Source organism: Urocampus carinirostris, chromosome 3 (assembly GCF_059441175.1).
Source record: "Urocampus carinirostris isolate Australia breed hairy pipefish chromosome 3, RoL_Ucar_1.0, whole genome shotgun sequence".
Taxonomy (NCBI): domain Eukaryota; kingdom Metazoa; phylum Chordata; class Actinopteri; order Syngnathiformes; family Syngnathidae; genus Urocampus; species Urocampus carinirostris.
This window is the reverse complement of record NC_142351.1, coordinates 20456245-20517192: the sequence shown is the minus strand read 5'-3', so window position 1 is coordinate 20517192 and position 60948 is coordinate 20456245. Positions and strand designations below refer to the sequence as shown.

Below are 60948 nucleotides of genomic sequence, written 5' to 3'. Positions count from 1 at the left end.
GGGACTGAAAACTGTTCTGACTACATGGAACGTAACTGCGTTACTCAATAAATGTGGTTATTGAGTTGGGCTGTTCTCTGACTCTCTCACTCTCTTTTTATGTCTCCATTTTTCTCGCTCTTATTTTTCACTCACTTGCTCCCTTTGTTTCCTGTCTCCTTCTCTCTTTTCTCTCTTCTTTATCTCCCCCTCTCTGCCTTTGTTTTAATCTCTCTTTTCTTTTATTTCTCTAGGCTACTAGTGTGGCTCCTAGTAAGATTTTTTTTCTAGCATGTGGCCCCCTGCTAAAATGAGTTTGACACCCCTGGCTACCAGCTCAGTAGCCTAGATGGTAGGGCGCCCGCGGCGCCCTCTGTTGGCTGCGGCTGCATCGGCTCGCTACAACGGGTCAGGTGTATCGACATTTCGTTCTGTGTACATTGTTACAAAGAATGACAATACAAAGGAAATTATTATTATTATTATTATTAGATCATTTACGGTTTGGCCCCTGGAATCAGACTATAACATTCAACAAATTAGAGAGACTCACAATCCATAAGCGCTGCCATTCATACCTATAAAATAATAGAATTTTGACTCACCTATCAACAGGCATGCATGTTCTTGGATTACGGGAGTGAACCAAAGAAAACCGACAGAAGGCCCAGGGAGAGCATGCAAACTCCACACAGGGAGGTCGGTGGCTGGAATTGAATCTGAAATCTCTGAACTGTAAGACAGACGCTCTAATCAGCAATTTAATGGATTTATTATTGATCCTTTCATCTGAATAATTTAGATATGGACGGCATGGTGCAATAGTGGTTTAACAAATTACCCTACAGTTCTGAGGTCCTGGGTTCAAATCCAGCTACTGGTCTCTTTTTGCGGAGTTTGCATGTTCTCCCTGAGCCTGCACACCTCCTGAACTACAGTGATCACAGATAAAAAAACAATTTTATTCAGTCAATTAACTCAACAAAATAATTTAAGATAAAAAAAAAAACAGACACATAAATAAATTAAACTGGTGTCAGGAATTAATTTTCTAACATTTTCAACACTCTTCCCAGAGAATTTATAACGGGAAAAAAAGTGTGCTTGGATTCAAAAAAGGTTGGGAGACACTGCATTAGAATTATGAGTAATGGATACTTAAGACTTTGATTATGAGCCACCAACTTGGATTCATTTTCAGTTTATCCACAGTTTTACATAGTAAGACAAGTGTCATAAACAACTTATTATTGTCAGAAAAATCAATCCACTGGTTTTCCCAATTGGAAGCTACACCTCTTATAACAATTCCATTGATCGAATCCACAGTGTTGGAGGGAGAGAAGGAAAACCGGATGGACTCCAGGATTAAGGTTCCCCTACAACCTGCTCCACCCTTTCAAAGTTCACATATAAGAGGCAAGATTTCCAAGGTGACAATATACGGGAGGATCTTGCACAAGGGAAAATGCAAAGTTTTCTAGCAAAATAGCGTACGTTTTTGGAATGTAGGAGGGAATTGAAACGTAAAATCCAAACTAGCTCATTTAAGTTCCTGTGCTCCGATCCGCAGGGCACACCTGATAGCTATTCATCTTCCGCTCCTTAGAAAAAAAAAAGAGAACAAATACTTAGATCGACAGCTCTCTTCTTTAAGAATTTTGCCATGGAAATAGTTACAAGAATGAGCTTCCACTTCAAATAGAGGACGTCGGGTCAGTCATAGACAGCAGTCCCGGGGTGGACGCGGCGAGAGAAGAAGCTGGATCCTCGGAACAGGAGACCCTAACAACGAGGAACTTGGGATTCAAGCCGCTCACCGACGACATATTGAGAAAAACGTGTGGAACACGAAGAACACGATACCTTGCGGTTGAAGTGGCTCCAACAGTGCAGCCACGACGTGAAGATTGGCGAGTGTGGAGGAAGTCCTGCAGTCAGTCTGACAATAGAATGCAGATAAATATAACTCACATCTCATTCGTAGATCACAATTGTCCAAGAGGTTATCATTTTAATCCGAATGAACATGAAATTACACTTTGTGACAAATTTATTTACTGGAGATGCCACAGTACCCAATCTGCACAGTGCTGTTCAAAATAATAGCAGTGCAATGTGACTAACCAGAACAATTCAGGTTTTAGTTTATTTTATGCATTGTAACATGCCAAACATGTTACAAGTAGGTACAGTAGATTCTTAGAAAACAAACAAGACCCAGCATTCATAATAGGCACGCTCAGAAGGCTATGTAATTGGGCAAATAGTTCAAAGGTATTTTAAAAAAATAGCAGTGTCTGCTGTTGACTGTAAAAACTCAAAACTATTTTGTAGTTCCAAAAATAAAGGTAGGATTTAGCAATCCTAATATATAGTAACATGGTCAAGTCAAGTCATATTCATGTGTATAGTGTCACGAGGAGGGTGAGGTGACAGGACCAGAACGGAGGCAGGAAGGGAGAACTCAATTGCGTGATGATCCAAAACTTTTATTTACCAAAATAAAAGTTGTCCATAACTCAGGGACAAGACAGAACAAACAGGCTTTAACAAAAACGTGCAAACACAGGCTTCTTCCAACTCAACTAAACAGGACAAGGCATAACAAAACGGACAATGTGTATAATGAGAATGCGATGAGCCAGCAACCGCAAAACCCACAACCCACCCTTAAGTAGCACACACGCAATTAGTTGAACTGCTTCAGCTGGTGCCCAGGGGGCAGGGCAGACCGGTCGCCAAGGCGACCATGACAGTATAGCCCTTAATCACAAAGAGTCTCAAAGGGCTTCACAGACCACAGATTATTGCAAACCAAAACTGAAAAGTTATATTCTTATCTATCGTTAAGTGTTAAAGAGACACTGTAATATCTGACCACTAGATGTCGCTGGATTTTGCAGTGCAATCGAAAACAGAGTTCTAAAAAGCAGAATGCAGAATAAAAACTAGAGACCCAGAGTGACCATAAAGTACCGTATTTTCCGCACTATAAGGCGCACATTAAATCTGATTTTTTTTTTTTTAAAGCTGACTATGCGCCTTATAATCCGGTGCGCCTTATATATGGATCAATATTGAATTACAAGGTCTCGCAACTTACGGTAAGCAGCCACGGAGTCAATTTTATCGCGTAGAAGAAGAAGTGCGCTGTGCATACTGGGAAATATTAAACAACGATTCTCTTTTATTTGTGCGTTTGTATAAAGGCCCCCTAAATGGCTCCTACTAAGAGACACGCTTACAACGCAGAGTTTAAACTCAAGGCGATCAGTCACGCAGTAGAACACGGGAATAGAGCAGCAGCGAGAGAGTTCAACATTAATAAATCGATGGCCAAGTAAGGAAGACTAAACAAAGTTTCCGTGGCAATAAAGCGAGATGTCCACAGTTAGAGGACACACTTGAACAGTGGGTTGTTGAACAAAGAACAGCAAGTAGAAGTGTCAGTACAATAACTATTCGAATGAAGGCAACAGCGCTGGCACGGGAACTTAACATTAAAGAATTCAGAGGTGGTCCTACTTGGTGTGTGTTTACGTTTTACATTTTACAGTTATTATGTTATTGCTTTATTGTTAGTTTTGCACTTGTTACGAGTGTCACTATATTGCGATTGCACTAACGTTTAATTTACCATAACAGTATCAGACGTTTTTTTTGCGTGTTGACTAAATGGAGGAAAAGTAAAATGTTATGCCTTGCTCTTGTTCAAAGATGTTAAAGATGTGTCACAAAAATGCTTTACCTCAGAGAAAATAATAAAACGTCTGTTTATTCATTTTGGGATTGAATGGAGTTGTGGAAAGCTTGTTTGTTATCTATTAATAAAGTTTGACGGACCTATCTGACTGTTTTGTTGACATTCCCTTTAGCGCGGCACCATCTAATGGTTGCATAACGTAACTACATCCTCTACTGTAGCCAAGTCAAGTTAAGTCACATTTATTTATGACGCCCTTAATCACAAAAATGTCTCGAAGGACTGCACAGGATTACAATTACAAAATTGCACAATTACCTGATCTTAAACCAGCATGCACTTATAGCGCCTTATAATGGGGTGCGCCTTATGTATGGAAAAAGTCTAAAAATATATCATTCATTGAAGGTGCGCCTTATAACACTGTGTGCCTTATAGTGCGGAAAATACGGTACATGTTTTCCTTCTCATTTTTTGCCGAGCCCTATGCAAGGTTGTTGTTTTTTTAGTACCATTGCAGCAAGATGGCAAACACTTATATCAGCTACCTCTAGGTGAGGCTTATGTTATGTAAAATAAATGAAAGTATTTAGAAATGCATATTTATATGAACTTATCTGCTTATTATTTAAATCAATATTGTATTTTTTTAATGATTTCTTTACTGGTCACTAAAAAATACACATCGTTAGAACTAATCTACTAATTTCTCAGTAATCATTACGTTTTTTTCAGCCTAAAATTGCCATCGTCTTAAAAAAAAACATATTGGCCAGGCCTTATTTTGAATGGTACAATGTTGTCATTAACTGGAGTACATTATTAACATTTTACCTACAACTCACCCGCAGTTGTTGACGGCCATGACGTCAGCCACCAGTATGAACGGATACGTTAGGATGCTCACCGCAACCTGGAAGAAAAGAGCATAACGACCATCATCTCGGAGAGTCACTTGGCGTATCGCAGTGTGACAACACTTAACTGACTTACCCCCATGACAAACTTTGTGTAACTTCTCACCGCCGAGGCCTGGTTTAGCTGCACACACAAATGTAGAAGCTAATAAGAATAGCTGCAGCTCAGAGCTTCAATGGTGTTAGCACCAAAATTCCCCACATACGAACATTTTTTTCGGGATGTTGAAAAATATCCGGTAATGGCTGTAGGTTAGATTTTGTGTTGTGTGCACCTTTTTCCGAGTACAGGACATTACTGTAGTGCTTCTTTCCGCCGCTACCGGCGTGTGGTGGCGCTGTGAGAGGTCACCCAGAATCCACCCCGAAGAAGAAATCCGCTTCCTCTTCCTAGTTTGTGTGTAAACATTCTCTGCTGTATATCCAGCATGCTATTTAATATCTCGTGCAGCCATTCAATGTTTGGTGTCAAGAAGAGGTGAGCTGTTTCTTTTGATATGAAATTGGAATAAGAAAGCTTGATGCGGTAAAGAAAATGGTTGGATTGCTTTTTTTGGGCCACTTTTTACCACGAAGGAGGACCTCTTGTGGAGCATCTTCCAAAAGTAAGTCACACTCAACTTATTTAACTTTATAGAGCATATTATTTTATGAAACGTTTATTTTTCGGTACAAAACAATACAGGTTACGTACACAAACCTTAAACTTTCTTATATAAAATTCAAAGCGGCGCTGCCACGAGCGGCTGCCTTTTCCAGCAGCTGCCCTATTGTTTTATTGTTTGCTCTTCGGTGTTTTTTCTTCCCGTTTTGACAACTACACCATGGATTACTTCTATCCTATGGACATGGGTTTTAGCGCACAAAAATGCGTGTATTCAAGGAATCAACTCCTTGCCCTGAAGAATTCTCGTGCCGGCGTGATGAAGGGGCCTATCGTGGAAGAAAAGCCGGAGCTAGCTAAGCGGCTAGCGACGTTCTAAGTCTTCGGTACCATCCGTAATTATGGTAAATGCGAACTCACGACCAAATAAGATCATCGAGTGCTGGTGGAAAACATCGAAGCGCACAGGGAGCGCAGTTGCTGTGTTTTGCGGAAACGTGGCTCACGTTTAGCATTCAGGACGCTAACGTGTAGCCATCCGGAGCTACCCGGAGCTATCCGGCTTCAACGCCGCTATACAGAGAAACGAAAGCCGGGGGGAGTCGGAGAGGAGGCGGACTTGCTAACACGATATTTGATATCCTTCAACGTCTGATTCATCATAAGATACACCAAAGAGCTGTTTTCCTTATCATGCTTTTTTACGTTTATTTCTATATTTCAGGATGAATCTGTTTTTCCATTCTTTTTGTACCATGAATAAAAATAGTGTGATAATGAGGCAAAATCTAATGCTCGTTACACACCAGTAAATAAATATATGACCCTTTTCCGCACGAACACTACTGATTTTAATTCAAATGCCAACTCAAACACCCGATTCACTCTGGGAATTCTCACTATAGCCCCCTCGGCACCTCAAAACAGGTTCCATACAAGTCGCCCTTTTTTACTTCAAAAGAGCAAATTTCTCCTAAAGGTAATAGATTTTCATGCCTATATCACAGTTGCCATATTGACTTTGTTATATTGGTATTTTTGTTACATTGATGCTTTATTTTTGTTTGACTCTCTTGGCTTTTTTTCTGAAATCAATGTCATAGAATTATTGCTGCACATAAAAATAACCACAGATTTTTTCAGATAGATCTACCCTCATGACTTTATGGTCTTCTTTAATAAGATGATTCAACGCAAGAAGAGATATATAATGACCGTATAAATATAAACACTGGGGAAAAACAACCTTGCATAATGGCTGTCTGGTCATTTTTTTACCCGTGATTTGTCACTTGAAAATCTTACACAGCTGGTGAGAACAGCTTGCCTGTTTGACCCACTTACGGGCTTGCTCGTTAAAAATCTTTTTTGGATCCCTGGACCTTCATTTTGAAATATTATCAACATATCACTCTCCGTATGTGTTGTTCCAGCGACTTTTGAGTCCGCTGTCATTAAACCTACGCTTAAACGACCCACCCTTGACCCAGAAGGCTTGTTATTATAGACCTGTGTCAAACCTACCTTTTTCTCTAAAATACTTGACAAATTTGTGGCACAGAAGCTGAGTGACGTTATGTCTGAGAATAATCTCTTTGAATTTATGCACTCAGGATTCAGGACAAATCACTCTACTGAGACAGTCCTGGTTATAGTAACCAACGATCTTCTCCTTGCAATGGACTATAAATGCACAAAAGAAGGGGACATAGTACGGAGCCCTGCGGAATGCCACAGGTAATAATAAAAGGCTCAGAGGTCATATCACCTCATCAAACACAATGTATCCTATCTGAGTTGTTGAATCTAAACCATGAAAGGACACATCCTGAGGGACCAATACATTTTCCCTTCTGTTCTAGTAATGTTTTATGGTTCATATTGTCAAAGGTAGCACCAAATCCAGCAACAGCAACAGTGATGACATGCCGGAGTCCATTTCCAGGAGAAGATTGTTGGTTACTGTTGATGTCTGTGGATTGTCTGTTGATGTCTTTGCAACATCCATTGTAGCCTGGAAGGGGGATTACCTAATGTGCAGCCCCTTTTCAAGGTTTCTTCATATTCTTATGCTGAAGTTTTTGAGTTTTTCCTTGCACTCATGTGGGTTTTAGATCCGGAACTGGTGTAATAGAAGCCTATAATAAGTACAGCCCTTTGAGACTTCTTGTGATTAGGGGCTTTACAAATAAACATTGACTTTTCATTGTAGTCATTACCCAAAAAAACTTTTATTGCACAAAATCTTTGTGCTGTTTTCATTGTTACTATTAACTAATTTAAGGGGCGAAAAGTACCGTATTTTCCGCACTATAAGGCGCACATAAAATCTGATTTAAAAAAAAAAAAAAGATGACTATGCGCCTTATAATCCGGTGCGCTTTATATATGGATCAATATTGAATTGCAAGGTCTCGCAATTAAGAGAAGCAGCCACCGACTCCATTTTTCGCGTAGAAGAAGAAGTGCGCTGTGCATTCTGGGAAATATTAAACAACAATTTTCTTTTATTTGTGCGTTTGTATAAAGACCCTGAAATGGCTCCTTCTATGAGACATGCTTATAACGCAGAGTTTAAACTCAAGGCGATCAGTCACGCAGTAGAACACGGAAATAGAGCAGCAGCAAGAGAGTTTAACATTAATGAATCGATGTTGCGGAAGTGGAAGAAGCATGAGGATGAGCTGTTTACGTTTTACATTTTACAGTTATTATGTTATTGCTTTATTGTTATTGTTTTTGCACATTACGAGTGTCACTATATTGCGATTGCATTAACGTTTAATTTACCATAACAGTATCAGACGTTTTTTTGCGTGTTGACTAAATGGAGGAAAAGTAAAATGTTATGCCTTGCTCTTGTTCAAAGATGTTAAAGATGGGTCATGAAAATGCTTTACCTCAGAGAAAATAATAAAACAGCTGTTTATTCATTTTGGGAGTGAATGGAGTTGTGGAAAGCTTGTTTGTTATCTATTAATAAAGTTTGATTGACCTATCTGACTGTTTTGTTGACATTCCCTTTAGCGCGGCACCATCTAATGGGTGCATAACGTAACTACATCCTCTACTGTAGCCAAGTCAAGTCAAGTCACATTTATTTATATGGCCCTTAATCACAAAAATGTCTCGAAGGACTGCACAGGATTACAATTACAAAATTGCACAATTACCTGATCTTAAACCAGCATGCACTTATAGCGCTTTATAATGCGGTGCGCCTTATGTATGGAAAAAGTTTAAAAATATATGATTCACAGTGCGCCTTATAGTGCGGAAAATACGGTATTATCTAATGATCATGACATTTCAGAGCAAAAAGTATCGGAATCGTGTGATACTACCCTGTATTTACTTGGATCTGATCTATACCAAAATCCCCGGTGTCACCCACTCCTACTAGATGTGCACTTTCTTATATTTTAAAAGCTATTAAAGAGGAATTTGCTATGGTCATATATTGTGTACTCCATAAAACAATACTGATAAATTTATAGCCAATTATGTTGCATGTGTCACATGGGTGCCATAAAACCCCAGCACCGCCTACTAAAGCATGCCGTCCTCCGTTCCTACTGTTATAAAACAGCCGCAAACGGTCCCATGTGCCCTCCCACTCAAAACTCTTAACACGAAAACACTCGGACCCTCGTTCTGCGCAAGCCAGACCTGAGAAGGGAACTCACGCTGTCGTCTACGGCGTAGGTGTTGATAAAGTGAGTCAGAAGATTGCAGCACCACAAGAAGAGAACTTCGCCCAATACGTGAGGCATCAAGCCACTGCGGACACAACAAAAAAGTCAATGCCCGTACAAAACACAGGCGCTTAATGTTATATGGGGACTGAGAAGGTCTCACGCGTAGAAGCCGGCCACTCCTTCTTCTTTAAAAATCCGGCCCATGCTACTGAGAAGTCCACTGAGAACACGACAGAACGTTCGCATTAATCCACAAAATGGCTGCTGATAACTACTAATGTGTTGATATCCATTAAGCAAATTCATTTTGAAAAATCCTCTCATTTTGTTTTGCATTAAGGCCGTCCTCTTGTGTGTGATTTTGAACATTAGTCTGTATTAAATGAACGAATATCCGATGTATTCATATGATTTTGCTCTTCGGGTGCGCTCACACAAGGTGGGCCTGTAAATTCAGTTTGGCTTGGGGAGGTGGATCCGGAACTTTACGGTGCCTAGCGAAAAAAATGGCCCCACCCCAAGAATTTTGGGTCATATTGCCACATTTCAGGCTATAAACCTAAGGCGAAAAAATGGAAAATGGTTTCTAGGAATCAACAACATGCGAGACATAATCATATAAAGCAAAAAAAACATTTCAACATTTTATATTTACAAGGAAAAAACTGAAGTGTTGCAAAAATAATGGCCCCCTGTTCAGCCAATTGACTCCAGAAGTTCTCTGATGTCCTATTAATAATCCAATGTGGATCTAAATGACTAAAAATGACAAACAGTGCGCATTAAGTCTTAGTTTAAAATGCACCTGCTGGACTCGAAGTCTGTGAAAGTAGATACTGGAGAACAGGCAGCATTATGAAGACCAATTGTAAATGGTCTGCATTTGTATAGCGCTTTTCAAGTCAATGAGTACCTCCCAAAGTGCTTTACAATGTGCTTCATTCTTTTTCTCCTATAGCAGCATCAGCCATTCAAGGCAACTACCTCCTATCGGGGGCATTAGGGATTCAGTGTCTTGCCCAAGGACACTTCGACATATAAAAAGGAGGAGCCGGGAATCGAACCTGCGACTTTTTGATCCCAAGACGAGCGCTCTACCTCCAGAGCTAATGCCGCCCAAAGAACACAATTCACATATTGATAAATTTGCGGAAATGATCCAAGCAGGAAGATTTCACAACATTTACACAGCACTGAGCGAGCAATAATATGAAAATGGAGAGAGCATAAAACCACTGCAAACATAACAACTAAACGTCTCTGTCCGAAGTTGCTATGTGCATGGTGGGTAGACATAAGATATGCATCTGCTTTGAATGGCCCGACTGAAATCACATCGCCGTTTTGATAAATCGGTTATTGTGGTCACACCATGTCGCCATGAAGGTAAATCATGGAATTATTAAATAAAACACTTGCATGTTACTGAATTTTTTCAGTTCAAACAAATATCTTATGAATGTGTTCACATTTTTAAGACTTTCGAAAATTAGATTAAAGACATTTTACTGCCAATAAAACCTTATTTTTAGAATCATGAATTCAAGCCTGATGTCACTGTTTTGTGTGGTGGAATCAAGAAGAAATGCTATAAAGCACAGGAAACAATACAAACTACAGAGACTCTTAGTGACCAAACCACACCATTTTTCTTGAACGAAATTGCCCAAGCTTTTATAGGTTTTATGTTTTTTTCTTTTTATAATATTACTATTTGCTCATGAGGTAGTATGGTATATTTTATATATATATGTATTTGTTTGAAGAACCTGTTTAAAATTGCACAATGTATAATCAAATATATTAAATGAAGTAAAAATCTAGCACATCATTTTGTTAAATCTAATTACTATTTTCACAAAAATAGAACGTATTAAAAATGAGTTTTTCTACAGGCAATGATCTGCATGCAATAATATAACTTGAAAAAAATAGGTTAAAAATCGAGTCTAAATTTACAGCAGAAATGAACCAAAATTAATTTCCTGTGTTACTTACTACCTACTACACTGTGCCAAGAATGATATGAAAGACTTTAAGGGATGTCCTACCTGTACTTGACCTCTTTGCCGACAAATTGGGCCATGCAACGCACCGACATGACTGGCACAAGAATAAAAAATGTAAGTTACAATAATATAATAATAAAATATATCACATACAGTACATGTAGATCAGGGGTCTCAAACTCAATTGAGTTGGGGGGCCACTGAAGCTAAGATCTTGTGGTTGGGCCAAATGGGGTTTCCCACAAAAGCTACGCTGATAAAAACATTCTGCTTCTCTTAATGGGACAGTGAATTATATTTGTCCACTAGATGTCACTGATTCGTAGTGGAATCAAAAATGAGTCCAAGGAAAACTACAAACTATGGAGACTGAAAGTGAGCAGAAAGCACCCTTATTTTTCCAATTTTAGCCAGCCTTTCACAAAGAAAGACAAAAGGGGGGAAATTATTTTTTTAATTAAAGGAATAACAAATTTAGAGAAAGAAATAAGACAAAGAGGCAAAAAAGGAAATGGGTAATGAAAAGTAGGGGAAAAGAAAGCAGAAAAGGACAATGGAGAAAAAGAAAAAAAAAGAGGAATTAAAGAGAAAAGAACCACAAATAAATGAATTTTCTCTCTTTTTTTCTTTTCCATTTTTTTGTTTCCTTTTTTCCTGAGTTTCAATTTCGTCTTGTTTCTTTTTAATTGTTTTGTATTTTTTCTATTATTTTTTTCTTGTTTTTAAAATGTTTCTTTTTTCTCTTTTTTCATAGCGAGTTTCTTATTTTTTGTTCCTAATTTTCAATTTTATTTTTTGTCCCTTCTCTATTCATGTTTTTTTTTTCCCTTGAGTTTCACTTTTTGTGCCATTTCTTTTTTTCATTTCTTTATTGTCCTATTTTCATTTTCTTTTTCTCTCGAGTTTTACAGTTTGTTTTATTACTTATTTTCATTATCATTTTTTTTTATTTTCTTATTCCTCTTCTTTTCAAAAGTAATAAGATGCATTTTGGTCACTTTGAGTCTCCGTATTTTGTCTTCGCCCATGTGCTTTTAGCACTCGTTTTGGGTGGCTCGACATCTAGAGGGAAAATAATACACACTGTCCCTTTAACTTTCATATTAAGGCAGGGGCTTCCAACTGCCATCCTGGGGGGGGTCGCAATTCTGCCCCCGGGCTTCGAATTAGAGACCCAGGATGTAGATAATCGTATTTTCTACAAATGGGACACTTTCCCTTGCAGTATTTTCACTTTCAATTCAGAGTTTTACATAATTAGTTGTGGAAATGCAAAGACAGCATTCCTAATTATGTTGTTTCTATGCTTCCTTATTATTAGTATTATCATACTATTATTTCACTTTTTGTTTATAGGTCATTTAAAATGACATCTGATTTACTCCGTTCCAACTTTTAGGAAACATTCATGGTATATTGGCAATTTTCTTTTTGGTCAAAAAAAATCTTACAGTTGATGTACAATTCAAATATGAATATAAAATTTCTCCTATTGCTTTTCAACGGATCGGACTCCCTAAATATTAGAAGTCCACCTTAACCACAACCTGTACTTTACATACCACTAGTCATGGTTAACAGATGTTTGATACTGACTGTTAAGCACAGTGTTAAATTCATTGACCATTGTCAAGTTTAGTAATAAATTAGTCTGGGGTATTCCTCTCGTGAAGGGGTGGGCAAACTACGGCACGCGGGCCACATAGGGCTCGCCAGGGTTTTTAATCTCCCCCGCTGGATGAAAATTTTAATAATGATCATATACATGTTTAATGGTAACCAAAACAAGTACTACTAATCAAAATGTTGTTTTGATACTACTCTTGTTACCATTGTCCCTTCCTTTGCACTGTGCTCAAGGCCATCATGAAAATAGCTGGCTACGTTTTTCTGTATTGGCAATTTATTTTTTAGCATATATTGATCTTATTTAACAAGATCTTTATAAAATATCATGCAAACAAAATCACTTCTGAGCTCAAACTTGTCAAAGTATTATCGAAATGAGTGCTAAAAAACGGACGTATTATATGGACGTGCTTTGATCCAAATAAATTTAATGAAATTGTCTATTTATAAAACATTTAAGATTTAATATAACGTGTTCATGTAAATGTCTGCATGTCGGTTTATTCATAAATGCATATTCAAAAAATTGAATAGACCACCATTATCATTTGCACTCGTTTTTTGCTGACCTATTCAATACAAAATATATCAAATCAGTTTTTACTGTTTCTTCGCCAATTTTTTGTAACCATATGCGGCTTGCGACTCAAAAAGTTTGCCCACTCCGATTGTAGTGACATTTAATTCGTTTCGATCCAAAAGACGATAGATAGATAGATAGATAGATAGATAGATAGATAGAGATAGATACTTCATTCATCCCCATAGGGAAATTCACACTTCCAGCAGTATCCTTGTGTTGAAAAATAAAATAATAAAATAAAAGATATAGAATACAAAAAATACCCAATATAGCGTGTTGACATAGAGTATTTAAATAGTGCTACAGAAAATACAAACTGTAACAAAAATAGGGTAATATGCAATTATATATATATATATATATATATATATATATATAAATTATCATTATAGATACCTTTTGGATTTGAAATTCTAAACAAATCCTCAGAATATCAAATTCACAACAGAAAATATTCGCCAATTATTATTGTCCTTAGCAATTTATGGTTGACAGAAACCTAATTCGTCACGATATGTTTTTTTTTACAAATGTAGAATATTGGAAAACTCAAATCTGTGAATGTTGTTTGGTGTTGTTTTCTTCTTGCTTTTTTTTAATTTCATGTCTAAAGAGTTAAAATGCGATTCAGAGAACAGGAGGGAAGAACTCAAGGCTCACACTTGAAATGATTGTAAGGCATTCAATGAGACGGGACTGCTACAATGGAAAAGGCATAATGGTCTTTCCTGGAATAATAACATCAACATGGCTTGCTTTGAGAGCCCTTCGAAAAAACTCAGGAAATATTCCCACCTGTCTGTGAAGTCAGTTGACTGAATTGCATTGTCTGTAAATAGCACAAGCACTTATCATAGTCGTACCATGAAAAGGATGAGTGGCTATTCTAGACAGGCACTGGATCAGCATCTCGTGAGAGGTCTACAAACAACAAATGAGACAAAGAGAGCAAGAACAAGTTCAAACAATCAAAGATACAATTGTTGGTGAGCAGTCGCAATGCACTATTGTTTACACGTGAACTGAAGTTCTGAGATACGGGGATAAAACAAACACTTCACCTCTTTCATGAGTTTTTTGAGAGGAGTTTGCTCATCCTCTTTCTTGGATCGACACTCCGTCTGTTCCACAAGAACAATGAGAAGGCGGCGTTGCAATTTTAAGCGTGTCCATATTCTGGAATTTGCTGGGGAAAAAAACGATTGGTTGGCGTTTTTCCTTTACTTGTTTAACTTTGGTCCTGATGACAGTGGAGATGACGATGGAAGCTATACGGGGGGTGAGGCCGCGAAGAAGTCCGCTCTTTCCGTCCACTTTAACGATGTGCTGCGCTGCAAATATGTTTTGCTGCCGTGAGCTTGCGATGGTGTGATGCTGGACCAACTGGTGGAGGAATCCACTCACCGTAGGTGAAGAAGCCAGGCAGGTATAAAACTCTCCTTCCAAACATAGTTGTGCCTACGGTTGGTGGAAGAGGTTCATGTCCAATCTGGAAAGAAAAAAAAAACAGAAAAATTTAAAATGTTGTAGTCAACAGCGATAATCAAAATAAAATATTGCTTACATCATTGCCCTTCTACTAGTCTTATATTTAGTTTGCTGATAACTCGACACATATTATTTATAATATAATTCAGAAGGTATGAAAATGTATTGATTCAATCATTTTCCAGACCGCTTATCCTCACTAAGGTCACGGGGGTGCTGGAGCCCATCCCAGCTGATATCAGGCAATGAGCAGAGGAACATCCAAAAATAATAGCCAACCAATCTCAAGGCACATAAAATTATTCACTCATGCATTTGTCACCCATCATATCTTATTCTTTATGCTTATTTTTGCACAGCTATACAACAATTGTATGATGCACTCACAACCAAGTCCAAAAAATTTGTGAATATTGCATACTGTCGTCCGTGGTCTTTCTTTTCCTCGGAGTGTTTATTTGATTCTGTGTAGCAAGAAGGTATTTTTTACACATTAAAAGCTGAGTGATGAGGAATTCCTTATTACAGAATATTCTGGGCACAACAGAACAATGGCTGAATTCACTTGTGCAAAGGCAGTGGTGGTTTAACATCCCCCCTTTACAAAAAGGGCGGTCCATAAAGGGATGGTAAATCAATTACATTTACATTTATATATTACAGAATATTCTGGGCACAACAGAACAAGGGCTGTAGGAATTCACTTGTGCAAAGGCAGTAGTGGTTTAACATCCTCCCTTTACAAAAAGGGCGGTCCATAAAGGGATGGTAAATCAATTACATTTACATTTATATATTACATAATATTCATCAACTTTAAACATTGAAGAGTTCTAACAGTTGATTAGAGCACTATCCTCCTGACGATAATTTTGTCACCCTTGAGGAAATTTGCTCAAGCCGCTCATTCTTTGCCTGAAGAAATCAATTACAACATGTTAAAAGGAGACTGTATGTTGTTAAGAGCATCCTGATGGTGGAAAAAAAAACTTAATTCACAAAAGAAAAGCCAAAGCCAAAATACATGAACTTTGAGATAAATGTAAACATGCAGTTTAAAAAAATTGCATTTAATTTTACATAACATGAGCATTACCTCGAGGGAGCTGACATAATTGCTGCTATGGTTACCTAAAAAAGGAAAAAATTCTTAGCAAAAGGCTGGGCAAAAATAATTAAAAGAAAAAGGTGTTGTTTGGTCAATTTGAGTCTCTGTAGTTTCTATTCTTCATTCTGCTTTTTATAACTCATTTGTGTTTGCACCACACAATACAGCAACATCTAGCGGTCAAATACTACACACTGTCCCTTTAACAGGAATAAGAGCTGGATTTGTTTTGATGTGGTCACATCTCATGGCCTGAAATTGATGTTTTCTGTCTCATATTGTGTATTCCACTCGAAGAAGGTGACAGACCTTAAGAATGGCGCTTAAGGACACTTCTAATTAGATATAAAACACAAGTTATATATTAACAACTAAACAAAGTAAAAAGTAATAAACTGAGAAGTAATACAATCATGACTAAATACGGGCCTAGACATATTTCAATATTACAAGATTATGTAACCTAATATTTTTTTGATTTTCTTATTTTTGTTCTTTAAAATATTGAATTACATGCTTGTCCTGAATAGCCACATCTAATCTCAATGTGAACAAAATACACTGTGTTGTGTTCAATGACAATTAAAAACTGTTGTAATTCACATAATGTTGGTGTATACCTGGTCAATTTAATTTATGCATTTTTTTCTAACGGCCACCGGGGGCGCCCGAGCAGTAAAGGTGAGAGTAAGACACGTGGAATATATGTAACAAGGATCAAATCCAGCTTCAAGCGTTCCTGTGCGGAATTTGCATGTTCTCCCCGTGCTTGCGTGGATTTCCTCCCACATTCCAAAAACACGCATGTCAGGTTAATTATCACATCCACTCTACAGCATTATCTCCAGACAGAAGAGCAGCTTCAGCGACAGACTGCTGTCACAGTCTTGTACCACAGACCGACTGAGATATTTTCTTCCTCATGCCATGAGGCTCTTTAAATCCACCCGGCGGAGTAAACGCCCACATTAAGCCACACTCCCCACATTGCATATTACCGTATTTTTTTTGCAGTGTGTATTCTGTGTAGCACTATCTAGATACTCTATATAACACGCTACATTGGGTATTAACACGCCACATTGGGTATTTGTGTATTGTATTCTTTTTGCTTTATTATTGTTTTGTTGTTCAGCGTAGGGATGCTGCTGGAAGTGTGAATTTCCCTGCGGGGATGAATTAAGTATCTATCTGTCTATCTATTAATTGGCCAGTCCAAATTGTCCCTATGAGTGAGTGAGTGAGTGAGTTGTTTGTCTCTGTGTGCCCTGCAACTGGCTGGCAACCAGTTCGGGGTGTCCCCTGCCCACTGCCAGAAGATAGCTGGGATGGGCTCCAGCACCCCGGCGACCCTACTGGGGATAAGCGGTGCAGCTGATGAGATGAGAATAATATAAACTTGTTAACGAAAATAAGCGTTGTTGTTTTTTTATTCTAAATATTCTTTCTTTCTGTGAGTAGATAGGTGTTGCGCTGTGTAAATAAGATTTATTATCGCTTAATAATTGGAATTGCAATCATAAATGAGATGAGCGATGGGCTGAGGAAGACCAGCGCAATATTTTTCCTTAAAACTGTAAACAAAAACAATACTAAACGCTCCCGACATTATATACACAATACACATGGCACGGAATAAAAGTTGTGGCGCTTTGAGTATTTTTTGTTTTCATAAATAAAAATAAAATAAAAACTCAGCTTTCGCGGATCACGTGACTACTCGGCTAGCATAGCTCCATGGGCTAATGGCAAGCTACCTGAACGAGCAGTTTGACATAAAGAAGCGGATGCGTTGCGGCCGTCATTCCAGCTCCGAACAGGAGAACCGCGGCGCCCATATCCGAACCACTCGCATCCTCTTCTGCGTCGTCTCTCTCTGAAGTAACGCTGTTCCCTTGCGAAAGCATAGTTAGCTTTCTGGCCTGACTGACAGTGGAATGGACGGAAGGGGGCTGGGGGGCGGTCTTCTTAAATGACTTTGACGTTGTTGTTTTTTTAATTATTATTTTTATTTTAAGAGCGATTTCTTTTGAATATTGCAAATACAAACAAAATTGGCACGATAAAGTAAAAAATAATAATACAGAGTTAACATTTTCAAGATAACATAAGATGCTGCAGAAATACAGAGGGATAAATGTCCATCCATCAATTATCTGCACCGCTTATCCTCAATAGTTTCGCGGAGGAATACATGTAAATTATGAAAATACAAAATCATGACATGTTTAAACTGAGGAAGAAAAGTTACACAATGTTTTTATCATTATTGTTGTCCATTGTAGGGCAGCGCGGCAGCGCAGTGGTTAGCGATATAACCTTCCTGTGTGGAGTTTGCATGTTCTCCCCGTACTTGCGTGGGCTTCCCCCGGGCTCTCTGGTTTCCTCCCACATTTCAAAAACATGCATGTCAGGTTAATTGGCTGGTCCAAATTGTCCCTAGGTGTGAATGAGCGAGTAGTTGTCTGTCTCTGTGTGCAACTGGTTCAGGGTGTCCCCTGCCCACTGCCCGAAGATACTTTTTATGTGCTCCAGTTCCCCCGAGACCCTACTGAGGACAACAGGTGCAGGTTATGGAAGGATGAATGGGTTGTTCATTGTGTTGCTACAACGAAATTAGGGTTGCAGTCAAGTTAGCAAATTATGTTGGGTGGGTGGTTGACAGTATCCCTTAATCACAAGGAGCGTACCCATCCATTATCTGTACCCATCCCAGCTGTCTTCGGGCAACGGGCACAGGTCACCCGGAACTGGTTCTCAGCCAGTCAGAGGGTACACAGATACATACGACTCATTCACTTACACCTAGGGACAATTTGGGACTTGCCAACTAGCCTGACATGCATGTTTTTGGACTGTGGGAGGAAACTGAAGTGCCTGGAAGAAACCCACACAAGCACGGGGAGAGCATGCAAACTCCACACAGTAAAGTTTGATCCCATGAGCTCAAAACTGTTCCGCACACGCACTGCGCTGCCGTGCTGCCCGTAGGGGCAACATTTCTTGTGATTTGTCTTGGGCAAATACAGCCTGGTGGCGCCCATTCCTCTCTCCAGGCCAACAAATGTTTCCACCGCAGAACTCAGGGAGCGGCGAATGGCAGCCCGTACTGTACTGTATTTTTGACTTTGTATCCTGAAACGCCTTTGTAAGTAGAGGCAATACTTTTTCAATCTTTGTAACATGAAAACTTTTGTATATCGAGACATTTGTAAGTAAAGGTACTACTGTTGTTTAGACAGTTCATGGTCTGAACAAGTCATGTCCCCCAAAAGGTGATCAGATTATTTTGAAGCAAGGAAAATACTACTCAACTGTAAGAGTATATGTAATGCTAAATATTTGCCCTTTGTGACTCCTTGTGATTAAGGGCGTCACAGATAAACTGTCACGAAACGGAGCGGGAAACAGGAAAAAAGGACCCATTCGCGTAGACGTACTCACAATTTATTGGGGGGAGGATGAGGAGGGTGCGCACACTCGATCCAGGGATCTATGGTCGCGGAGTGGATTATAAATCCAAACAAAAGACAAGTTGTCAAAAACAAACAAACGGATTGGCCCAAAAACAAAACAGGATCAAATACGGGCAGATTCACAGAACTCGGCATTTAACAGAAGTCTCACGGAGTTTAACCAGGTTAAACAAACGTTCCAGCCACGCACAGTACAAAGGAGCGCGCTTGACTACTCCAAGAGCAATCAGTCCAATGCGTCTCAGCCGGCGTCAAGGGGCGGGGCCAGCTGGGCACCAAGACAACCGTGCAGGACATGACATAAACATGACTTGACTTCAACCTCACATTAAGGCGGGGGCCTCAAACCATCATCCCCCGTGCCGCCATCGGCCCACGGGCCTAGACTTTGAGAACCCTGCAAATGGAAATAAGCGTTAACAAGACAAGCACCTCGGTGCTACCAAAAGGATAAATATTTGTCACATGTATGACATGTTTTGTTGTAATCAATGACGTGTTCCTGTGACCATCCCAAGGACGACATCAAGGAAGCAACTGCTAAGATCACTTTGTCATTCAAATCTAATTTGTCCGCATTGTTCGGAATGAAATAGATTCAATTTGCTTCGATATGTTTCTGGAATTATAATTGTCTCAATCAAGCCCTTGGATGTTTTCATTTCATCATCTGAGATGCAATCATCTGGCCGTGGCCTTCATTCTTCTACCGCAATTACGCTTTCCTTTAAAACGTCCCTCTCATGTCCAAAAGACGAAGATCTGTTTGGGCTGATGTCCAATCAACGATGGCGCATGCTTAAGGACGTCATCTCCTCAAGGTGACCTTAAAAAAAATCTACCAGAACACGGTGTGTAACCAGTGTCGTTATCAGTTACTCCCTTCACAATGTAACTCAGTTACCCTGCAGATTAATGGCACCGAAAAAAAGTGAGTTGCTACAAAAGTAGCATTCTAGTCAAAAATTAACATATATACTCCCATAGAAACACTCACTCAAACTGCTTTAAAATAGCCACTGATTTAAAAGAAAATTAACGTTTTGTCCAAACACTCCATATCCATATTGTCTCTGTGTCACGATTGCCAAAATGAAGACACCTGTGGCAATCGTTTGGTGCGCAGGAGCGCGCTCTCTGATTGGCTGGCACTCTCCTCTTAAGCTGTCAGCGGCCAGAGGAGGGTGTCAGACCGTACTTGTGTCTCTCTGTGTGTTTTGCCAGATTCCAGTACCAAAGACCTCTCCTGTTTGATTCCTGCCTGCCTTCGGTTTCGACCTGTTTCTGTCCCACGTTTACGACCTGCTCTCCTGCCCTGGTCATCGACCCGCCCGCAATACCGTGTCGATTCTGCCTACCTGTCACGGAACTGCCGTTCCGCCCAACGCTGCTTGCGACCGACAACCATCGGCTTCCAAATATATATATATATATATATATATATATATATATATATATATATATATATATATATTTATATAACCGATAGCAACAAAATGGCGGCCTATTAGGTCAGCTTACTTTAGAAGAGCCTCATGTTATGTCAAATAAATGAAATAATGCATAGAAAATAATGATAAAAAAACGCATGTTAATATGATAGTTCATGCATTTCTGCCTATTATTCAAATCAATATATTTTTCTTTAAACCACCAGGAGGGGCTTAATAATACACAATGTCCCTCTAAATCACAGGGGTCAAACAGGCGGCCCGTGGGCCAGATCAGGCATGCTAAGGGATTGAAGCCGGCCCGTGAGACAACACTCAAAGAAGCGCAAGAGAAAAATGAGCTGCAGGTTGAAATATGTCAGCTTGATGTTGCCAAAGCCAGGTGCCTCGAACAAAGACACTGTACTTGTATTTGTTTCTCTCTCTCTCTCTCTCTCTCTTCTCCACCCCTTTTCTCCCACTCTCTGTCCCTTTCACTCTCTGTGTCTCTCTTTTTCTCTTCCTTTGTTGCTCTTTGTGTCTTTCTCTCTCTGTGCCTTTTTAACTTCTTTTGTTCTAACTTCCTTTTCTTTCTTTTCTCTTTCTTCCTACCCTTCGCGCTTTCTTTTCTCTTTTCTCTCCTTCTGTCTTTCTATTTCTCTTTAGGTTTTTTTACTCTTCTCCCCTTTTTTTCCCCATCCCTCACAACTTTTTATCTCTTTTGTTTCTCACGCTCTCTCCCTCTTTTTCTTTCTTTGTCCAGCCCTCTCTTCTTTTCCCTCCCTCTTTCTCTTATTTCTTTATCTCTCTTTTTCTTTCTCTTTAATCTACGAGTCCGGCCCCCGACAGAATGTTTGTTCTATCGTGTGGCCCCCGAGTTAAAATGAGTTTGACACCACTGCTCTAAATTGTACTATTTCTATTGCAAGGTTGTACAGACTTGATCCAGGTAAACTCCTTGAGACTCAGAAGGGTAGACAGAAAGGTTTGACTTGAGCTGAGACGGCTCAATGCCAATAAAAAAGGTTCTCAACATCTCCACTTGGTTGCTCCGCGGGATCAGACATAATCTCGAGCATCCATTTCAATCTAATCCCGTGACAGACCGCAAATTCTTTCAGTTCCTGCGATCCATCCTTCAGCCGGAAATAAAAGCAGGAAAGCTGCAGAGATTAGCCAAGCCCTATATCAAAAAGACTCATCCTCTCATTTTGTTTGTTATGAGAGATAAAAGCTAATTTGAGTAGAAAGACAAATTCATCGTTCCATTCAGGCATTAAAGGCATCGAGGGTCTTTACTTTTGAAGGGTCTATTATTAGCACGCCACACATACTGCATTACGGTGTAACATGCTGGGTGCACGGCAGCAGACAGGAAAACACTTAAGAGGGTCATCAACACAGCCCAGAGAATCATTGGTTGCTCTCTACCCAGTCTGGAGGACATTGCCTGCTCTCTCTACCTCAGCAGAGCAGAAAACATCATCAAGGACTTTTCTGACCCCCGCCACTACCTGTTTGACCTGCTGCCTTCCAGCAAGCGCTACAGGTCACACAAAACAAAAACAAACAGACTCAGAGACGGTTTCTTCCCCAGAGCCATTACCACCCTTAACACACACCGCACAAAAAACTGAAACTCTTGCAAACACACTACCTCATACAGATGTAAAATTGTATTCATGCCTATGCTTACTTTGCACAATGTTGACTATTTTTGCACTAACGCGTATTGCTCTAATACGATCCCAAAACTGTATGTAACATCCTACATGCCCACACTTCTTGTGTAAATATTGTGTAAATTATAACCTTTATTTTCTTTGTTCCTTTATATTGTGAAAATTATAACCTTATCTTTTTTGTTCATTTATTGTCACGAAACGGAACGGGACTGTCTTGAAACGGGTCGGGAAGCAGGAAGTAGGAACTCATTTGCGTAGACGATCTGTCACTTTAATTGAGAAAGAAAAGTTGTCCAACACACAAACGGACCAAAAACAAAACAAAGCAGGCTCAAAGACAAGCAAAATTAAAATCAAGGCATTACTCAGATCAAACAGGCATGAACAGGTTTTCAACAAGGGTAAACAATGATCTGGCAAAAGGCAGTTCCAAAAGGTGCGTTTAAGTACCCATAGGAGTAATCAGGAAAAGGCAGGTCAGCCGGTGTCAAGGGGCGGGGCCAGCTGGGCGCCATGACAACCGTGCAGGACAGTACATTTATCTTTTTTGTTTTCTTTTATCCACACTGTTAAATATGAAACTGGAGTGCCACATCCAATTTCGTTGTCACAATATGTTCAACCCATTTTGTAACAATGACAATAAAGGTATATTCTATTCTATTTATAAATGAAGGAAAACCGTTTAAATTAGGACCATCATCCTAAAACTGATTCCTTTTTCAAATTTGATGAGTATGTTACAGTTTGACTCCAAGGTTGAGTGGGTGCCTAACAACTCTGCGATGGATGATTTGTTCCCGACTATTGTGAAGTTTCCATAGTATCAAGGAAGCTCTGAGAAGTGCTTCGAGGACCTTGTGCTATACTGTATAAGGGAAGTACATTTTACCAAGCATTTTGTTTACACCGGTGTAAGGTTCGGCCTGGACCTTCACCCCGGGTCTTTTACCTTAAATGCTAGCTATACTAGACTGCATATTCTCGTTTAACTGTTTACTGGAATGCAGAAAGATTGAATGCACAGCTGTGGAGGCTTTTTCCTGCATGATAATAACAAGAATGAAAGAAAACTTTATTTCGAATATTTAAATAAAAACAGGACAAAAACAATGAGTCAACAACAAAATAATGTCACATAACATGTTCGAAAAGGGGTAGTCAGAAGCAGATGATTATTTTCTCTACCCTTTTATCTTCCCTATTAAATACATTTTACAAATCCTCTTCTCCTCTTGTGTCTAATATAACAAAATCTCATGGATATACTTATTACGTAGGTCAGATATCAATAATTATAATAATTACAATAATCACATATTTTATACACTAATCTTCGTAATACCCATCCCTCAACGTCATAGTGCCACTCGTTACCAAATATCACTGCGGCACCAACGATAATAACAACAATAAAAATAAACATAATATTTATAATAACAGTTATGATATAATAATAGCAACAAAAACAACAAAGTTAACCATAACGGAGTATTTCCAATCTCACTCATATTCCATTTTCTTCATCCCTGTATTTTGCAAGTAATGTTTTTTGTATTTAAATTTGAACACATGAATAGTTGGACATTGTTTCTTGAAAATTGTTCCAAAGTTTGACTCCACACACAGACACACACATACTTTTCCTGGTTGTTCTCACCTTTGGGATTTTGAATTGACTACAGCCCCTCAAGTTATAATTTCCCTCTTTCCAAATGAATAATTTTTGGATGTTTTCTGGCACCATGTTTTTGTTGACCTTAAATAACAGTTGTGAAGTGAAAAATTGTATGAAAAAATCCAATTTGAATAATTTGGACTGTATAAATAAGATATTAGTATGATCCAGATATCCTACCCTGTGTATGGTTCTTATTGCACGTTTTTGAAGGATAAAAAGGGGCTGTAGTGAACTTTTGTGATTATTGCCCCAGACCTCTGCACAATATGTTAAGTTTTAAGAAGAATAAGAATAATACATTCTATTTCAAGGCGCAGTAATCACAGGTGAGATAAAAGGGGCAGTATGTGAGGCAGATAATCAAGCAAAGGCAAGTCTGAAGAGGTGGGTTTTGAGTCTGGATTTGAAGGTGGCCAGGGTGGCGGAATTCCGGAGGTCATGCGGCAATGAGTTCCAGAGCTGGGGGGCAGAGCAGCTGAAAGCTCTGCACCCCACCAGGCTGAGACGGGCAGCGGGTATAGTGAGATGGAGGATGATCCGACGGTGCGGGATGGCGTAGCAATGTGAAGGAGGTCGGAGAGGTAGAGAGGGGAACGGGTTTCAAAGGCCATGTGATGCACAAGAAGTCTGATTGTGTCATGATTACCTAAGTGGAGGCACCTGGGGTAATCATCTGGCGCGCTGGAATGCGCTTCCTGATTGGTTTATGTTCCCTTTTTAAGCACGCTACGCCGAGACCTCTTCGTCTGAGGATTACTTCTGTACCCCGTATGACTCTCCCGATTAGCTGTGCCTTCTTGATCTGTTTACCTGATTCTGCCTGCCTCCAATCCGACCTACTTCCGTCCCACGCTACGATCTTCTCTCCAGTCCCGGTAAACTCGACCAGCTTCCGTCCCACGCTACGATTGGCTACGTCTTCCGAAGTTGTCTTCACGGCGTTGCTGCTGACGTTCGACGGTCATCGCGTCTCCCGCTAACCCTTTACGCTTCCCCAAATAAAGAATTGTACGAACGCTCTGGGGTCTCCTGCTCTGTTCTGGTCCCCCTGACAGATTGATCCAAAACAGTACCTAGACTTGTACTATTTTATCTGCCCGGCTACACGGGGGAGAGGGGTGCACTCGATCTCACCCTTGCGCCAATGTAAGACCCAATGGTCTTAACTGATTCAAACCTAGCAGGTTACTGAAGTCTGATATATTTTTATTTAATTTTTTTAATTGCCATCCAGAGGTGGACTTGCAGGTGTGTTTCAGATTGCATGATCCAAGAGCAATTGAGTTTGAGGGCACAAACTGATGGCTGGACGTTCTCCTTCAGGTTCTCATAGTAAAGACCAGAAATGATTATTCCATCAACCACAGCAAGTTTTAATTGTCCTGAGGCAGCAAAGCAGTCCCAGATCATCACACTGCCACAAAAATGCTTTACTCTTGCCATCATGTTCTTTTGGTCAAATGCTATGACATTTTTACGCCAAATGTAACAGGCTGCACACCTTCTAAAAAGTTCCATTTTTGACTTATCAGTTCACGGAATGTTTCTCCAAAGTCTTGAGGATAATCAAGATGCTTTTTGGCAAATGTGAGATGACTCTTTGTCTTCTATTGCGACAACAGTTGGTTTTACCTGGGAACTCTTCCATGGATGCTAGTTTTGGTCAGTGTCTTTGTTTTCGTGGAGTCATGAGCACCTACTATAGCTGGGACCACTTGCTTTTGTTTGCCAGAAAATCCTGAAGGAGCACGTCCGGCCATCAAATCTGGAGTGGCCAAGTCAAAGTCTGGATTTAAATCCAATTTAGATGCTGCGGTGTGACCTTAAACGCTCAGTTCATGCTAGAAAACCCCTCCAATATGGCAGATTTGAAACAATTTTGCAAAGAAGAGTGGGCCAAAATTCCTCCACAGAGTTGTGCAAGATTCATTACAAATTATCTGAAACCTTATATTTCTGTAATCACTGACAAAGGTACACCAACTCACTATTAAGTTACTTTTTCACATAGGGCCAGATACATTTTGATATTTTTGTACCTTAATAAATGGACACAAAATTTCAAAACTGCATTTTGTATTTCCTTGGGTCAAGTCAAGTCATTTTTATTTGTATAGCCCTTAATCACAATTACACAGACTATTTTTCAGACTATTATTACACCATCCCCTGATCTGGAACCAACATGAGGGCAAGGAAAAACTCAAAAACCTCAACATGAGGAAAATGAAGAAACCTTGAGAAGGGACCGCACATGTGGTATCCCCCTTCCAGGATGACCAGACAGCAAAGGATGTTGCAATCACAAATAATACAGAGATATTGTCCACGAAAAGTATAGGTTATTCATATGCTATAGCGTAGAAGTGAGTCTTAAGCTTGGATTTAAACATTTCCACTGAGGTTGCAGATCGGATCTCAGGAGGAAGAGCATTCCACAGCACCAGCCCGGATGGAGAACGCTCTTGAACTAGCGGAACACTTCTTGGCTCTTGGGATCACCAGAAGACCGGCGCTCTCAGAACGAAGGCTTCGGACCGTAACATAGGGGGAAATCAGATCTCAAAGATTTGAGGGAGCAAGTCCATGAATGATTTTGTATAATACTAAGAGAACCTTGAAATCACATCTTAGGCTAACAGGGAGCCAATGCAGGTTAGCCAAAATCGGCGTGATGTGGTCGGACTTTTTTGTCCTAGTTAAAAGCCTCGCTGCGGCATTTTGTACCAGCTGAAGACTCTTGATTCTGGACTTCGGGAGACCGGAGAGTAGTGCATTACAGTAATCGAGACGGGAGGTAACAAACGCGTGAATTATAATCTCCGCATCCGACTGAGACAGTATAGGACGAATTTTAGCAATGTTACGAAGATGGGAAAAAGCGGTTTTAGTAATTTTCTTCACATGTGTTTGAAAGGACAGATCGGGGTCAAATATGACACCTACATTTTTAACTGAGTCACTCTGTGTGATGTGACATTTGTCGATGTTCACAGCAGTTTTTGAGAATAAGTCGCGGCATTTAGATGGACCAATAACTAACATTTCGGTCTTATCAGAGTTAAAACGCAAGAAATTGAGTGGCATCCACTCTTTTATCTGAGTGAGGCAGGCCTCCAAATTTCCACAATTTAGTGTGGCAGATTCCTCCAACGGAAGATATAGTTGAGTCGTCTCTGTGTGACATCAAAATTGGTTTGATAGTCTGAACCCTTTGTGAGTGATCAATATGCAAAAAAAAAAACCCACAGGAATCAGGAAAGGGACAATACAGTACTTCATCTTGACGCACTGTACAATTATCATTTTTGTTAACAATAAATAAAGGTGATGATCACGTTAATGACCGACAGGAGGCAGCACTGCTTCATCCTGAACACTAAGCTTTCATGAAACCCTGCAAACAGCTGTCAAACTGGAACATCATGTTCCTAGAATTGAGCACGTGCAAAATCGGACAAACTTTAGAGCGATTACGTCAGGGTAACACATTTTTTGCATTATATGCTGAAAAAATAAATAGACCAACTGTTTATTTTTGTGCATGGAAAAGCGTGAGACGACAAAAGGCAGTACCCACTTTCTTGACCCCACCTCTGGGCATGTGCTTTATTATGTTTCAAAAGCAAAACTATCTATCTATCTATCTACACACACACACACACACACACACACACACACACACACACACACACACACACATATATACATATATATATATACATGTTAACTACTCGAAAAGGTGTTGAGTGTTTTGAGCTAAGTTTTGGGAGTTTTTGTAGAGAACGTCTAGGCCAGGGGTCAGGAACCTTTTTGACCCAAAGAGCCATAAAAGCAAAACATGTTTTAAAAAGAGATTGATAGAGCCACATCATATATTTTCAGACATAATTGAAAAAACTGCCAAACACGCTCTCTACATAAAAGCTAATTCTTCAGCACATATTATTTCACTGTGTGTCATTTGATGATTTAATCAAATGTATGAAATGATAATGCCAAATCCTGTGTCCCAAATTAATGTAAATATGCCATTTACAATTTGTCTTTCAACCTTAAATTGAGGCAATTTTTTTCCATGAAATGTGTCCTTAATAACGGTTTCAAAACAATGTGCATGCAAAGTTCTTTTTGTAAAAATGTCACAAATTACTGCAAACAATAAGCATATCGTCATATTCACTTTCGGTGTAGACTGCACTGAGCGAGAGAGAGAAGGAAGTGCCTTGCGCTGTGTGCAGGGATCTGCCCACCTGTACTTCTCACCCAATCAAAGTCGTTTGCCAGCGTTTTTATTCATCAGTTTAAATGGTTTCTTATCAAACTTCTGCATTAAGATGCTTCGGCTTTATATGGACCAAAATCGGGATGAAATTACTTGACTTTGGAACGCCACAGAGAGATATGCAATAGTTACATTTCATTTCGGAGCCATATGTACTCATGAAAAGAGCCATATATGGCTCCCGAGCCATAGGTTCCCTACCCCTGGTCTAGGCGTTGTGTCGCAGGTAGTTGCAGCAATGGTACAACAAATGGCGGGCAATCAAAATGGGGCGAACTGGCAAAAATAACACAAAGTGAGCTACCGTGGGTTAAACCAGCCGGGACAGCTAGCCAACTGCTAGCGAGGACGAATTGGGACCAATAGGCAGTTAAAAACGGAAGACTGGCTGACCGAAAACATGCAGTAAGTAGCCAAAATAATCACAAGCCATGGCTGCAACAAACACGAACCCAGCCGGGCAAAAAAACAAAACAATGAGCACTGCAGGCTGGCTGGCCAGGCGGCCAACTGCTAACGGGGCTAACCTAGACCAAACCAAACTGGAAGCCGTCGGGAGCCCGCTAGCTAACGGGGAGCTATCTGGACAATATTATATAAATTCCAAGACAAGTGGCAAAAAGCACGTGAGGAAAAATCCCAATCACACACCTAAAATGAGGTCAAAAAAGAAGCATACGCTTTACAGGTACACTTACCCTTTGATAATCAACTCGGACAAAATAGTCAGAAGCCCCCCAGCGACCAATAAGCAATGTTCACATTACTCGTGTGGAATATCTTGGAACATATCTGCATAACTGTGAGAAAGAACACTACTGTCATGATTGCCAAAGTGAAGACACCTGTGGCAATCGTTTGGCGAGCTGCTGCGCGCTCTCTGATTGGCTGACGTTCTCTTCTTAAGCGGTCAGCGTCCAGAGAAGGACGTCAGACCGTACTTCTGTGTTCCTGTGTGTTTCGCCAGATTACCAAGTACCAAAGACTACTCTCCTGTTTTGATTCCTGCCTTCGGTTCCGACCTGTTTCTGCCCCGCTTAGACGTATTGAGTCTGCCTACCTGTCACGGAACTGCCGTTACGTCCAACGCTGCTAGCGACCGACAACCATTGGCTTCCAAAGCCAGCTCTGTCAGCTCAATCCAATAAAGATTCATTTAAAACGAACGCAATTGAGTCCGAGATTCCATTCCGGGTCGTGACAACTACACTTCTCTGCCTGGTTGGAAAAAGGGTCCTTTATAATCCCTTTAATAAAAAGCCTCAAAAAATGAAAATTGAAGTTAAGGTTGTATTCTTATGTACTGTACATGCTTCTTTCAAACAGCAGTAGCAGTTGCAGGGCAGTTTATTAAATTGAGACTAGACACAGCAATGGAGCACTTTTGAAGAGGAAACAAGCCCGATACATCATTGATTGTCAGGTTTCCAATGTGGTCAGTTTCTTGCAGTAAATGGAACACTGCTGACCCAGGCTTTCTATGCTGTGTCATGGTCCCAGTATAGACTAGCTTAGACCAGCAAACGCCACAATTGAGGTCACCATCCAGGACAGGTCACAATGACGCAATTTCTTCTCACGGTGGATTAAAGACCAACAGATAAGGATTAGTCTCATCTATGTGTACCAATGCTTCCTTCTCCGCTCTAGCGCTAATGGAAGAGGCCAATGAGGTAAATTAGGACACAATGGGGGTGTTGCTTAACTAGGAACGTTTAAAGATTTGACTTTTGGCTCATAATCACCTAAGCAGCTTCTGCTTCCTGGAACATTGACGGGGTTTAAAAACCCCATCACGGCTTCCGAATTGACTGCAAAATGTAGAGTTGTTACCCGGGAATAAAAACAAGAAATCAACTACATTTTGAATGTTTATTTCAAGAAACTGTCAAAATATATTCACAGATATACAAAAAGCACAGACATCGAACTAATTCCCATTAAATTCAGTAACAAAAACAATTGCTGATGCACAGAAAAGAACCAAGTTCTGTACACAGTGGGAAAAATGTACAGATTTGATCATTTATTTGTTACAACACACGTGTCTGTAAATTGTTCCCAGTGAGTCAGTGAAACATTTTGCATAGTGTGAAGGTTTTTTTGTTTTTCAAGTGGAACCAGTTTGATTGTTCAATTTCAAATGGTGAGGACTGACATGACTTTTTAAATATTCTTAACACTCCCCATTAACCACAACAAAAGAAATAAAAGCCTTATTGAATAAGGTAGTTTTACCCTTGACTATAGCAATGTATATTGACCGTTTATATGGTTTTGAACTTTTTAGAGGAGCTTAACTGACATATTCGGTATGTTCTACAAGCCTTCAGTGTACTAAACGCTGCCTAGAATATAGTTAGTATTGTTGGAATACTTAAAAGCTGTCTGTTTTCATTCAAATTAGGTTTTTCGGTAGCGGTCCACCTAAAATGACGTCACAGTTGCTCCTGGCTCAGATAAGACCCAATCAACGCTAAGTTTTAAATAACAGGCAAACTGGGTTGTTATTTGAGACAAATGTGATGTCATTTCCAATAACTTTATTCAGATTTCAATGCATCTTTTTTACAGTAAAAACACAAGACTAGCAAGAAGCAATTCCCCTTTAAGAAGTTGTGTGGATCTATTTTAGGTTTCAAATAAATGAAAGTAAAGCATTAGGAGCATTACCCTGTTGTTTTGAAGATTGTCTTCACAATGGGTTAAAGAGGTGATTGTGTTAAGGTCAAGTAAAAGATGAGTGAGCAACTAAGTATGTCTAAACCCACAGCAGACTAAAATAAAACTAGTCATCCACCTGTTTGGTATTGAAAGACTTGCCAAGAACTTGAGGAGGTTTCTGGAGGTTTTATCTGTGTAAAGGTTAAGAGTGTTTCCAACGAGGTATCTCCACACTACATCGGGCACTACATTAAAGTGCACCACAAGTATACTGCGAAGTGACTAAAATGAAATGCTATATCATGCTTTGGTCAGACGCACTATCGAGAGCAAAGGAACGCTGGAGCTTTACAAACGAAAGCTTCAACAAGCTTCTTTCTTCATATGCTAATCGGTTTGTCCAACCTTGCCTTCTTTCACTCGCCCTCTACTCTGGAAAGGAAAGCTGGGTGAAGAGAATTTACAGTGTTGTTTTAAGGCACAACGTATGTGGCAGCTCAACCTAAAAAGGTAGGTTATTGCTAGGATTGCTAAGTGCATCACAAAGACCAAGATAAATAAATAAACCTGGAAGCAAGGAATAAACAGCTACAGAGTCCAGATGTTTCATATTGAGTGGTGCTGGAAGGAGGTCGTAAGCGTTCTGGTTCCAAGCGAGGAAGCTGACCACTATTGTACAAAATGAAGCAGTTGTTCACTTCACAGTTTCGCGGTGCCGGATTCCCAATCCCATTCAGGGGTCCACATCCAGGCGGTAAACAAAATCTGCAGACACAAAAAACACGCGGGTGGTTAAGGTAAGCAGCTACAGTTCGTAAGAGCACTTCAGCATAGGAAGTGGTGCCTCGATGGCCCAGGTGGTTAAAGTATCTGTGAACCGTGACTAGCGAGAGCCAAGTAAACTGCTCGTATTCTGACTGTTAAGTAAACGTTGTGTTGCTCTTTTCATAAACGTAACTCTCGTTCAGGTAAATCCATTCAGCTTATCCGATGTCAAATTTCCTGGAAAATCACAATGCCTCATCACTAGTGAGCTATTTTCAGAACCTGTCGGCAGTCTAGTCAGGTGTTCTTAGGGGGCTACTGTAGGCACCACTTTGGAGACCCCTGCACTACACCATACAGCGACATTTCGTGGTCAAATAATTCAAACTGTCCCTTTTAAGCCCCAGTGTGTAATATTTGACCACTAGGTGTCACTGCTGTCAAAACCAAACGAGAACCAGTGCCGCAAAATGAAACAAGACAGCAGACTAACATGGCGCCGATCTAAGTAAGGATTCCACTGTGTAAAGGAAATACAAATTTTTCGACCTTTTCATGTTTGTTTGCCTCGTTTTTAAATCAATGTTTTGTTTACCGAATAAAAGTTTTTGTACCACTAGTAGGCACTAAATATCACACACTGTCCCTTTAAGAGGAAAACAACTCACACTACTCACTACTGTACTTAATTAGTTCAATAACCATAAAATATGTGTACTTCATTTAAAAGAATGCAGACATTACACTGTTGAGTTATTTTGAAATCAAATTTGGTGTGACCGGGAGAATATTTTTGCTCAGCATTCCAAGAATAGCAGAGCAGCTTGCAGGCCACAGCGCAGCCAGCCAGTGGTGTGACACTGTTTTGGATTGCGTAACTCGGCAGCACATGGTAAGAACACAAGTGGGTCAGCTTAGCAGTGCGCACACATCTTGGTGGAATGATGGACTGTGCAGGGAAATGGAAAGTGGTTACGTCACCGCTTCTGAGGTGGGGCCATTTTGATGCTCCAAAAAAAATGCACCGCTCATATAATGGAGGAATAAGAATATACACAGTGGCGACACCTTGCCTCTCAAAGGTCACTTTTGACACTGCGAGAGACATCTGGTTAAGCAGCCAAGACTCATCATGAATGGAAAAAGACTGTACCATGTTTTAAAACTATAATACGCACCTAAAACTTGCAATTTGGCCAGAAATTTGAAATAAAGTCTTATAACTTAGTGTGCATAATATACCGCAGAATATGGTGGCTACGATTGGTTATGCATTCAGTAATAATAGGTATGCAATACCATCAGTGTTCATTTTACCTCTGAAAAGTGATGAGTCTCGCATGCTCAAAAATCTATGGGTCAGAACAGAGATCTATGGGTCCCCAAAATTTAGTCTTATCGAGGTTGAAATTGTAAATCGGTGACAAATATATAATAAAAATCTATATATTCATTCAGTTTTAATCATAAAATTATTAATTCATTTTCTGCATCAAATTATTGTCGGTAATATACCGATTAAAGGGATAACCACAAACCTGTCTTTTTTTTCATTTTCTCCTTGTATACTTCCTTTTTTTCTTAACTTCTTTATACAACATAATCATTCGTAATATAATGCATCAAAGCAAGTGAGCCGTTTCAGAGCCAACTCTCTTGAATGAGTTGAGCCGAAAAAGCCGAACTCTAAAAAGAGACGGACTTTTCACCACACAACTCGAGATCGGCGTGCAGGCGAAAGCTCGAACCGCGAGACCAAAACAACATCTGCCGGATCTGCCTGACGAAAAGTTTGGAGTGCGGTAAATCTTTGTTTAAAAACAATGTAATCGGGTAATGATGACAATTTTGTGTCAAAAAAGTTGCGTCTCGGGGACACACGTTGATTTTAGACTATGCGTCCCCAGCAAAAATGATGCGTCTAGGACGCAGGGAAACGAGAACACTGCTCATCATGAATGGAAAAAGACAGACTGTACCATGTATTAAAACTATAATACGCACCTAAAACTCACAATTTGGCCAGAAATCAATAATTAAGGCTTATAATTTAGTGTGCCTAATATACCGCAGAATATGGTGGCTACGATTGGTTATGCATATAGTAATAATAGGTATGCGATACCATACGAGGTTTTTACAGTATACTACCGAATGAATGCAATAATTGTGTAATGCTTAATAAATTGAAAAACATTTTTGGATAAAAAACTAAAATCATTGTATGCAACAGGAATCAAACCCGAGCAATGGCGGTAGGATCGCTGACACTTTATCGCTGACTCACCAGTGATAAAGATTGCATATAGTAAGGCATTGGATGTTATCACACTCTGTTTACTCATAGTGCCAGAAACGCTGATTTGCATAGTGCATTCCGATAGTTTAAACAGGCTCTCTTCACCAAAGAATATTAGAGAATGGAGAAAACAGAACGACTTTTAACAAAATACTATACAACGTATGTATACATTGTAAATCGCGAAGCTATTGATGGACAGCTAAAGAAGTGGAGACAGTATAACCTATCGTAATGCTGTACAAAATTCACTTTGAAAGTCAGTGTTTCCGACACCAAAAATAAAAATAGTGTGATGACATAAGCTTTAATGCCTTTTCGTATGTAATTTCTGTTGGTCTCGTGGTAGAGTGTCAGCGCTCTCACCACCACTACTCTGTCACGGTTGCCATGGCGCCCAATTGGCCCCGCCCATGTGGCACCAGCTGCGGCTTATTGAAAGATTGGCTTTCCGTCTGTTTAAGCTCAGTGCTTTAATTTTTCCTTTGTCAGTCCGTCAACGAACTTCTGCCCCGCCAGACGTGGGTTTCGCCTCGGCCCTGTTCCTATTGGTATTTCCTGTTCGGTATTGTTCCCGTTTATTTTGTCCTGTTTAATTTCGGTTTCCAGTTTTGTTTCCGTCTATTTTTGTCTTGTATATTATTTTCTCCAGTTTTCGTTCCCGTTTGTCTTGTTTATTTTCGATATCCTGTTTCATTATCTTTCCTGTCTGTCCCGTCCTGTCCCCCATCCATCTGATATCAACTCGGGCGATTGGTATTGATCTCGTCGGCCTCTGGCTTCCTATCATTTCACGCCAGACTGCTGCCCAACGTGCATGACTCCCCATTTCCCGTAAAATAAAAGGCTTGTGTGAGTAACGTCACGCGTTTGGGTCCTGATCCTGTTGTGGTTCATGACATACTCAGCTTTATTACCATTTTGTCATTTTGGTCAGCGACAAGAGTCGGCTAGTCAATCTTTGAATTAGTATATTCCGACGGGTATACTTAAATACAAACCGGAGCCTCAATTTCATGTGCCTTATGGTATGAGAAATATACGCCGAAAAATTATCCTTGGGGGTTTGCTTATAGTGCGTAAAATACGTTAGTTACTTTTAAACTTCCTCATTGATGTCAATGCCATGTTATTCTCTATTTTAATTTGCAATCCACCTAAAAATAAAGCCTGTCAATGATTTTAAACCAGGGCATCTTGTAGTCAAGCTATCGGTTGCATAACTGAAAAGTAAACATTGCTCAAACCAGTGGTGACTGGTATTTTCGGGTGTTAGGGGGAGTGGGCTAGTTTCCTGCTGGGCTTAGACACTGAGGGACTTTCATTGAATCCTGGATGTAGTGTTGATTTTTACAAGCTGGGGTGTGTTTGTGGGCGTATGGCACGCAAAGAAACACATTCCACATAGATGCCATTCTTGTTCAATTATTTCTTACATAAGTAAAGGTGTTTACACGCACGCGATCCTCGCACAAAAGATGCCAGTTGTTTGTTTTTCAGCAGAAATCCTAAAATTGGTCGCTCGAGGCAAACTGTGTCCCAAAAGTCATATCTGACCAACAGTTTCTGAAGAGTTGCAGTGGAGCAAAACGTGCTTTACAAATTCATCAACCATTACAATAAAGGCTGTTCATCATGAGCATAAAAGTTATAACTTAATGGATAAAGTGAGTGTCAACCTAAAACATCTATTTAAAATATCATCCTCTATATCTGTCTAAACTAAAAAACAAGACATTTTGGTTAGTTTTGCGTTTTTAGAATTAGAATAAAGAAGAAAAATCTGCATATTTTTTATCCATCTCAGTCATGGGCAGACGTTTCGCCTCTTGCCACTGAGAAGAGCATGAAACTTGCTCAGGACTCATGCAACGATCTATCGCAGTTCACGGTTTTCAAAAGCCAAGTTGATTGGTCATGACCACCCTGAGCATCTGTGTCTGCAAGTAGCAAAATGGCCACCTTCTAAGATAAGTATAAATGGGTTGAATCGACGTATTAATGTTCATTAAACACAAAAATAATAGGAATTCCAAGTTCAGACTGAAATCATTTGGGTTGACAATCACAGATCAAAAGCTAAAATAGAAATAACGCACTGTTTCCAGCAAAACAACATCCCCAACTAAAATTTCCATCCATCCATGATCTGCACTGCTTATCCTCAGTAGGGTCGCGGGGGTGCTGGAGCCCATCACAGCTAGAGGGCAGGGGACACCCTGAACTGGTTGCAATTGCTCATTCACACCTAGGGACAATTTGGACCAGCCAATTAACCTGACTTGCATGTTTTTGGAAAGTGGGATGAAAACCAGAGAGGCCGGAGTAAACCCACGCAAGCACGGGGAGAACATGCAAACTCCACACAGGAAGGTTTGATCTCACGACCTCAGATCTGTGCCGCACATGCGCTAACCACTACGCAGCCAAATAAAATAATTGAATGATAATCATATTAACAACTTAGTTAAGAAATTAGTTGCTCCACTATTATTTATTTCAATAGCAATACTGTAATGGTGCAGGTAAGTTAAAGCATTGTTTTGAACATGACTGCAGACAACATTCATTTTAGATTCAGTTTTTTTTAACATTTAGCATATGAGTGGGGTCACATATTCAGCATGTTTTGGAGGTTTCTCTTCTCCAACTCAGCTGATGCAAATGATCAGCTCTTTCGCAAGTCACGTGGGAGCTCGATAAAGATCATGGTGTTTGGAATCACCTGTAATGGAGAAAAGACACTCCAAAAACATGCAGGAGATGGCGCTCTCGAAGACTGGGTTGGCCACCCTTGCCTTAGGTCCTACCTCTCAAACAGGAGACATTGTGTTAGTTACGGCGATATGACCTCTGAGCCTTTTTGTGCTACATGTGGCATTCCGCAGGGCTCAGTACCTTGCACCCTTCTTTTCAGTATTTATATACCCCGGCTTTGTGATATTATTTGCAAGTATAATATTCGTTTCCAATACTATGGAGATGACACTCAACTGTTTCTGCCTTTGGAAGAAACGGCTCCAGTATATTGTGGGAATCTGAAGGCCTGCCTCACTGAGATATAAAGATTGATGTCGTTTTATATTTTGCATCTTAACCCTAAAAAGGAGAGAGATGTCGATTATTGGTCCAGCTCTCGGTGAGTCTCATGTTACTATTACAGCAAATTTGTCCACCTACAAGTATTTCAAAAATTCATGTTTATATTATATTTCTTGTATTTTCACTTATTATTAAATTCAGTATTTTTTATATCTTAGTAAATGAAGTTTGTTTACCATTAGAAGGCGCTAAATAATACACTATGTGTTCACCTCTGTACCTCTACAAATCCAGTGTTTTCCTTGCCCTCGTGTAGGTTTTAGATGAGATGTTGTAATAATAGGCTGTGACCTGTGCAGCTCCTTTGAGATTCCTCGTGATTAAGGGCTATACAAATAAACATGACTGACAGGACTCAATGTTGTGTCTTTTTCCTCAAAAACTTTTCTGAACCTCGACAAACGTAATATCACCCAGAGTGATATCGGTCAATAATGTAGATGTCATAATTGACCCGAATCAGTTGTTTTAGTCAAACATAAAGAATATTACTAGAAAAGGCTTTTTCCATCCTCGCAATAGGGGATGTTGTAATGATGGTTTGTGCAGCTCTTTGTGATGTTTTGTGATTAAGGACTATTAAAAAAATGTGACTTGACTTCTTGTTCCCCAAATTCTAGTTAAGATCCTTTATTGTATTGTAAAACAGATGGCGACCACACCTATTTTCATTTATAATTTATAAGTGAAAATGAATTCTGTCTCCAAAGAATGCAGAACATGGTTAAAGGATGGACGGGGGCACCGGGTGCATGAATCATTAGGGGGATTAGTACAGCTTTATAAGCTTTGAGGCTATCAGATCTGTTACAATCACTCGAGTGTGTATGGAAGCTGGCACAAATGCAAAGCGATATTATAACTGAGCACTAGCGGCTAAATCGGCAATGGTCATAAAAATGACAAATCAAACGTGTAAGTATGACACTTCATGAAATATTCCCAATTTGAGAACCAAGCCGACAAGTTGCCAACTAACAGAGCTGAAATGTTTTGTCTTTTGCATTACTGTCATGTAAGAGTGGTTGGGTTTTACGAGGCTGTTACACAAGAACTGTGCTACAACCACCTCAAGTGAAAGCACATTTGATTGAGTAAATGCATCCTGCCTTCAAGAGGTTGTCAAAACAACTAATATCCCGTAGCGTCCCCCACCCCGACAAAAAGCTAAACAAAACGGATGTCCTGCCCTTATTAAAATGAATGCTCTTTGGTATGGTGACCAGATGGTGACTGAAGGCTTTTAAAAGGTGCTTGGAAAAGACAATACATTCCTAGCATTTAAAACACGTTTAAGCGGAAGATGACAATTGAATAAATTTCCCTTTTAGAGATATAAAATTGGATGGCCCAGTGATAGTTACGTGACCACGTGGGCAAGCCTGGGGCTTAAATGTAGCCCTGGCCTGTTTCGTAAAGAGAAGCAAGCTGGCAGGCAGCGAGGGTACAAAATGTTCCAGACACCGGCCCCTGCAAGCTTTGGAATAATGAACGGCGCTGTCACTGTCCGCAAAAAAAGGGGAGGGACTCGAAGGTCGAGCGAGCCAAACAAACACAAGCCGTGCCGGTAATCATGATTGAATATGCTTATCTTCAAAAATTGTTATTAACCTTTGACACTATAAAAATCCAAAGTCTATGTCTATGGGGCACATTTTTGCTCATTACAAACAAAAAAAACATCTGCTTTGTTCTCATGAGACCAGAGCATATTTTCCATGTTTGATGGAAGTCGTTTCTAATAGGGAATTTTGCAGGGATTGTATGTCAAACATAGGGAACAGATTGATTTCTATGTGTGCTTCTACGGACATATCTGATAGTAAGTCATCAATCTTGTTTGGTCAGGGTGCTTGGGTTACCATCTGTTTTTGTTTTGCAAATGTGGAGAAAACCGCAACGTGAGATTATAAAAGTCACGTTGCGAATATAGCTAAATGGGCAAAAGAAGGGACACCAAGTGTGTACGTATTATCAACAGTTTCTGACACTCTCCCCGCACCACGCACACATCTCCAAGATGGCGAAGCTCTCGAAATAAACTCGCATTTTATTTAATTAACTTATTATCATCCATCTTATTACTGTATTTTTTTATGTTTAAATTGCTATTTGAGTGGGTTTTTAGTGATCTGGAAGATGTGTTTTATCGCTATTTAGGGTTAACTTTGATCCTTTTGGGAGGTCGGGAACGAACAATTAGTTTTTAATTATTTCATATTGGGATTATTTGCTCGTTAGATGAGCAATTCGAGCTTTGAGGACGATCATAGAACGAACTAAGCTTGTAGGAAGAGGTATACAGTACTCTTTGTATTCTTCTTATGTGTGTTACAAAAATCAACTCAAGCTCAGTCCTTTCACTTGCCTGTGGTCAGTCCATCAGCAAACCTGTGTTTCTACAAGGCAAGCTTTTTGACTCTGATTCCCGTCGGTCCCGCTTTTTTGTCACCCGTTTTCCACCCGTCCGTTCCTGATTTCCCCGTTTGTCTCTGGCTACGACCTGTTTTTTGACCCCGACCACATTTTGATCTCCCGTCCCGGCTTACAACTCGTTTTTTGACCCCGACCACGTTTTTCTCTCCTGTCCCGGCTATCGACCTGTTTTATGTCTACGACACTACGATCTCCCACTCCGGAAGATCCACTTCTGCATTCAGAACACGTTCCGATTCTGTGAGCAATTTGCTTCCTGCGTCTAGCGAGCACTGGATCGCGGGCGCTGCCTTTCCTATTTACCTCAATAAACTTGTGGTTAACGTTACGCGATTGGGTCCTAATTCTGTTCCGGTCGTGACAGTAACACTGCAAAGTATATAATTTATTTTAAATAAAGAAAGTAAAGGTGCAATTACTAATCAATAAATCAACAAGTAATTGATCAATAAATTAATTACCAAATATTTTCAACCAATTTAAAAAGTTTATACTATTTAAAAGAGAAATTAACCAAATCATCAGAATTGCAGCTTATCAACAATATATTGTTATTGATATTTTTTATTATCTTCCAGGATAAAAGAGCAAATATTCATAAAAACAAATAAGTAAATTAGTATTTTCTTTTCCAAAAAATGGGACTGTCCACACATTTTTGTGTGACTTTAGAAGTTTAATTACCAGTCAGATGGTTTAAGCCTGACACCAGCGATTTGCTTTATTTTGAAAATAACTCAACATCTTTGTCTGTGTTGCGACATGGGCCAACCCAGTCATTTGATCACGAATTTGTTTTCTATAATGCTTTTTTGAAAAATCTTCAGTTTTAAAATACAATGATTGAAATACCAACATTTTTAGGTTTTCCAAATAACCAACAAAATAATCGAAAGGTGAATTGATTATTAAACTGATGTAGCCCTTAAAGTAAGTATACTGTATGTGGACATTCAGCCTGCCATTGACCATGCAACAAAGTTCGATCTCAGGCCGTTTTCTGTTAAAAAAAAATCAATAAAAAAAATCTGCATATACCATTCTCAGAATTACCATTGATGGTATATTGCTAAATTAGTATATTTTAAATTGAAACTAAAATGTATGTATGTAAATTGCCCCACTGATCATTTTGGAGTAAGAAAATCGAGTGACAATATTAATTCAAGAGATGAAATATTTTGTCAGAACTTCCAAGTATTCTTTTTAATTGAAACCCCTACAGGGGATCACAGGAATAACTTTCAAATAAATGCTTGTAAAAAGTTTATTATTAGGTATTTTGTTAGCAAAACTGCTCTCTGAAAAAAGGTTGTTTGAGCTTTGGCCTTGTCTTTTAGATCTGCTCATTGGTGTATATGGCCAAAACGTAGGAGAATCTACACTTTAGTTTTACAAAATAGGTGAATGTTTCCCTTGGTCAATGAAGCAAGTGAGCCAGCAAGTGTAAATCTTTGTAATGGCTATTCCACTGCTTCATTTTAATCCTATTACCAGTCTACAAAAGGTGACAGTGCGTTTGTCATCTATACCCCGAGTAAACCTACAGGTGACAGCAGCATAAGCATCTGATTTCACTCAGTCACCGTTAACAGCCCTAATCTCTTTTGCGCTGATGACATGTTTCAGAGTGAACCAGTTGCAGCCATGTCAGTCTGTTGCATAACATGCTTTCTCATCATGCTGCGAGAGAACTAATCTAGAAGGCTGCGAGATTCAGGCACACAATGGCGTGCTCAGAGTGCATCAGCAACTGGCGTGCTCAGAGTGCATCAGCAACTGCACGGACGGTTGGGAAATCAGAGGTGTTATGTCACAAGGTCTTTTACAAAAAGGGTCCATACGGGTTGGTGGTTTGATCTGAAAGCTAACTATCATCACTATGGCCAGGCTATGCTTTGAGAGAGGTTTAATGTTAAAGAGATGGAGTGATTGGGACACTGAGCATGCGAGAGGGATGAGAAGAAAGACACGGTACATCTTCACAGAACAAGCCACTGACACACCATAAAAGATTAATGCGTGAATGTATTAGAAGTGTGTGTTTTGGGGTAGGGAGAAGTGTATTTACAGCATCATTGTCCACCTTAAAAATAACTTGGATCATCCACTTTCCCAACACCATTTGATTAAACTAGAAATGTATACATTTTTCCCCGTTTTTTTCCACAATTGATAAGATTATTATGCTTACTTTTTTAAATGTTTTAAAGGAGATTACATAGAATGCCAGGGTTCTTTGTTATTTTGACTATTATTCCTCATGCTTGTTCATTATTTTGGTTATTTTTCACTGTTTACATCATTGTCACCATTTGCAAATAATGTTATCTTCTTTGATTTCCACACCCTTGCTTTTTGTAACCTAGGAGGGAGATTGAAATTTTGCATTGAGGATTTTTATACAGTTCCCTACTGTTCTCGTTGCAAGTTTGATTTTTTTCAGTGAAGGTGACAACTCCATCCTATATGAAAAAATACTCATAATTGGATAGCCAATATCACTTTAATTTTAAACATCATATTCTGTGTTAACTGCTTTTTACATTTACTCTCACATTTCAAGTAAAGGGGTAGTGTTACTTTTATGGCTTTTGCTTTCTTGTGTGATTCAATCACCTTTGTTTGGACATCAACTAGGAGACAATTAACCAGTTGTCACTTTAGTGATTTGATCACACAAAATAGCTTCTTAATTTTTCAGATTTTACAAACAAGGACTCAATTTGATTGTATTTGCTTTCTTAGGTCTGAATCCGTCTCGGAGGTTCCTGGCCCAATTACTGGGTTCTCACCCATTAGTGGCCACACATTTACAAATGAAATGGTCCAATGCCAGTATTTCATCCAAATTCGATAATCCAGCAATGATTCCGCTACAATACATTGTTGGATTAGCGAATTTTTCAAATACAAAATCTACACCACTGACCACATTATGTAATAACCATCTGTGCATGTTGCTCAACATAAAAAGATTTGTTCTACAATAGCAGTGCACTTAAAAATCCAAAATCAGGTGTTATGCATTGGTTTTCTAGGAGATGCTTTCTGAAACAAACACATTCTGCTGAATTGATGGCGCTTTGCCTTAGCTCTTGATTAGGGATGCATAAAAATGAAAATAATGCCCAGGACAGAAAATGTTTAAGGTTTAGCCAAAATACTGTCATTGAAACCCAAAAATAAATTGCAAAAAAATACAATTAATATTAACTTTTGTTTTAAATTAATTTGCCTAAACATTTACAGTACTAAATTATATACAACGAGTGGCATGTAAATAGTTGCTGATTTTGAGTTCCTCAAAACTTCAGCATGAGGAAAATAAAAAACTTTGAGAAGGAGCCGCTCACGAGTTAATCCCCCTTCCAGGATGACCAGGGTGCAAATGATTTAGCATTGGGTAATAATACACAAAACATAGAGAACATTATTTTTTTAAAACATAGGTAATATGAAAACATTTGCCAAACAAGTGTATGACAGCAACAATGCCTCGAGCTGAAAAGCTTTCCAAAAGTCCATGACAAATACGACAGCAAGGGCGGATCTGCTTTTGATTTGATAAAAAAAAAAGGGCTTTCAGAGTTTGGCAATGTGAGGGTTTTTCTACAGTTCTTTCCTGTTCTCCTTGCAAGTTAAAAAATAGATTGATGTCTTCTCTCCTTAATTTGAGTGTCTACCAAACTATAAACCTATCAATGAGGAAACAAAAATGCACTTGTGTCTATTTTCGACCAGAGGTTTTTGGTGCAGAAGATTAGGTGCATCCCTACTCTTAATGCTTCAAACACACTTCTCCTTCTGCTATTCATAGGTAAGTATTTCATATGCATATTTCATATTTCAATTCCAAACTTGTGTTTTCATTTCAGCTCTAACTTTGAAAGTAAATCCTACAATGTCGCTCAGTTAGTAAGCAAGCACATGTTTGACTAAGGTAAAAACAACATCTTCAGTTAAAAAAAATAAAATCCCTCTGGCTACACAATTAAATACGGTCCACCCCAAAAGCAATAAGCTGCTTCCTCACACCTGCACAGTAATATCTACACGCATGAACGCATGAATACACAAATACACAAGTGGCGTGATTTTGACGAAAGCCATTTGCCCTCAGGGTGCGACTGTACCCTATGTGCCTGTCTGCGATCCCTTCCGTCTTTGTTTGGAGCAGTCACTATTCGTCTTTTAATACAGTGGTCGACCACCACCGGGCCGAGGAGTGGTACCGGGCCATGGGTCGCTTTTTGACCATTAACTTCACAAAGCACATTCAAGCAAAGAATATCTGCATTGGGTTTACTAGCAAAATATTAATAAGGCCGTGTAAAGGTATTGCAAGGACGCTTGCTTAACGCAAGATTAGCCATTCTCAAAACCTACTCAACAAGCGTCAATTTCCTCTTTTAGCAAGCATTAAGAGTAGTTTTGAGGCTTACCTATAACTGCAATGCCACACCTCACTTATTATTTCTCCTCTTTGCTTAGAAGATCAGCATCAAAAGTATCTACTCTAAGATTTGTATACACCGTAGCAGGACTATAATATCTAAAGCAAGATTTTAGTAAAACTTGGTAGGACTACAGTCTGCTCAACTTCTGTGCTCCCGTGTTGATGGAAGTCCATAAAATGCCAACCGAAAAATGTTGACAATGTTGACTTTTAGCAACTGGGTGAGAGATATTGAAGCGAGTTCAGCAGATGCTGGTGGTTGTCCAACTCTCAAATGGCTGACAATGAGAGTGGCGTTTATTGACAGAACAAAGCTTGTCTGATCCAAAAGTTTTAAACTACGACAAACTGGCAGAGCAAGTTTTTCAAACCATGCAATAGAAGACAATTGTGCTTTTAATGTTGCTTGGCATGTAATTAATCAGGTGGCATGGTAGTGTCTGTTAAGAACATCTGTCTCACAGTTCAGAGGCCCTTGGTTCGATTCCAGATACCTGATTGTCTGTGTGGAGTAGATATAGGCCCAAGTGGGTCTATATTCTTAAAGAATCAATTTAACCCAGATCATTTGCTAAAAAAGCAAAGTATATATAAATATGTAGAATAACGCTCTGAACAAAGAATTACGGGCTGAACGCTACTTAGTGTAGAAAATACAGGGGTGTGTTGAACCGTTAGGGCAGAGGTATTCCCTATTACACAAGAAAATTGCACTTATAACTTAGGCCAGTCTCCAAGAACTACCCAATAAATACTCTCGCCTAATTATCCTTACATTGTTTTTTTCTTTATCTTGCTTTTTTAAGGCTTTATTATGTGTTTATCTTGTTTATCCTGGAGTGCCATGTCAAATATTGTTGCAAACAATGTTCACTACGTTCATTAACAATAAAAACTATTCTATTCTACATTTAAGGGACAAGTATCTTTTGATGTGAACCCCTTTCACACAGTGCCAGGGGTTGTAAACCCAAAATGTTTAAACAGGCAAAAAAACAAAAAACAATGACAGGAAACATGTTTGCAGTCCCAAAAAAGTAAAAGTTCTTAATAAGTTATATAAGGAAGGCAACACATACGGTATACCTATAATGTATAAATCTATATCCATTGGAAAATGTTAATGTTTGTGTCATGTCTTTCCTCCTTCGGGAGCCATATCATGTTCTTTTATCAACCATTTTTGAAAAAGTGCAAAAGTGCCACTGGGGAGCGCCAAAGAGCCACATGCTACTCCAAATGTCACGGTTGCCATGACATCCAATTGGCCCCGCCCAAGTGGCGCTAGCTGCGGCTCATTAACAGATTGACTCCTGTTGGTATTCCCTGTCCGGTATTGTTCCCGTTTATTTTTGTGCTGTTTAATATCAGTTTCCAGTTTCGTTCCTGTCTATTTTTTGTCCTGTTTATCATTCTCTTCAGTTTTCGTTCCTGTCTAGTTTGTCCTGTTTATTTTCAATATCCTGTTTCGTTATCTATCCTGTCTGTGCCGTCCTGTCCGGTATTGACCCCATTTGTCCGATATCAACTCGGGCAATTGGTATCGATCTAGGCCTCTGGCTTCCTATCACTTCACACCAGACTGCTGCCTAACGTGCATGACTCCCCATTTCCCGTAAAATAAAAGGCTTGCGTGAGTAACGTCACGCGTTTGGGTCTTGATCCTGTTCTGGTTCATGACACCAGAGCCTTCTGTTGCCAACCCCTGCCCTTAACCATAGGCAAATCGTACCTTTGACACAATAGCAATCCCTTTTTAAAAACATGTTATTTTAAAAGAAATAACTTTCGCCTAGAAGTAAGATGCTCTGTTGGTTCTTTTAATCCTAAAGATGCAGTTTGATCTTTTTAATATCCAATAAAAAAGCCCTGTTTTTGTGTTTTCTGTAATGTTTGACATCTAAATTACGTTTTTCAAAGGAGTGTTTTTAAAGCGAATTGAATCACTGTCACGAACTTGGCTGAGAAAACAAATATGAAATGAAGGGACGTAACTTCGACACATTGTTTACAGTTGCGGCCATTTTCACGAAATGGGAAGAGTACTAGCTGGAACGCAAGAAAGTTTTAGAATTCTCACAGATGTGTGATAGACCAAATCACAGCATTTATTTTTTTCAAATGGCCAAATGCTAAAGAAAATGATTCAAGTAAATATGCAAGATAATGAGGTAAGGAAAGATGATCTTACCTAGAAAATGAGGAGGTTCTTCCTTTGTGAGTTACAGAAGCCACTCATGCCACACAGGTGACCCGGTCCATCAGCACCTCCAGCTGACAAGCATCTGGTCGCTCCTGAGGGTTGAACGCGAGCATTTCTTGGAGAAGCTTCTTCACCCCTTCGGACATGGAGCTCCTGGCCTTCTGAGGAATGTGGAGCACCATTTTGGGGTTCACTAGCAATGCCTCACCGACAGGGACAATCTCCGAGCCCTGTCGTACATAAGTCCCCAATAGCTCACGTTTGGATTCGGCGTCAATGAAAGTGATCCGCTCGATCATTGCCCAGATGATGATCCCTAGGGCAAAAATGTCCGCCTTGGCTGTGTAGTGGCCCTCCCAAACCTCAGGGGCCATGTAGAAGTCCGACCCGCAGGCCGAGGACAACCATAACTTGTTAAGGTTGATGATATGGTTCTGGTTCGTCCCTCGGCCACTGACAGCGGTTACGGGAAAGTCCTCAGAGTTCTTAGAATTTATGGAAGCGCAAACTTTACTCAAGCCAAAGTCGGCAACTTTAAGAATGGGTGCACCTGTTTTTTGCGTGATCAGAATGTTGTCTGGTTTCAGATCCCTGTGAACGATGTTGTTCCTGTGGAGGAAAGCTACAGCACTTGTCAGCTGGCGCATGAAACTCCTGTTGGTTTGGGGGTCGGGTCGACGAGACAAGATGTACTGATTCAGGTCTCCGCCTTCGCAAAACTCCATGACAAACCACAGGTAACATGGTTCCAATGGCTGGCCAAGTACGCGCTCCCCTGAAGAAGAAAAACAACCATAAATCATTTACATTAGTTGTACGAATACAAAAGTATTTTACTCATTCACAGCCAGATCGTTTAAAATTGACCTTTGGCTATCAATTCATTAATAGGAGAAAATTGTTGAAGGATTTAAATTAAGAACAAGAGCCCAGTAGGTTTTCAATGTAGGCTGAATGATGAAGCGTAATACTGGGGAAAAAATTTGAAATTGACATTCTTTTACTGATCAATGCCGCCTCAACAAACTGAGCCAAACTGAGTTTGACATCCCTGCTCTAATTGGAGCATGAGATAAGAAAACAGTTTGCTTGAAAGACCACTACTCTACATGCAAACCCAACCCTAAATTTAGAAGATCAATAACATATTTTGTGTTCACAGAAAAAAATGATAAAATTCCAAATTGCGCAGACAACATTACATTTAAAGAGGCCACGTCCTTTTTTAAAATTGCAATGTTCCACAACATGACCCCATTATGACTGAAATACTGTATTGTGTTTCATTTATCCACCATTACCGTTGTTAGAGGGATAGTGGGTAATATTTACTGCCTCCTAGTGGTACGAAAAAACTCACATTCAGTAAAAAAACTTTGATTTGAATACCAAACGAAAATACATGAACCATTATACTAATTTGATTTTTTTTTATAAAAATCATGAGCGGAGAAATGTGTATTTCTTTTACACAGTGGAGTGTATACTTCGCCGCCATGTTTGCCGCCACGCTGTGCACTGAGGCACTATGGCACTGGATCTCACATGCACAAGGCCTCTCAGGGCCAGTTGTAGGTCACATGTTACGCTTTAAACTTTTTACTTTTTACTTGATGTATAAATGGTTGAAAATATTTTGTTGTCTTTAAATATCTTCCTTCTGGATCTCTAGAACAGTGTCTTTGTGTGCTGTAAAACCTTGTTTAGTGTGCCACAGGAAATTGCCCAATTTATCTTTGCAAAAGAGCATGCCATTGTTTAGTGTTTTTGCTTTCTTCCATTAATCAACCGAGTAACTGTAACCTTTGTTTATATCAGTAGGTAGCAGTCTTTTTTTTAAAATACATATCTGATCATGGGGTGGTACAGTGAATTATATTAAATGACTTATTTTGTCTGTTTAAGATTGTGCTACAAAAAATAATAATAAACAAATGAAATAAAAATCATGCCCATAATTTTGCTCATTAGGATTATTTTCTTATTTTACAAAAAAAGAGGAAAAGTGTATTGAAAACCAGGTTTAAAATGTAGTGAAATTCTATATTACAGCTAAATTTTGAACAGAAATGAGTAACCTGTGTTATCTCCGAGCCTTGGATATCACAAAATATCATAGTTACAATTTACGCAACATGATAATTTAAGGTTTAAAACAACAAAGTGGAGCTGTTGCCAGGAATTAATTTTTAAACATTTTCGACAGATAGTGTGGATTTTTTTTTTATTAAAAAAGGTGGCCCTTATCTCAAATAAGGTTGGGACACACTGCCGTAGAATAACTACGCACGAACAAGGTTCAACAAGGAGGATCTTTCCGCCAAACATACTTAATTCGGAATTCTAATCCAAATGCATTTCCTCCATTTTGTCTCGATGGTGCCGGGGAATCTCATATTCAGATGCATTTTACATTCTTACATAAGAGCCAAGCTATTTAACAGAGGCTGCTAAGCCAGGACAAAGGCAAATATACGAAATGTAGGTCAAACTCACAACTCGTATTAAGTGAATATAAAACCTTTACTACAAGTTACTTTAATGTTTTGTATAAGTAAGACGTCAAATGTGTTTTCAGTGATAAATATATGGTAGGTCAACACGTGGCCAAGTACACTGTGTTCTTCTCGGCGCTAGAGGAGACACAGTGTTCTCTTTGTGGTCACTATTTAAACATTCATGACATATACACTGTGAGGTGGGACGTCTTAAAAAGCAAATTTTGCATGATTCTCTTACTGTTGATCAACGACTTGCTATTTTTATACGACCAACTTGAATTGGATTGAATAGTCTGTGTTGTCATTGATATCAATGTTGTGAAACATTGTATGCAAACACATAATAAAGACTTTAAAGAGAAAAAAAAGGAAAGGACTGTCAGGACAGACAAAAATATAGTGTCAAGTCATGTTTATTTGTATAGCCCTTAATCACAAGAAGTCTCAAAGGGTTCTACAGATTACAGACAATCCCCTGATCTAAAACCTACATGAAGGCAAGGAAAAAACTCAAAAACCTCAACATGAGGAAAATGAATAAACCTTGAGAAGGGTCCCCATTGTCACTTTGTGTGTCTACTCAAAAATACTTCTCCAGAAATGCAACAAAAATACTACACAATAGCTACAAAACTAAATATCAAATGTAGAGCTTAAAAACAGGGACCTCATATATTATTTTGCTTTCATTCTGAAAATAAAAAAATAGTATAGAATTACTACACAAATACTTCTAGAGCGATGCTATATTACAAAATACTACTACTGCTACAAAAATACGACAAAAAGACAATTATAAAAATACCAAAGAAATATGACAAAGTTACGACAAAAATACTACTAAAATACTGCTTTAGAAATACATCCATTATACTTCTACTGAAATACTAAAAAAATACCAATACATAGTACTATAATATATAAAACTACTAGAGAAATATTACGACAAAAATTCTAGTGCTTAAATACTGGCCCAAGTTATACTAATAGTACAACAAAAGTGCATTGTTACACTAGTGCAATGAAAAGTAGTGCAATAACATTTAGCAGCAACAAAAAATCCCAAATAAGTAGCAATATACATATTTTGAATCGAATTGTTTCAATGGCATTGATATCAATGTTGCGAAACATTGTATGCAACAGGATTGGACGTGCCATACCAGGGTAAACATGTAGTCAAGACTTTAAAGAGAAAGAAAATAGAAAATACTCAGGATAAAAGACAGATAATCAGCCTGTTTGTATTTGTTTTTAGTGTCCTTTGCAGAATATCGTGCAATAACTTTGCTCTAAATATTAGTTGAATTATGGGCAGAAAAAAAAATATTTAGTTGCAGTTGCTAGTTTATTCATTTAGAAAGTAATCGTGTTAGCCCACCGCCACCCCCATATTACTGACACCCAAAAGTAGCACGTTACTTTAAAAATTACAAATACAGTATATACTCACATTAAAGCCTACCCCCGAAAACTGCTTTAATCCATCAATTATGTGTATTCACCCACCTCACCCACGATTTCAGTATTTCATTTTAAAGCTTTTTCAATTTCTCCAGTACCATTAAATAAAATAATCCGGTGTGAATCATGCGATTTACATATGCTAAATGTATTATTGTGTGTGTATTTATCATTATATCTTAAGTAATTCTCAAATATATTTGTTTTGGAGATAAATCTCTCCCCAGGTGTTAGGTAAAATGACGGGAATACGTAATTACAGTTGCAGGAAGTTCTTTCCATTACAATTTACTACTGGGAAATGCTACCTTTTTGCATGGCCCATAATTGTTGTGAAATCCTTGCATTGATACAAATTTTGTAGTGCCTCGTTTAGGTTAGCCTCCTGGATGAGACTCGTAAGGGGCAATGACGCTTCATACGACAATGCTGTACAAACCGATACCAGCAGCAGTGATCCACGGGGGTATATGAAATGCAACGGAAAGGTGGAGACACCAGAGAACAGTGTTGGCTCATGTTTAACTTGTTAAGAAACATGGCTACAATCTCAAGCATTTACAAGCACTTCACTCATAATTTAAGCTCCTTTCGATCCTTGAAATCACATTAGAATGCAAGCATTTTCGAGGATTTAGAGCACCCGTACGAAAACTTTTAAAACATCCTAGCATTACCGTGTTGATGTTTTTAACGTAGCATTGCTGGAGTGTATTACTATGCTAGCGGAGAAGGAACCAACAATGAACAGAATGCATGTTCTGTTATAAAAGAGTATCAGAGTAACGCACCATGTTGCTACGACAATTGAGTTACAAAATGTTGTCAACAACGCGTTACAGGACTCGTTACTAGTGTGGGGAATAATGCCGTTACGTATCGGGGATAATGCATTGGTTTAATCAAACTATTTTCCCGTTACAACTCTGTTACTGATGGTCAAAAGCGGTTTGTTACCTTGAATAAAGCGGTTCTCCAATATCTTCCAAGTTGATTGCGTCACGTTTTTCGGGATCATGTCACCATTTAAATTAGCGACTACCATATAGTAAGATAGAGATTATGAATCTAATATTTACTAATTTGCCGACAGAACGGGCGAATGACGGCTTGTGGAGCAACCAACTCATGTCGCTTGGAAGTGGGAGCCGGCTACCTACCAAATGAGAGCCAGTTCCCCTCGAGATGCAATTTTTCTCTTGTGATTGTTAGAAATGCATTGATTCAGGGATTCTGTTGACTTTGAATTTGTTGAGAATAAAGAGGATTAAAATTGTTTTCAATCTTATTGTTTTCTTTGTTGATTTATAAATATAGTAATTTACGTTTTCTAGGTTTTTCATTGTTATCGATTAAGTGTTAATTTTGCTTTATTTTTCCCCTTTTTAAGTTATTCATGATAATAAATAATAAATGTTAATATAAGGAAGAAACAAAAAAAACAACCCGAAGAGACATTTGAGAGCTGAAAGAGAACTCTTTTTAGTGAGCCAAAATGAAAAAGCCGGTTCTCTAAGAGTCGGAATTCCCATCTCTACAACGGACCATTAGAGTTAGATTTGATTTATTAAACTCACTCTATATTGTTGACTGTTATCTTATTATAATATTTATTGTTTCTTTTTGTTGCACTTCAATTATAGGAAAAATATGTTGCTGCTGAGGGGCAATAAATATTACAATGTTCTATAACACAACCACCTGTCTGCTCTTCTTTATTCAACTGACTCGTATAATGCTCAGAACATTTCAAATTATTTGACATACAACTTCTTTTTAAAGTAACTGAAACAGTTATTTTGTCTGTTAGCTTAAGATGTGATTTAAAGGTTCTGTTGGTACTATACAAAATCATGCATGGACTTGCTCCCTCATATCTTTCAGATTTAATTTCCCCCTATGTTCCGGTCCGCAGCCTTCGCTCTGAAAACGCTGGTCTGCTAGTGATCCCAAGAGCCAAGAAGAGATCTGCAGGTTCGAGAGAGTTCTCCATCCGGGCCCCGGTGCTCTTCCCCCTGAGATTTGATCTGCAACCTCAGTGGAAATGTTTAAATCTAAGCTTAAAACACACTTCTACTCCTTACCATATGAATAATCTATATTGTATGTTGATAATAATTTGCAATGGTCTTGGATCTGTGCAGCCCTTTGAGACTCTTTGTGATTAAGGGCTATACAAATAAACATGACTTGACTTAGTAACTAGTTACTTGTACTGTAGAGTAACTCAGTTCCTCACTCAGTTCCTTTCTGAAAGAAGTAGTGAGTAACTATAACTAATGACTTTTTTTTAAAGTGACGTGCCCAACACTGCTCGTTACCAAGATAAGTAATTGGGTAATTAGCAATATTGGTGAGAAATATAACTTTTTAATGATAACATGATGCTTATTGGCAGTGGTTTAATTACCTTTGAGTGAGGTCTCCACCAGCCTGAGGTATTGTTTGGACTTTTTGTTGCCATGGCTCATCTTCTGGGCCAGACCATTCCTCTGCAGGACGCATTCCTCCAGTTGGACCACATTCTGGTGTCGGTTCTCCAAGCTAGTCAGGGCCCAAAATTCGGCTAATGCCAACTCTACGTTCTCCGGGGCGTCGCATTGAAGTCGTTTCACGGCCAACCTAGCTCCGGTTTTCCGGGCTACCGCCTCGTACACAACACCGTAGCTCCCCCGGCCCACTTCGCGGATAAGGGTGTATCGGGGTGGTACCGTAAGCGGCACCCGCACGGCAGAATCTTTCCTACCTGTGCGGAAGAAGCTAATCGAGAAACAGTCATCGTCTTCTTCCTCTTCCATGGGCTCCGGGTGGCTGTTATTGTCCTCCACTGTGAGGGAGCGAAGGACTTTGGATTCTTCTCGCTTCGGCTTCCCGACCACATTGCGTCGGTGAACCAGTCCACCGTCGCCGCTTACCTTTCTCTTCTTTTTCCCGTCGCAGACATCCATGTTTTAATTTTGATGTAAAATGGACATGGATGGTGGACGTGTTCGCATTGCATTACTTTCAATTAAAAGTCATGGAATTCGGCGTTCTGTCACGCGCCGGTGAAAGTTCGAATAGAGAATATATAGTTGTGTTGCCAAAAGTAAGCGAATAATTGTTGCGGAAGCAAGCATGGGACGTATTTTGGCATCCCCAAAAACGAAACAAAATGTTCTCGGCAAGAAGGAACAAGGGGCGCGGTTAGACGACTGCGTAGAGCAAATGGCTGACGCTGATTGGCTTACAGCCCGAGGTAAATCAAAGAGCTTGTCCGGCTTAGAAAAGCGTTATTTTACAAAATAGACCCCGGTAATATTATAGCGACGAATCCATGTGGCCAAAATAAGGTTTTTGATGACTAAAATAATACCGAAATATGATTTTCATAGACCATTTAAGTCGCTCTCCACTTCTTTGCCCACGCTACTCGACGCCCGCGTGGGAAAACACGAGAGCTGGGCTGCACGTGCACACAGGCATGGGCACCACGCCCCCATGTGTACAAAACGTTCCATCTTGCATCACAGTTAGTGAGTTGGTTGGTTGGAAACCTGAACCACGAGGATCGTAGGGGAACCATTACCCGTGGTGTGTTTTGGGCAAGTACAGCCTGGTGGTGCACATCCCTCCCCAGGCAAACATGTGTTTCCACCTGGTCTAGATGCAGGGACCTTATTCGTGTTAGTCGAATGTGCTATAAAGACTCCATCCATCCATTATCTGCAACGCTTATTCTCAGTAGGGTTGCTGGAGCCCATCCCAGCTATCTTTGGGCAGTGGGCAGGGGACACCCTGAACTGGTTGCCAGCCAGTCGCAGGGCACAGACATTTCGCTCGCTCAGTCACACCTAGGGGCAATATGGACCGGCCAGTTAACCTGACATGTATGTTTTTGGAATGTGGGAGGAAACCGGAGTGCCCGGAGGAAACCCACGCAAGCACGGGAAAAACATGCAAACTCCACACAGGAGGTTTGATCTCATGACCTCAGAACTGTGCCGCACACGCGCTAACCACTGCTCCACCGTGCTGCCCCGCTATCAATACTCTTAAATATCAATACTTTAAAAAATTGAAATACATTTAATTCATTACTTAAGGTAAAATGTGTACTTTTGTGCTCCACATTTCAATAATTACACATGATTCCTACTGCTTTGTCAAAATTGTGGAGGACCGATCCTGTCATATGTAGGAACGAATGAATACATGAATAATTACCTACAAATTTGTGTGACGCTGAATCCACGGACCGAGTACGTTATTTGGGGCAAGTTACCTAAGTTGGCCGGGACGTCAGCGGGCAGCACAGTGGTCGTTGAGCCAACCCAATCTAAGGCTGGGCCCAGACAAGTCCTTGTCGGACGAGTTGTTACTCCACTCTGGGGAGATGGATGGGTGCCTGTTAAAGTCTTTAATCCCACGGACAGAGTTGTGGTGCTGAGAAGAAACAGAAAAATTGCATATGTGTCTACTTGTATCGCAGCGGAAGACCTGCCCAGTGCAGAGGAGTTCAAGTGCAACGTGCAGAGTGTACAGAGCAAAGAGGTCCGACCCAGGTCAGAAGAGGACATGATGCGTACATTGGAAGCTCTGGGACTGGAAGACATTGACCTGAAGTGATGCGAGGTTTCGCTGCAGTGTAAAGACAAGCTCCTTCATATCATCGAACAATCCGGGTCACGGCACGGTTACCGCGGTGTACGTGTCCCACCAAAGATCCACATTCACGCTGGACTGGATGATGAGGTTTTTATTACAGTTACTGCAAATGGATGAGTCACAACATTAGCTTTTCTGTTGGCTTTGATCTCTTTGATCTCATTGCAGTTCTCTCTGATAAGACTGCCAACAAAGCATATCAATGAGATCAAAGTTAAAATACAAACAAACAAAACAAATAAATTACTAATTATTGTAAATACTAAAAACCACAAATGGAATTCACTGCCCAGTGCCTTAACATCCAAAAACTTAGCATCATGTGGGTTAATCACAGACATTTCTAGGTTTGATATTGAGCTAAAGCAATTAACTCAAATAACTATTAAACATATGCACCATTAATCAACTACATGTACATATACATTTTTCAATTGATAATATATTGAGATAAGCCAAACTAATATCTGGCCTCAACCTCCAAAAATCTCAAATAAGCTGAGCCATTATTCAAAACAATATTTGCCTTTCAAACTACATGTCAGTAAAACTACAAACTAAAGTAAAGAGAAATGTTTAACTTAAGTATCCAATTGCAAACATAACCCAAACACACATCTTCCACATCAGAGATTAAAAGTTCTTCCTTTTCTCATTCCTCAACAAGGCAAATATTCTCCTACCAGTTACGATAAACCTTCAAACTGAGGATCATTGTATTCCTGACTGTTAAGTGTTCTTCAAGCTTTGCTTAGTTTTATGAACAAACTTTTTGCTTGCTTTGTCTTGGGTGCACATGTTGGTTTGAATCCAATATGGCTGACTTCAGGAAGTTGTCCTTACCTGACAGGAAGTTGGGAACCTTTTGTTAACTGATTGTTGTTGACCTTGAAGGATTTCATACATTTGACTATAAAGGATTTTATACGATTGAATACAAGTTACATGTATTGAGTTTAATGCAAGATATTCACTGACTGGGCTGTAGTTCAATGACAGGTCACTGTTTCAAATGCAGACTATTTTGACAAGGGAATTTTGATAACAGGACTCTGACGGAGGACGCCAGCCGATGTTTTGAGAACAAGGCCCTGATGACGTAGAAACGCTCGGTGTTGTTTTGAGTTTTCCAGACATCGGGGCGAGGTGGTGGAGCCCACGTTGGGCTTCCCTGGCATGCCCATGGGAGGAGCCGGCGCCACCATCTTGCGGGGAGACGTGGGCCAATAAGGAAAGAGCTAAAGGACTTCAGAAAAAGGCTTCACAGAGACCCCAGCGACATTAATTCTGCCATTTTCGAGGGAGTACAAATCTGCCCCCGTGTGAAAATGTCGGCTTTCTTGTTAATCGTTTCCATCAAGAAACGAGCGCGCATAAATTGGTGGGTGAATGTAGTTTGTGTTTGGTTGATGGAGTCAGATAACTAATTCGAACGATTTGGTAAACGGTACATTTTGATATTTAATTCCCAACAACCTCTACTGGTCTGCGTAAAGACATAGGTGTCGTGAATGTGAATGAAGATGTGGATTTCTGTTCAGTCAGGTGACTGGAAAACTATTAATAATAATAATGATAAGAAGAAGAAATACATAAACACAGCAGTATGGTGGAACTCAAATATGAAAATTTTTTAAAAGATAGTGTGCTTAATGTGTCAACATGATTCACTGTGATATGTGTAGCTTTTGGCCCGGCTCTGATTCGTTTTTTAGCAACAGGGGGTTATAACAACACTAAGCTGAGCATCGCTCATTGTCCTACATTCCAGGCTGACTATACGCACAACAGCAGACTTTCTTTTGTCATTGCTCAGTGGCCATGCAGGCTGGACGTGAGTTTGTTAGGCCAGCTACCACGCGGCAATCAGCAAAAATCACAAATGTCAGACGTACCGCTGACTTTTCCCATGTTGCACAGTCCTTGTGTTTGGCTTCAAGACTTTTCAATTAAATGTTAATTTCCCCACACAATAAGTAGGGGAATGTAAAACAACCGGAGGCAAAATCTTTGAATGGGTTTCCCATTCATTTAACATGTTGTTCATCACTTTGTTACATAAATTAATAAGGTGTCCACTGAAACAGTTGTCGTCGTCGTCGTCGTTGAGTCACTTAAGGCGCCTAAGGTAATCCATAGTAGCACCAGACTCGTTCGTGGGAGGCTCCGTAGTTCTCCAAAGGAGAGGGGGCTGCGACTGTCCTGTGCCGCCAGGCCTGACGGGGTGCGACCCAAGCAAACCAAGCAGACGAAGCCTCTAAAGTCCTTAGTACGTTCGGACAGGCCGGTGCGTGATTTATGGAAGCCCCGTGGGCAGGTAGTACAGGTGATTGGGGTGTGGTCGCAGCGAATGGTTCGAAAGCACCACTGGCATTTGGACTGGGGGCCAGGGTTGCTCTCGTAGTCGCCCGCCCTAAGAAGAACAGAGAGAGGAGAGTAGAAGAGAGAGAAAGAGAGGGACAGATAGAAAGAGAGAAAGACAGACAGAAAAAAGGGGAAAAAAGGCAAAAAGGGGGAAAAGAGAGTGAGAGAGGTGGGGAGAGAGTAGGAAAGAGAGGGATAGAGAAAATGAGAGACAAGAGTGTAAAGGGGGAAGAGAGAAAAGGAGAGACAAAGAAGGAGAGAGGAGCAAGAAAGAAAGAAAAAGCGAGTCTGAGTGGACTGAGTTGGATTCGTAAGCCTCCCCCGGGAGAGAGCCCTTTGCAGGACACCACGGGAAGGTTCCTAGTCTTTGTCCTGCTGAAACAGTTGTCGGAAACCTTTCCTGTACCACGGCCCGGTTTGATGTCTGACTATGTTCTCCTGGCCCAATAAAAACATTAGTAATAACGATAATGATAATAACAACAACAACAAGAAACCCCAATCCACTAAATAACCACGAGACAACAAGGGATGTAGATTACTCAGGAAAAAATATTAAATTTTATTATATAGATAGATAGATAGATAGATAGATAGATAGATAGATAGATAGACAGACAGACAGACAGACAGACAGACAGACAGACAGACAGACAGACAGACAGACAGACAGACAGACAGACAGACAGACAGATAGATAGATAGATAGATAGATAGATAGATAGATAGATAGATAGATAGATAGATAGATAGATAGATAGATAGATAGATAGATAGATAGATACTGTATTCACGCCCATAGGGAAATTCACAAATTCACATTTCCAGCAGCATACTCATGTTAAAAAAAAAAAAAGAGATATAATATACAAAAATACCCAATAAAACATGTAGAATAAAAAACATTTGAATATTGTTTCAAAATAGACACTGTAATAAAAATAAAGCAAAATATACAAATGTAAGGTTAGGGTTTAATGTGGGAATTATGATTTTGGCTCAAGGTACCGCGTTGTACAACGTTGCTTTGGCTGAACTCTTTCCCATAATGTGCCATTTCAAGGTTGTACAATGTGTCACCTTGATAATATTGTGTTGACTAAATAAAATCTTATGCCGTTTTCTTTGACTCCTAAAATCGTAGTGCTCATACAAGTACGATTAGAATTCGGCACTCTTACTGCCGCGATTTGGAGTTCGATTCCCATTGCATCAAATGCTGAGCAAATGAGGTCAGCGATATTTGTTGACGGATCAATCTTTCCTCAATTACAGTGATATACTACAGTTAAACCTCGGTTTAGCACGCACCCAAACTTTGAGTTTTATTTTAGGTTAGAAAAGATCTTTGTATACATGGATAAACACGGTATACGCAAGAAAGAAGCCAAATTTTATTTGTTTCTGAGCGGCCCATCCCATTGCCGATCATTGCACTAAAATATAAAACCCCACACGAAATACATTTTGCAACTCGGGGGCTACACGATAGAAAAAAACCTTCTCACGGGGGCCAGACCAGTAGATTACAAAGAAAAAAAAAGAGAGAGAAAGAAATAAGAGAAAGAGAGGGCAAGAAAAGGAGAGGGTGGGACAAAGAAAGAGAAAAAGAGAGAAAGAGAGAGAGAGAGGGAGAGAGAATGTGAGAAACAAAAGAGATAAAAAGAGAAATAGTGAGAGAGGGGGAAAGAAAGAGAGAGAAAGCAATCCAAAGAGAAACAGAAAGAGAGAAAGAGAAAAGAAGAGAAAGAGAGATGGGGAGAAAGAGAAAGTGAGAAAAGACAGAAAAGGAAAAGGAAGAGAGAGCAAAATAAGGTAAAAAGACACAGAGAGAAAGCTACAAAGAGGAACAAAGAAAGAGAAAAACAAAGACAGAGAGAGTGAAAGAAAGAGACAGAGAGTGGGAGAAAAAGGGAAGAAGGGAGAGAGAGTGAGAGAGACAGAGAGAAAGAAATACAAGTACAGCGTTTGTGAGAGGCACCTGTTTTTGGCAACATCAAGTGGACTTATTCAACCTGCAGCTCGTTTTTCTCTTGCGCTTCCCTCAGTGTTGTCTCGCGGGCCGGATTCAATCCCATAGCAGGCCTGATCCAGCCCAGGGCCGCCCGTTTGACACCCCCGCTTATTATTCCCATAAAAGCAAAAACAAACATTGGTTAAAATGTTGCTCCACCGCCAGATGGGAGATGCCTGTACGAATTAATTTAACAATGGATAAATGTGCTTACCATATTGAGGCCCTATGTCTTAATATGAGAATTATTAAAATGAATGCTAAACAATTTACATTTGCAGCTTTAATGAATTGCCAAGCTACCAGGGCTGTTTTATCGCAACAGTTGTGCACTTTTTTGGGGGGTGGGCAATGGTACATTTTTGACCTCTTGTGGTCAAAATCTGAATAACATCAATTCAAGAAAGTACTGTACTGTACTCTACATTTAGATTTAAGATTCTTCAGCATTACATATTATTACTGATATGCCTATTACCACAAAGCAATTTTCATCTCAACGGCTACTTTAATTAATTGTGATAAATGTTTTACCTTTCACTAAATGATATACCAGAACCAGAGGAGCTCAGAGCGGAAACTGTCAAGTCCCTAGCCAGAAAACTACTTTTGGACAATCAGCTTTAGCTGGTCAAGGCACTAAAGCCTGGAATTGTTTACCCACAGAACTAAAGGAAGAGTCAAACTGGGGCCTTTTTTAAACATAAACCTCAAGACCTTTTGATCAGAGGTCAGACAAGTCACTGTATAATATTGTGTATTTCATGTATGTTTTTTCCATAAAAGCCCTTCTGGGGACAGACATTGAGAATTAGTCTTGGTAAAAATGTTATAGTATGTGACATGAGTTTATGGAGCATACTTGTCCCTTTTCAAATAAACAAATTATAACTGGTCAGCCAATCACCAGGCATATATAGACACACAACCGCTCACATGCATACAGTCATACTTCAGTTTGGAGCTTTATCTATTTGTGAAGAGGGTGATTCAACTCATAATTCACATTTTGTTTTGGATAGTTTTTGCACCTTCTCTGCTATGCAGCATTTATCAAGGGCCAACATCCAGAAACATGCAGATAGATACTAAGTGATGCTCAAGCACCTGCCTCCTTCAAGTGACTCTATTTTTTTTTTTTTAAATGAAAATAATTCAGCAGGCGCAAGTGGACTTTTTAATCTCTTGTGGCTTGTCTTGACCATAGCAAAGGTGGGCGTATCAATCCGAATAATCAGTAGTATTGATACACAGGGAAAACTTGGATCAGATTGATACTATTGTCCTAGGATCCATCCATCCATCCATTAGCTGCACCGCTTATCCTCAATAGGGTCACGGGGGTGCTGGAGCCCATCCCAGCTATCTTCGGGCAGTGGGCAGGGGACACCCTGAGCTGGTTGCCAGCCAATCGCAGGGCACACAGAGACAGACAACTCACTAACTCATTCACACCTAGGGACAATTTGAACCGGCTAATAAACCTTACAAGAATGTTTTTGGATTGTGGGAGGAAACAGGAGCACCCGCAGGAAACCCACGCAAGCAGGGGGAGAACATGCAAACTCCAGACGGGGAGGATTCAATCCCATGACCTCAGAACTGTGCCGCGGACGCGCTCACCACACAGAAGCCTTGCTGCCCTCGCTGGGATCCATTTTAACTGTATTATTTATCTTTTAACATCTTCTGCATTTTCACTCTAATAATGTTGTTAGTGGGTCGTAAGATTATAAATATGTTATAACTTTC

The 60948-nt window shown here is 39.7% G+C and overlaps 2 protein-coding genes across 5 annotated transcripts; both read right to left on the bottom strand.

Annotated features, from left to right (window-relative positions):
• Nucleotides 1-811: 811 nt before the first annotated feature.
• LOC148369063 (mitochondrial carrier homolog 1-like) lies at nt 812-17683 on the bottom strand. 4 transcript variants are annotated; one of them, XM_088329879.1, is made up of 13 exons: nt 17479-17679; nt 14530-14614; nt 14350-14456; nt 14187-14246; nt 13989-14046; nt 10956-11007; nt 9065-9124; nt 8893-8986; nt 4679-4726; nt 4531-4598; nt 1846-1921; nt 1660-1764; nt 812-1583 (listed from the first exon to the last, which is right to left on the bottom strand). In XM_088329879.1, the coding sequence occupies exons 1-12, from the start codon at nt 17626-17628 to the stop codon at nt 1696-1698; spliced, it is 927 nt and encodes a 308-aa protein (XP_088186005.1). In that variant the 5' UTR covers nt 17629-17679; the 3' UTR covers nt 812-1583; nt 1660-1695. The 4 variants fall into 4 exon arrangements, with proteins under 4 accessions (XP_088186005.1, XP_088186006.1, XP_088186004.1 ...); XM_088329880.1 differs by having other exon boundaries at nt 1676-1764; XM_088329878.1 differs by having other exon boundaries at nt 812-1764.
• Nucleotides 17684-30136: 12453 nt separating this feature from the next.
• stk35 (serine/threonine kinase 35) lies at nt 30137-53353 on the bottom strand. Its single transcript, XM_088330988.1, has 3 exons — nt 52582-53353; nt 46195-46981; nt 30137-31707 (listed from the first exon to the last, which is right to left on the bottom strand). Exons 1-2 carry the CDS (start codon nt 53117-53119, stop codon nt 46239-46241), a joined length of 1281 nt encoding a protein of 426 aa, XP_088187114.1. The 5' UTR covers nt 53120-53353; the 3' UTR covers nt 30137-31707; nt 46195-46238.
• Nucleotides 53354-60948: the final 7595 nt, after the last annotated feature.

Excerpts from the sequence above, each read along its gene's own strand:
- stk35 (XM_088330988.1), bottom strand. The coding sequence starts at position 53,119 with ATGGATGTCTGCGACGGGAAAAAGAAGAGAAAGGTAAGCGGCGACGGT. Across the intron at positions 46,982-52,581 it reads GGTGGAGACCTCACTCAAAG|GGGAGCGCGTACTTGGCCAG; the intron begins GTAATTAAACCA and ends TTTCTTCTTCAG.
- LOC148369063 (XM_088329878.1), bottom strand. The coding sequence starts at position 17,628 with ATGCTTTCGCAAGGGAACAGCGTTACTTCAGAGAGAGACGACGCAGAA. Across the intron at positions 14,615-17,478 it reads ATGTCAAACTGCTCGTTCAG|ATTGGACATGAACCTCTTCC; the intron begins GTAGCTTGCCAT and ends TTTTCTTTCCAG. Across the intron at positions 1,765-1,845 it reads GGAGCCACTTCAACCGCAAG|GGTCTCCTGTTCCGAGGATC; the intron begins GTATCGTGTTCT and ends CCTCGTTGTTAG.